Consider the following 72,089-nt stretch of genomic DNA (forward strand, 5'->3'; position numbering starts at 1 on the left):
GAGGAACTCTGATTCTAGGAGGGGCTTGTTTTACTCGTAATGGCTTCATTGCAGCTCAGCTACTGATCCTTCAAAATGGATGCCTGTGTGGAGGGGAGGGAAGGCAAGTGCTTGCTAGCTAGGCCCAAACCTGGGAAAAGGCTTACCTGGGCTTGGTGAATTCTGGTCTGAATGGCTTGGGAAGGCCCCTTGGGAAGTGTGGATTCCCATGACCTCTTCCAAGAACAGGAGCGTTTTGATCATCTCTGCCATCTCTTCTCTTGCAGACGTCAGGGACCTTGGACCCGTTCTTGGAGAAGAGAATTGAGGAACTTCCTCAAGTCCACGTTGGCACTCCGTATGTTTCTGCCAGTATCAGCGAGGTTCAATATGTCTCATGAATGTCTTTTGAGCCTGGTATCCTCTACAGCTGTCTCCACGCCAGTATTCTCCATTGTAGCAGAACATCTCTCATCCATGTGTTCGCATCTCTCCTCAATCCGTTCAGCCAGCTTTTCGGCCAGCTTCTCTTCGTGTCTCCCCTAAAGTTGACTTCACCAGGACTGGGCAAGTCTGAAAGTACCTCGGAGCCTCACCAGTAAGCTGATGACAGGCAGATCTTCCACTGTCTGCCCTTTCAGGTTCTGGAAACTGACCTGTGACCTCAGGTCTTTGGGCAGCAGCAGTATCTCGAACTTACACAGCTTCCCGGACCAAACACCTAAGCCAAGCTCCACAGAGGGCGGCAGCCCCTCCATCACACTGATCCACCCACAGAACTCTGCCCGGTTACCTAGGATCCAACAGCCACAACAAGCCTCGCGGTACACACCAACATTCCACCTGGAATCCAACCGCTAACTGCCATCCCCAATGGCTGCTGCATCTTGTCAGTGTTGGGGGAGGGGCTGCATCCGACGAGAAGTTCCTAAGGTAAATGTGATTCTACCCACTAGCGTCCCATGGGCCTTTCTTCTTCCCTCTTTCCTTTTGTTCAGATCTCTATGCACAGTACCAATGGAGGGAAGTGTGTCCCTTTTCAGTTGATGGTTTCACACGTCTTTAAACTTTCTAACAGTTCACAGTACACAGAGACCCACTAAAGGAGACTTATGTTCCTCTAATATCCGTACACCCGGAATACATATGCGTCGCCTGATTTCTGCTGCACTCCCAGGACATGGATCCATTGGTTTCATGGGGGCTGAAATTCCAAGAAATGAAACCAACCCCAATGTGCACTTTGCTGTCAGTCTCTTTTGCTCTTAGTACACTTTGGCAGAGCTACTTGCCTTTGTTATAGGCTTCTTACAATTCTTCTCTACGTAGCCTAGAATATGGCATTCCTTCATCCTGTTGGAAGACATACAAGTCTACATCACGGACTAGGAATCCATTTGATTCCAAATCGGCATTAGGGTTAGGTCACGATATGTTCTTATGAATCAAAATTTACGAATATGAATGCACGCCTCCGAATACAAGTGTGCTGAGTACATGCAAGCCGCGATAATGGGTCGATGCATGCTGAATGATCCTTGACATCACCTTAAGTATTTTCTTTTGAATAATCATGGTTCCCTTGGTAAATATCAGCCAACCGTACCATTTTGGTGTTTGTTTGTTGGTTTGATTCTTTGTTGGTCTGCTTCTCGCTTGTATTGCAAACACGACAGGCCATGCATCTCTCCTTAAGCTTGAAACAGAGAGTCAAATAAGCTGATTCACTTAAGAGAGTGCTTCCAATCACCTATGATTTCCTGCTTCCCTCTCCCATCTTTAGGGTTTTGATGTCCTCCTTGCCTTCTTCTTGTTTCTTCTTTGCCACTCATGCTCTTCTTGCATTTCCAATAATGGTTTCTTCTTTCCATTTCATCTTGCTGCTTTTCTATTCAGGGTAGATTTCTCAACCATTCTTGTAGGATAAGTTTTGAACTGCTGAATTCTTTTAAGATTTGCCGGTTTGTGGAATTTTCTAGCTCTGCCGTTATTAGGACTGGCGGTCATGTGGCATAGGCTCCCCTAGGTGGCAGCATTTGGCCATTCAGGATATGGTCTGTGTCCTGGCACTCCTCCCTCTCCTGCAATATTGCTGCCGAGATATCAGCTGAATCCCCGCTTGAGGTTCCCTTGTGACTATGTTGTTTCCTCCAGGTGCATTTTAAATCACTGTGATATTCGTGAGCTTTGTTGATTTGAATCATACAGCTGCTGGTAGGTCTATTGGGATTCCACCTCCTTTGGATGCTGTGTAATTCCTGAATTCGCATACATGATTCTTTCTTGGCTTTCAGGAAGTTTCAGTCTGATTTTTCTACAGATAAATTTTCAGACATTTTTTGTTTCCTTATCTCTTGCTTTTCCATCTGGGACCCTTATGAATTCTAGTCTTTCATGCCCTGTCTTAACCCAGGGTTCAACAGCAATGTTTACATTGCTTTGCACTTGCTTTCCTATGTCTGCTTCTGACCGAGGTTTTTCTGATCCCATGTCTTCACAGTCATTCACGCGTCCCTCTGCATTATCTAGTCTGCTTACGACTAAATTTTAGCCCTGATATTATCACATCCATTGAGTTTCCTGATATTTTTTGGCTCGTCTTTAGACTTTCTCTTCCCCTTTTCCGGTATTCTGCCTTATGTGATTCTGAGACACTGTTGTTTTTCAGTGATTTCCTGACCTCCATTTTCAACACATGGTCTGGATAGCGTTTTGCAGTCTAGTTGTTTGAAAGCTTATCTTTTGGGCCTTCAATATCTTTGGAACTGAAAATGGTACTTCCTGTTTCTTTTACTGTACTTCTTCACCTCTACTGCTCAGGTAATATCAGGTATGTAATGTGGACTTCTAGGGCTTTGTTAAGTGAAAATTTTAGACTTTTGGCTCTACGCAATTCCATGGGATTTCTGTGCGGACAATTTCTCCTAGACATTGATGCCATATCGTGTTCCTGTGTGTGTTGTCTGGTATATCTCCAATTGCTGTTGTTGCATTAGTTTTGATGAAAAACCAATACTATTTCGATTTGCATAACTTCATTTTGATAATGCTTATCTCACAATTCTGAAAGTGCGCAGGACACTTCCTCTTGTGGAAATGAAGCTTTTAAAGGTTCTCAGCTCTGCATTCTGCTCTATGTCATTTTGGAGTGTTTCAAAAACAGCAAACTGAGAGTGCGCTTGTGCTTTGTAGTTCCACGGGAATGTCCCAATGAAAGCAGTTCTTCTCAGAGCTTCTCTGTCTACAGAAACACCAGTGGAAGCATATCTATGGATGTCACATATCAGGGCCTGCTGGAATGATCCCGCAGACCTACCTTGGTGTCCTCGGTGCCGTACCGTGCTGGTGCCATCCAAAATGTAGCATCCGCTTTAGGGAGATAATGCTGTAGGTAATGCTTCCTCTTCTAACGCTGTGGACTTGGACCACTCTTCCTTGTCCTCTCATCCTTGTGGCACGGGTGCACGAAGGCAACCACACAGCTGTTGCGCATCCTGTGCCTCAAACCAAACCATAATCCCAGCCCAGGTTATGAATGTAGCAGATCCTAAGGCTTTTCATTCTGATTTCAAAACCAAGGCCCCCTGGATCCCTCAGACCAGATGAACGATATCTCTGATTCAGCCCCACACGTGCTCTATTGGCAAAATGCCCAATTGGTCCCTGGTCCTGCAGATGCACTGGGTGTGGCCATGGGACATATTGGTAATCTCAACCACGTGACCAGTTTTGATGCTTTATCATTGGTACACATTTTGGTTTGCTCTCTTGATTCGACCCACCACATCCCACAATGCACTCCAGATCCCTGAGACTCAGCGTGTGCCATCATTCGTAGCCCTATCCCTCACAGAACGTTGCCTCTGCTACCTCAAATGTGGCAGCTGGGATCTTGGACTCCGAATCAACTGTGGGGATATTTTGCGCTGGTTTCTTTGAGTTCTGTCAGCCAAGCATCTGCTGTGCACTCTTGTAAATCTCAGCACATCACCTTCTATCCCATGTCTCCTGTCCGCTTGAGAGTGTGCGTCCAAGTTAAACAGAGTTTCACCCTTGTTGCTCCATCACCAGGGGTCAGACCCTCACTGGATTCCATTTCCTGCTTTGCCTTCTCCTGCTTCCAGGTGTCCTGAGGCCTCATCCTGTCTTTGGAAGTAACAGACCTCTCTTCGGCAAGTGTCCTGTGCCAAGGGCTGGGTGAGTGGATGTTTCCATTGCTCTGTTCATGGGAGCGAGTGAGTGCAGGTTGCACTTCTTCTCTGCCAACTGGGCATCGATGAATCAACACTATCCAGATACATTTCACAGAAATGTGATATTTGCTTAGCTCTTTGTTTCTATACAGCCGTGGTGGGAGGGATGGTCCGAATACACCTGTTTTGACATTGTGTTGATATCTCATTTGCAGTCTTTAAGAAGTTTAAAAGAATTCATTTACATGTTTTGGGAGTTATACGAAAATGAAGTTATTTTTTGAAACACACTCAATCGACCTAGAAGCCAGACTTGTCAATTTTGGTAACATTTTGTCAGCTCGACGGAAAACCTAGACAGATAGAATGCAAATTGGCAGTCCAAACTGTTAAAGGGTTCATGTCGGCTCTTTACGGTTGAAGCCTCCGAAACCAACAGGAACCATGAAATAACTATTGGAAACTTGAAATAACCCCCAAACTTGGATACACTTGTGCATTGGTGCCCTTTACTCCCAATGACACCTACTGGCCAATATTGGCATTTCAAGGGGTAACATCCCTCTCTAGGAAAATACAAGAGGAAAGAAACCAAATATATACATTTAGGTTTGAATCCAAAAGCACCTAGAGGCATTCTAGCTAGGAGAACCCTGCTGCAATTATGCTAGTCTATGGAGAACCAGGTGTTCTTCTATCAGTGATGAGAACGCTTAATCATCCGATCATGTTGGGTAAAGCCATTTAACGCAACCAAGTCTGCACCCGCATGATATAGTGCCCACGGGGGCTTGACTCAAGTGAAAGACGATCCACATAAGCTGTGTCTTTTATATCATTGGCGACTTTTACAGTACAGTTCTCTTTCTGACTTGTACTATTTACCTATACTGTCTTGAAAAATTGAGGCCTAATACAGATTCAAGTTCAGTCAGATTCCCCTCTCTTACCACACTCCCTTCACCCCAGGGAAGACATAAACACAACATTTGCTGAATCTAGCGGAAGGCCATCGTTTCTAGGTGTGAGCTAAGTATTCAATTCCTATCTATTTCAGCCAAGTTTATTGGACCTTTAAGGAGTTCACTGTTGTTCACAGAGTGTGAAGCTGGAGGAACTCTGATTCTAGGAGGGGCTTGTTTTACTCGTAATGGCTTCATTGCAGCTCAGCTACTGATCCTTCAAAATGGATGCCTGTGTGGAGGGGAGGGAAGGCAAGTGCTTGCTAGCTAGGCCCAAACCTGGGAAAAGGCTTACCTGGGCTTGGTGAATTCTGGTCTGAATGGCTTGGGAAGGCCCCTTGGGAAGTGTGGATTCCCATGACCTCTTCCAAGAACAGGAGCGTTTTGATCATCTCTGCCATCTCTTCTCTTGCAGACGTCAGGGACCTTGGACCCGTTCTTGGAGAAGAGAATTGAGGAACTTCCTCAAGTCCACGTTGGCACTCCGTATGTTTCTGCCAGTATCAGCGAGGTTCAATATGTCTCATGAATGTCTTTTGAGCCTGGTATCCTCTACAGCTGTCTCCACGCCAGTATTCTCCATTGTAGCAGAACATCTCTCATCCATGTGTTCGCATCTCTCCTCAATCCGTTCAGCCAGCTTTTCGGCCAGCTTCTCTTCGTGTCTCCCCTAAAGTTGACTTCACCAGGACTGGGCAAGTCTGAAAGTACCTCGGAGCCTCACCAGTAAGCTGATGACAGGCAGATCTTCCACTGTCTGCCCTTTCAGGTTCTGGAAACTGACCTGTGACCTCAGGTCTTTGGGCAGCAGCAGTATCTCGAACTTACACAGCTTCCCGGACCAAACACCTAAGCCAAGCTCCACAGAGGGCGGCAGCCCCTCCATCACACTGATCCACCCACAGAACTCTGCCCGGTTACCTAGGATCCAACAGCCACAACAAGCCTCGCGGTACACACCAACATTCCACCTGGAATCCAACCGCTAACTGCCATCCCCAATGGCTGCTGCATCTTGTCAGTGTTGGGGGAGGGGCTGCATCCGACGAGAAGTTCCTAAGGTAAATGTGATTCTACCCACTAGCGTCCCATGGGCCTTTCTTCTTCCCTCTTTCCTTTTGTTCAGATCTCTATGCACAGTACCAATGGAGGGAAGTGTGTCCCTTTTCAGTTGATGGTTTCACACGTCTTTAAACTTTCTAACAGTTCACAGTACACAGAGACCCACTAAAGGAGACTTATGTTCCTCTAATATCCGTACACCCGGAATACATATGCGTCGCCTGATTTCTGCTGAAACACCCGCACTCTCAGGACATGGATCCATTGGTTTCATGGGGGCTGAAATTCCAAGAAATGAAACCAACCCCAATGTGCACTTTGCTGTCAGTCTCTTTTGCTCTTAGTACACTTTGGCAGAGCTACTTGCCTTTGTTATAGGCTTCTTACAATTCTTCTCTACGTAGCCTAGAATATGGCATTCCTTCATCCTGTTGGAAGACATACAAGTCTACATCACGGACTAGGAATCCATTTGATTCCAAATCGGCATTAGGGTTAGGTCACGATATGTTCTTATGAATCAAAATTTACGAATATGAATGCACGCCTCCGAATACAAGTGTGCTGAGTACATGCAAGCCGCGATAATGGGTCGATGCATGCTGAATGATCCTTGACATCACCTTAAGTATTTTCTTTTGAATAATCATGGTTCCCTTGGTAAATATCAGCCAACCGTACCATTTTGGTGTTTGTTTGTTGGTTTGATTCTTTGTTGGTCTGCTTCTCGCTTGTATTGCAAACACGACAGGCCATGCATCTCTCCTTAAGCTTGAAACAGAGAGTCAAATAAGCTGATTCACTTAAGAGAGTGCTTCCAATCACCTATGATTTCCTGCTTCCCTCTCCCATCTTTAGGGTTTTGATGTCCTCCTTGCCTTCTTCTTGTTTCTTCTTTGCCACTCATGCTCTTCTTGCATTTCCAATAATGGTTTCTTCTTTCCATTTCATCTTGCTGCTTTTCTATTCAGGGTAGATTTCTCAACCATTCTTGTAGGATAAGTTTTGAACTGCTGAATTCTTTTAAGATTTGCCGGTTTGTGGAATTTTCTAGCTCTGCCGTTATTAGGACTGGCGGTCATGTGGCATAGGCTCCCCTAGGTGGCAGCATTTGGCCATTCAGGATATGGTCTGTGTCCTGGCACTCCTCCCTCTCCTGCAATATTGCTGCCGAGATATCAGCTGAATCCCCGCTTGAGGTTCCCTTGTGACTATGTTGTTTCCTCCAGGTGCATTTTAAATCACTGTGATATTCGTGAGCTTTGTTGATTTGAATCATACAGCTGCTGGTAGGTCTATTGGGATTCCACCTCCTTTGGATGCTGTGTAATTCCTGAATTCGCATACATGATTCTTTCTTGGCTTTCAGGAAGTTTCAGTCTGATTTTTCTACAGATAAATTTTCAGACATTTTTTGTTTCCTTATCTCTTGCTTTTCCATCTGGGACCCTTATGAATTCTAGTCTTTCATGCCCTGTCTTAACCCAGGGTTCAACAGCAATGTTTACATTGCTTTGCACTTGCTTTCCTATGTCTGCTTCTGACCGAGGTTTTTCTGATCCCATGTCTTCACAGTCATTCACGCGTCCCTCTGCATTATCTAGTCTGCTTACGACTAAATTTTAGCCCTGATATTATCACATCCATTGAGTTTCCTGATATTTTTTGGCTCGTCTTTAGACTTTCTCTTCCCCTTTTCCGGTATTCTGCCTTATGTGATTCTGAGACACTGTTGTTTTTCAGTGATTTCCTGACCTCCATTTTCAACACATGGTCTGGATAGCGTTTTGCAGTCTAGTTGTTTGAAAGCTTATCTTTTGGGCCTTCAATATCTTTGGGACTGAAAATGGTACTTCCTGTTTCTTTTACTGTACTTCTTCACCTCTACTGCTCAGGTAATATCAGGTATGTAATGTGGACTTCTAGGGCTTTGTTAAGTGAAAATTTTAGACTTTTGGCTCTACGCAATTCCATGGGATTTCTGTGCGGACAATTTCTCCTAGACATTGATGCCATATCGTGTTCCTGTGTGTGTTGTCTGGTATATCTCCAATTGCTGTTGTTGCATTAGTTTTGATGAAAAACCAATACTATTTCGATTTGCATAACTTCATTTTGATAATGCTTATCTCACAGTTCTGAAAGTGCGCAGGACACTTCCTCTTGTGGAAATGAAGCTTTTAAAGGTTCTCAGCTCTGCATTCTGCTCTATGTCATTTTGGAGTGTTTCCAAAACAGCAAACTGAGAGTGCGCTTGTGCTTTGTAGTTCCACGGGAATGTCCCAATGAAAGCAGTTCTTCTCAGAGCTTCTCTGTCTACAGAAACACCAGTGGAAGCATATCTATGGATGTCACATATCAGGGCCTGCTGGAATGATCCCGCAGACCTACCTTGGTGTCCTCGGTGCCGTACCGTGCTGGTGCCATCCAAAATGTAGCATCCGCTTTAGGGAGATAATGCTGTAGGTAATGCTTCCTCTTCTAACGCTGTGGACTTGGACCACTCTTCCTTGTCCTCTCATCCTTGTGGCACGGGTGCACGAAGGCAACCACACAGCTGTTGCGCATCCTGTGCCTCAAACCAAACCATAATCCCAGCCCAGGTTATGAATGTAGCAGATCCTAAGGCTTTTCATTCTGATTTCAAAACCAAGGCCCCCTGGATCCCTCAGACCAGATGAACGATATCTCTGATTCAGCCCCACACGTGCTCTATTGGCAAAATGCCCAATTGGTCCCTGGTCCTGCAGATGCACTGGGTGTGGCCATGGGACATATTGGTAATCTCAACCACGTGACCAGTTTTGATGCTTTATCATTGGTACACATTTTGGTTTGCTCTCTTGATTCGACCCACCACATCCCACAATGCACTCCAGATCCCTGAGACTCAGCGTGTGCCATCATTCGTAGCCCTATCCCTCACAGAACGTTGCCTCTGCTACCTCAAATGTGGCAGCTGGGATCTTGGACTCCGAATCAACTGTGGGGATATTTTGCGCTGGTTTCTTTGAGTTCTGTCAGCCAAGCATCTGCTGTGCACTCTTGTAAATCTCAGCACATCACCTTCTATCCCATGTCTCCTGTCCGCTTGAGAGTGTGCGTCCAAGTTAAACAGAGTTTCACCCTTGTTGCTCCATCACCAGGGGTCAGACCCTCACTGGATTCCATTTCCTGCTTTGCCTTCTCCTGCTTCCAGGTGTCCTGAGGCCTCATCCTGTCTTTGGAAGTAACAGACCTCTCTTCGGCAAGTGTCCTGTGCCAAGGGCTGGGTGAGTGGATGTTTCCATTGCTCTGTTCATGGGAGCGAGTGAGTGCAGGTTGCACTTCTTCTCTGCCAACTGGGCATCGATGAATCAACACTATCCAGATACATTTCACAGAAATGTGATATTTGCTTAGCTCTTTGTTTCTATACAGCCGTGGTGGGAGGGATGGTCCGAATACACCTGTTTTGACATTGTGTTGATATCTCATTTGCAGTCTTTAAGAAGTTTAAAAGAATTCATTTACATGTTTTGGGAGTTATACGAAAATGAAGTTATTTTTTGAAACACACTCAATCGACCTAGAAGCCAGACTTGTCAATTTTGGTAACATTTTGTCAGCTCGACGGAAAACCTAGACAGATAGAATGCAAATTGGCAGTCCAAACTGTTAAAGGGTTCATGTCGGCTCTTTACGGTTGAAGCCTCCGAAACCAACAGGAACCATGAAATAACTATTGGAAACTTGAAATAACCCCCAAACTTGGATACACTTGTGCATTGGTGCCCTTTACTCCCAATGACACCTACTGGCCAATATTGGCATTTCAAGGGGTAACATCCCTCTCTAGGAAAATACAAGAGGAAAGAAACCAAATATATACATTTAGGTTTGAATCCAAAAGCACCTAGAGGCATTCTAGCTAGGAGAACCCTGCTGCAATTATGCTAGTCTATGGAGAACCAGGTGTTCTTCTATCAGTGATGAGAACGCTTAATCATCCGATCATGTTGGGTAAAGCCATTTAACGCAACCAAGTCTGCACCCGCATGATATAGTGCCCACGGGGGCTTGACTCAAGTGAAAGACGATCCACATAAGCTGTGTCTTTTATATCATTGGCGACTTTTACAGTACAGTTCTCTTTCTGACTTGTACTATTTACCTATACTGTCTTGAAAAATTGAGGCCTAATACAGATTCAAGTTCAGTCAGATTCCCCTCTCTTACCACACTCCCTTCACCCCAGGGAAGACATAAACACAACATTTGCTGAATCTAGCGGAAGGCCATCGTTTCTAGGTGTGAGCTAAGTATTCAATTCCTATCTATTTCAGCCAAGTTTATTGGACCTTTAAGGAGTTCACTGTTTTTCACAGAGTGTGAAGCTGGAGGAACTCTGATTCTAGGAGGGGCTTGTTTTACTCGTAATGGCTTCATTGCAGCTCAGCTACTGATCCTTCAAAATGGATGCCTGTGTGGAGGGGAGGGAAGGCAAGTGCTTGCTAGCTAGGCCCAAACCTGGGAAAAGGCTTACCTGGGCTTGGTGAATTCTGGTCTGAATGGCTTGGGAAGGCCCCTTGGGAAGTGTGGATTCCCATGACCTCTTCCAGGAACAGGAGCGTTTTGATCATCTCTGCCATCTCTTCTCTTGCAGACGTCAGGGACCTTGGACCCGTTCTTGGAGAAGAGAATTGAGGAACTTCCTCAAGTCCACGTTGGCACTCCGTATGTTTCTGCCAGTATCAGCGAGGTTCAATATGTCTCATGAATGTCTTTTGAGCCTGGTATCCTCTACAGCTGTCTCCACGCCAGTATTCTCCATTGTAGCAGAACATCTCTCATCCATGTGTTCGCATCTCTCCTCAATCCGTTCAGCCAGCTTTTCGGCCAGCTTCTCTTCGTGTCTCCCCTAAAGTTGACTTCACCAGGACTGGGCAAGTCTGAAAGTACCTCGGAGCCTCACCAGTAAGCTGATGACAGGCAGATCTTCCACTGTCTGCCCTTTCAGGTTCTGGAAACTGACCTGTGACCTCAGGTCTTTGGGCAGCAGCAGTATCTCGAACTTACACAGCTTCCCGGACCAAACACCTAAGCCAAGCTCCACAGAGGGCGGCAGCCCCTCCATCACACTGATCCACCCACAGAACTCTGCCTGGTTACCTAGGATCCAACAGCCACAACAAGCCTCGCGGTACACACCAACATTCCACCTGGAATCCAACCGCTAACTGCCATCCCCAATGGCTGCTGCATCTTGTCAGTGTTGGGGGAGGGGCTGCATCCGACGAGAAGTTCCTAAGGTAAATGTGATTCTACCCACTAGCGTCCCATGGGCCTTTCTTCTTCCCTCTTTCCTTTTGTTCAGATCTCTATGCACAGTACCAATGGAGGGAAGTGTGTCCCTTTTCAGTTGATGGTTTCACACGTCTTTAAACTTTCTAACAGTTCACAGTACACAGAGACCCACTAAAGGAGACTTATGTTCCTCTAATATCCGTACACCCGGAATACATATGCGTCGCCTGATTTCTGCTGAAACACCCGCACTCTCAGGACATGGATCCATTGGTTTCATGGGGGCTGAAATTCCAAGAAATGAAACCAACCCCAATGTGCACTTTGCTGTCAGTCTCTTTTGCTCTTAGTACACTTTGGCAGAGCTACTTGCCTTTGTTATAGGCTTCTTACAATTCTTCTCTACGTAGCCTAGAATATGGCATTCCTTCATCCTGTTGGAAGACATACAAGTCTACATCACGGACTAGGAATCCATTTGATTCCAAATCGGCATTAGGGTTAGGTCACGATATGTTCTTATGAATCAAAATTTACGAATATGAATGCACGCCTCCGAATACAAGTGTGCTGAGTACATGCAAGCCGCGATAATGGGTCGATGCATGCTGAATGATCCTTGACATCACCTTAAGTATTTTCTTTTGAATAATCATGGTTCCCTTGGTAAATATCAGCCAACCGTACCATTTTGGTGTTTGTTTGTTGGTTTGATTCTTTGTTGGTCTGCTTCTCGCTTGTATTGCAAACACGACAGGCCATGCATCTCTCCTTAAGCTTGAAACAGAGAGTCAAATAAGCTGATTCACTTAAGAGAGTGCTTCCAATCACCTATGATTTCCTGCTTCCCTCTCCCATCTTTAGGGTTTTGATGTCCTCCTTGCCTTCTTCTTGTTTCTTCTTTGCCACTCATGCTCTTCTTGCATTTCCAATAATGGTTTCTTCTTTCCATTTCATCTTGCTGCTTTTCTATTCAGGGTAGATTTCTCAACCATTCTTGTAGGATAAGTTTTGAACTGCTGAATTCTTTTAAGATTTGCCGGTTTGTGGAATTTTCTAGCTCTGCCGTTATTAGGACTGGCGGTCATGTGGCATAGGCTCCCCTAGGTGGCAGCATTTGGCCATTCAGGATATGGTCTGTGTCCTGGCACTCCTCCCTCTCCTGCAATATTGCTGCCGAGATGTCAGCTGAATCCCCTCTTGAGGTTCCCTTGTGACTATGTTGTTTCCTCCAGGTGCATTTTAAATCACTGTGATATTCGTGAGCTTTGTTGATTTGAATCATACAGCTGCTGGTAGGTCTATTGGGATTCCACCTCCTTTGGATGCTGTGTAATTCCTGAATTCGCATACATGATTCTTTCTTGGCTTTCAGGAAGTTTCAGTCTGATTTTTCTACAGATAAATTTTCAGACATTTTTTGTTTCCTTATCTCTTGCTTTTCCATCTGGGACCCTTATGAATTCTAGTCTTTCATGCCCTGTCTTAACCCAGGGTTCAACAGCAATGTTTACATTGCTTTGCACTTGCTTTCCTATGTCTGCTTCTGACCGAGGTTTTTCTGATCCCATGTCTTCACAGTCATTCACGCGTCCCTCTGCATTATCTAGTCTGCTTACGACTAAATTTTAGCCCTGATATTATCACATCCATTGAGTTTCCTGATATTTTTTGGCTCGTCTTTAGACTTTCTCTTCCCCTTTTCCGGTATTCTGCCTTATGTGATTCTGAGACACTGTTGTTTTTCAGTGATTTCCTGACCTCCATTTTCAACACATGGTCTGGATAGCGTTTTGCAGTCTAGTTGTTTGAAAGCTTATCTTTTGGGCCTTCAATATCTTTGGGACTGAAAATGGTACTTCCTGTTTCTTTTACTGTACTTCTTCACCTCTACTGCTCAGGTAATATCAGGTATGTAATGTGGACTTCTAGGGCTTTGTTAAGTGAAAATTTTAGACTTTTGGCTCTACGCAATTCCATGGGATTTCTGTGCGGACAATTTCTCCTAGACATTGATGCCATATCGTGTTCCTGTGTGTGTTGTCTGGTATATCTCCAATTGCTGTTGTTGCATTAGTTTTGATGAAAAACCAATACTATTTCGATTTGCATAACTTCATTTTGATAATGCTTATCTCACAGTTCTGAAAGTGCGCAGGACACTTCCTCTTGTGGAAATGAAGCTTTTAAAGGTTCTCAGCTCTGCATTCTGCTCTATGTCATTTTGGAGTGTTTCCAAAACAGCAAACTGAGAGTGCGCTTGTGCTTTGTAGTTCCACGGGAATGTCCCAATGAAAGCAGTTCTTCTCAGAGCTTCTCTGTCTACAGAAACACCAGTGGAAGCATATCTATGGATGTCACATATCAGGGCCTGCTGGAATGATCCCGCAGACCTACCTTGGTGTCCTCGGTGCCGTACCGTGCTGGTGCCATCCAAAATGTAGCATCCGCTTTAGGGAGATAATGCTGTAGGTAATGCTTCCTCTTCTAACGCTGTGGACTTGGACCACTCTTCCTTGTCCTCTCATCCTTGTGGCACGGGTGCACGAAGGCAACCACACAGCTGTTGCGCATCCTGTGCCTCAAACCAAACCATAATCCCAGCCCAGGTTATGAATGTAGCAGATCCTAAGGCTTTTCATTCTGATTTCAAAACCAAGGCCCCCTGGATCCCTCAGACCAGATGAACGATATCTCTGATTCAGCCCCACACGTGCTCTATTGGCAAAATGCCCAATTGGTCCCTGGTCCTGCAGATGCACTGGGTGTGGCCATGGGACATATTGGTAATCTCAACCACGTGACCAGTTTTGATGCTTTATCATTGGTACACATTTTGGTTTGCTCTCTTGATTCGACCCACCACATCCCACAATGCACTCCAGATCCCTGAGACTCAGCGTGTGCCATCATTCGTAGCCCTATCCCTCACAGAACGTTGCCTCTGCTACCTCAAATGTGGCAGCTGGGATCTTGGACTCCGAATCAACTGTGGGGATATTTTGCGCTGGTTTCTTTGAGTTCTGTCAGCCAAGCATCTGCTGTGCACTCTTGTAAATCTCAGCACATCACCTTCTATCCCATGTCTCCTGTCCGCTTGAGAGTGTGCGTCCAAGTTAAACAGAGTTTCACCCTTGTTGCTCCATCACCAGGGGTCAGACCCTCACTGGATTCCATTTCCTGCTTTGCCTTCTCCTGCTTCCAGGTGTCCTGAGGCCTCATCCTGTCTTTGGAAGTAACAGACCTCTCTTCGGCAAGTGTCCTGTGCCAAGGGCTGGGTGAGTGGATGTTTCCATTGCTCTGTTCATGGGAGCGAGTGAGTGCAGGTTGCACTTCTTCTCTGCCAACTGGGCATCGATGAATCAACACTATCCAGATACATTTCACAGAAATGTGATATTTGCTTAGCTCTTTGTTTCTATACAGCCGTGGTGGGAGGGATGGTCCGAATACACCTGTTTTGACATTGTGTTGATATCTCATTTGCAGTCTTTAAGAAGTTTAAAAGAATTCATTTACATGTTTTGGGAGTTATACGAAAATGAAGTTATTTTTTGAAACACACTCAATCGACCTAGAAGCCAGACTTGTCAATTTTGGTAACATTTTGTCAGCTCGACGGAAAACCTAGACAGATAGAATGCAAATTGGCAGTCCAAACTGTTAAAGGGTTCATGTCGGCTCTTTACGGTTGAAGCCTCCGAAACCAACAGGAACCATGAAATAACTATTGGAAACTTGAAATAACCCCCAAACTTGGATACACTTGTGCATTGGTGCCCTTTACTCCCAATGACACCTACTGGCCAATATTGGCATTTCAAGGGGTAACATCCCTCTCTAGGAAAATACAAGAGGAAAGAAACCAAATATATACATTTAGGTTTGAATCCAAAAGCACCTAGAGGCATTCTAGCTAGGAGAACCCTGCTGCAATTATGCTAGTCTATGGAGAACCAGGTGTTCTTCTATCAGTGATGAGAACGCTTAATCATCCGATCATGTTGGGTAAAGCCATTTAACGCAACCAAGTCTGCACCCGCATGATATAGTGCCCACGGGGGCTTGACTCAAGTGAAAGACGATCCACATAAGCTGTGTCTTTTATATCATTGGCGACTTTTACAGTACAGTTCTCTTTCTGACTTGTACTATTTACCTATACTGTCTTGAAAAATTGAGGCCTAATACAGATTCAAGTTCAGTCAGATTCCCCTCTCTTACCACACTCCCTTCACCCCAGGGAAGACATAAACACAACATTTGCTGAATCTAGTGGAAGGCCATCGTTTCTAGGTGTGAGCTAAGTATTCAATTCCTATCTATTTCAGCCAAGTTTATTGGACCTTTAAGGAGTTCACTGTTGTTCACAGAGTGTGAAGCTGGAGGAACTCTGATTCTAGGAGGGGCTTGTTTTACTCGTAATGGCTTCATTGCAGCTCAGCTACTGATCCTTCAAAATGGATGCCTGTGTGGAGGGGAGGGAAGGCAAGTGCTTGCTAGCTAGGCCCAAACCTGGGAAAAGGCTTACCTGGGCTTGGTGAATTCTGGTCTGAATGGCTTGGGAAGGCCCCTTGGGAAGTGTGGATTCCCATGACCTCTTCCAAGAACAGGAGCGTTTTGATCATCTCTGCCATCTCTTCTCTTGCAGACGTCAGGGACCTCGGACCCGTTCTTGGAGAAGAGAATTGAGGAACTTCCTCAAGTCCACGTTGGCACTCCGTATGTTTCTGCCAGTATCAGCGAGGTTCAATATGTCTCATGAATGTCTTTTGAGCCTGGTATCCTCTACAGCTGTCTCCACGCCAGTATTCTCCATTGTAGCAGAACATCTCTCATCCATGTGTTCGCATCTCTCCTCAATCCGTTCAGCCAGCTTTTCGGCCAGCTTCTCTTCGTGTCTCCCCTAAAGTTGACTTCACCAGGACTGGGCAAGTCTGAAAGTACCTCGGAGCCTCACCAGTAAGCTGATGACAGGCAGATCTTCCACTGTCTGCCCTTTCAGGTTCTGGAAACTGACCTGTGACCTCAGGTCTTTGGGCAGCAGCAGTATCTCGAACTTACACAGCTTCCCGGACCAAACACCTAAGCCAAGCTCCACAGAGGGCGGCAGCCCCTCCATCACACTGATCCACCCACAGAACTCTGCCCGGTTACCTAGGATCCAACAGCCACAACAAGCCTCGCGGTACACACCAACATTCCACCTGGAATCCAACCGCTAACTGCCATCCCCAATGGCTGCTGCATCTTGTCAGTGTTGGGGGAGGGGCTGCATCCGACGAGAAGTTCCTAAGGTAAATGTGATTCTACCCACTAGCGTCCCATGGGCCTTTCTTCTTCCCTCTTTCCTTTTGTTCAGATCTCTATGCACAGTACCAATGGAGGGAAGTGTGTCCCTTTTCAGTTGATGGTTTCACACGTCTTTAAACTTTCTAACAGTTCACAGTACACAGAGACCCACTAAAGGAGACTTATGTTCCTCTAATATCCGTACACCCGGAATACATATGCGTCGCCTGATTTCTGCTGAAACACCCGCACTCTCAGGACATGGATCCATTGGTTTCATGGGGGCTGAAATTCCAAGAAATGAAACCAACCCCAATGTGCACTTTGCTGTCAGTCTCTTTTGCTCTTAGTACACTTTGGCAGAGCTACTTGCCTTTGTTATAGGCTTCTTACAATTCTTCTCTACGTAGCCTAGAATATGGCATTCCTTCATCCTGTTGGAAGACATACAAGTCTACATCACGGACTAGGAATCCATTTGATTCCAAATCGGCATTAGGGTTAGGTCACGATATGTTCTTATGAATCAAAATTTACGAATATGAATGCACGCCTCCGAATACAAGTGTGCTGAGTACATGCAAGCCGCGATAATGGGTCGATGCATGCTGAATGATCCTTGACATCACCTTAAGTATTTTCTTTTGAATAATCATGGTTCCCTTGGTAAATATCAGCCAACCGTACCATTTTGGTGTTTGTTTGTTGGTTTGATTCTTTGTTGGTCTGCTTCTCGCTTGTATTGCAAACACGACAGGCCATGCATCTCTCCTTAAGCTTGAAACAGAGAGTCAAATAAGCTGATTCACTTAAGAGAGTGCTTCCAATCACCTATGATTTCCTGCTTCCCTCTCCCATCTTTAGGGTTTTGATGTCCTCCTTGCCTTCTTCTTGTTTCTTCTTTGCCACTCATGCTCTTCTTGCATTTCCAATAATGGTTTCTTCTTTCCATTTCATCTTGCTGCTTTTCTATTCAGGGTAGATTTCTCAACCATTCTTGTAGGATAAGTTTTGAACTGCTGAATTCTTTTAAGATTTGCCGGTTTGTGGAATTTTCTAGCTCTGCCGTTATTAGGACTGGCGGTCATGTGGCATAGGCTCCCCTAGGTGGCAGCATTTGGCCATTCAGGATATGGTCTGTGTCCTGGCACTCCTCCCTCTCCTGCAATATTGCTGCCGAGATGTCAGCTGAATCCCCGCTTGAGGTTCCCTTGTGACTATGTTGTTTCCTCCAGGTGCATTTTAAATCACTGTGATATTCGTGAGCTTTGTTGATTTGAATCATACAGCTGCTGGTAGGTCTATTGGGATTCCACCTCCTTTGGATGCTGTGTAATTCCTGAATTCGCATACATGATTCTTTCTTGGCTTTCAGGAAGTTTCAGTCTGATTTTTCTACAGATAAATTTTCAGACATTTTTTGTTTCCTTATCTCTTGCTTTTCCATCTGGGACCCTTATGAATTCTAGTCTTTCATGCCCTGTCTTAACCCAGGGTTCAACAGCAATGTTTACATTGCTTTGCACTTGCTTTCCTATGTCTGCTTCTGACCGAGGTTTTTCTGATCCCATGTCTTCACAGTCATTCACGCGTCCCTCTGCATTATCTAGTCTGCTTACGACTAAATTTTAGCCCTGATATTATCACATCCATTGAGTTTCCTGATATTTTTTGGCTCGTCTTTAGACTTTCTCTTCCCCTTTTCCGGTATTCTGCCTTATGTGATTCTGAGACACTGTTGTTTTTCAGTGATTTCCTGACCTCCATTTTCAACACATGGTCTGGATAGCGTTTTGCAGTCTAGTTGTTTGAAAGCTTATCTTTTGGGCCTTCAATATCTTTGGAACTGAAAATGGTACTTCCTGTTTCTTTTACTGTACTTCTTCACCTCTACTGCTCAGGTAATATCAGGTATGTAATGTGGACTTCTAGGGCTTTGTTAAGTGAAAATTTTAGACTTTTGGCTCTACGCAATTCCATGGGATTTCTGTGCGGACAATTTCTCCTAGACATTGATGCCATATCGTGTTCCTGTGTGTGTTGTCTGGTATATCTCCAATTGCTGTTGTTGCATTAGTTTTGATGAAAAACCAATACTATTTCGATTTGCATAACTTCATTTTGATAATGCTTATCTCACAGTTCTGAAAGTGCGCAGGACACTTCCTCTTGTGGAAATGAAGCTTTTAAAGGTTCTCAGCTCTGCATTCTGCTCTATGTCATTTTGGAGTGTTTCCAAAACAGCAAACTGAGAGTGCGCTTGTGCTTTGTAGTTCCACGGGAATGTCCCAATGAAAGCAGTTCTTCTCAGAGCTTCTCTGTCTACAGAAACACCAGTGGAAGCATATCTATGGATGTCACATATCAGGGCCTGCTGGAATGATCCCGCAGACCTACCTTGGTGTCCTCGGTGCCGTACCGTGCTGGTGCCATCCAAAATGTAGCATCCGCTTTAGGGAGATAATGCTGTAGGTAATGCTTCCTCTTCTAACGCTGTGGACTTGGACCACTCTTCCTTGTCCTCTCATCCTTGTGGCACGGGTGCACGAAGGCAACCACACAGCTGTTGCGCATCCTGTGCCTCAAACCAAACCATAATCCCAGCCCAGGTTATGAATGTAGCAGATCCTAAGTCTTTTCATTCTGATTTGAAAACCAAGGCCCCCTGGATCCCTCAGACCAGATGAACGATATCTCTGATTCAGCCCCACACGTGCTCTATTGGCAAAATGCCCAATTGGTCCCTGGTCCTGCAGATGCACTGGGTGTGGCCATGGGACATATTGGTAATCTCAACCACGTGACCAGTTTTGATGCTTTATCATTGGTACACATTTTGGTTTGCTCTCTTGATTCGACCCACCACATCCCACAATGCACTCCAGATCCCTGAGACTCAGCGTGTGCCATCATTCGTAGCCCTATCCCTCACAGAACGTTGCCTCTGCTACCTCAAATGTGGCAGCTGGGATCTTGGACTCCGAATCAACTGTGGGGATATTTTGCGCTGGTTTCTTTGAGTTCTGTCAGCCAAGCATCTGCTGTGCACTCTTGTAAATCTCAGCACATCACCTTCTATCCCATGTCTCCTGTCCGCTTGAGAGTGTGCGTCCAAGTTAAACAGAGTTTCACCCTTGTTGCTCCATCACCAGGGGTCAGACCCTCACTGGATTCCATTTCCTGCTTTGCCTTCTCCTGCTTCCAGGTGTCCTGAGGCCTCATCCTGTCTTTGGAAGTAACAGACCTCTCTTCGGCAAGTGTCCTGTGCCAAGGGCTGGGTGAGTGGATGTTTCCATTGCTCTGTTCATGGGAGCGAGTGAGTGCAGGTTGCACTTCTTCTCTGCCAACTGGGCATCGATGAATCAACACTATCCAGATACATTTCACAGAAATGTGATATTTGCTTAGCTCTTTGTTTCTATACAGCCGTGGTGGGAGGGATGGTCCGAATACACCTGTTTTGACATTGTGTTGATATCTCATTTGCAGTCTTTAAGAAGTTTAAAAGAATTCATTTACATGTTTTGGGAGTTATACGAAAATGAAGTTATTTTTTGAAACACACTCAATCGACCTAGAAGCCAGACTTGTCAATTTTGGTAACATTTTGTCAGCTCAACGGAAAACCTAGACAGATAGAATGCAAATTGGCAGTCCAAACTGTTAAAGGGTTCATGTCGGCTCTTTACGGTTGAAGCCTCCGAAACCAACAGGAACCATGAAATAACTATTGGAAACTTGAAATAACCCCCAAACTTGGATACACTTGTGCATTGGTGCCCTTTACTCCCAATGACACCTACTGGCCAATATTGGCATTTCAAGGGGTAACATCCCTCTCTAGGAAAATACAAGAGGAAAGAAACCAAATATATACATTTAGGTTTGAATCCAAAAGCACCTAGAGGCATTCTAGCTAGGAGAACCCTGCTGCAATTATGCTAGTCTATGGAGAACCAGGTGTTCTTCTATCAGTGATGAGAACGCTTAATCATCCGATCATGTTGGGTAAAGCCATTTAACGCAACCAAGTCTGCACCCGCATGATATAGTGCCCACGGGGGCTTGACTCAAGTGAAAGACGATCCACATAAGCTGTGTCTTTTATATCATTGGCGACTTTTACAGTACAGTTCTCTTTCTGACTTGTACTATTTACCTATACTGTCTTGAAAAATTGAGGCCTAATACAGATTCAAGTTCAGTCAGATTCCCCTCTCTTACCACACTCCCTTCACCCCAGGGAAGACATAAACACAACATTTGCTGAATCTAGCGGAAGGCCATCGTTTCTAGGTGTGAGCTAAGTATTCAATTCCTATCTATTTCAGCCAAGTTTATTGGACCTTTAAGGAGTTCACTGTTGTTCACAGAGTGTGAAGCTGGAGGAACTCTGATTCTAGGAGGGGCTTGTTTTACTCGTAATGGCTTCATTGCAGCTCAGCTACTGATCCTTCAAAATGGATGCCTGTGTGGAGGGGAGGGAAGGCAAGTGCTTGCTAGCTAGGCCCAAACCTGGGAAAAGGCTTACCTGGGCTTGGTGAATTCTGGTCTGAATGGCTTGGGAAGGCCCCTTGGGAAGTGTGGATTCCCATGACCTCTTCCAAGAACAGGAGCGTTTTGATCATCTCTGCCATCTCTTCTCTTGCAGACGTCAGGGACCTTGGACCCGTTCTTGGAGAAGAGAATTGAGGAACTTCCTCAAGTCCACGTTGGCACTCCGTATGTTTCTGCCAGTATCAGCGAGGTTCAATATGTCTCATGAATGTCTTTTGAGCCTGGTATCCTCTACAGCTGTCTCCACGCCAGTATTCTCCATTGTAGCAGAACATCTCTCATCCATGTGTTCGCATCTCTCCTCAATCCGTTCAGCCAGCTTTTCGGCCAGCTTCTCTTCGTGTCTCCCCTAAAGTTGACTTCACCAGGACTGGGCAAGTCTGAAAGTACCTCGGAGCCTCACCAGTAAGCTGATGACAGGCAGATCTTCCACTGTCTGCCCTTTCAGGTTCTGGAAACTGACCTGTGACCTCAGGTCTTTGGGCAGCAGCAGTATCTCGAACTTACACAGCTTCCCGGACCAAACACCTAAGCCAAGCTCCACAGAGGGCGGCAGCCCCTCCATCACACTGATCCACCCACAGAACTCTGCCCGGTTACCTAGGATCCAACAGCCACAACAAGCCTCGCGGTACACACCAACATTCCACCTGGAATCCAACCGCTAACTGCCATCCCCAATGGCTGCTGCATCTTGTCAGTGTTGGGGGAGGGGCTGCATCCGACGAGAAGTTCCTAAGGTAAATGTGATTCTACCCACTAGCGTCCCATGGGCCTTTCTTCTTCCCTCTTTCCTTTTGTTCAGATCTCTATGCACAGTACCAATGGAGGGAAGTGTGTCCCTTTTCAGTTGATGGTTTCACACGTCTTTAAACTTTCTAACAGTTCACAGTACACAGAGACCCACTAAAGGAGACTTATGTTCCTCTAATATCCGTACACCCGGAATACATATGCGTCGCCTGATTTCTGCTGAAACACCCGCACTCTCAGGACATGGATCCATTGGTTTCATGGGGGCTGAAATTCCAAGAAATGAAACCAACCCCAATGTGCACTTTGCTGTCAGTCTCTTTTGCTCTTAGTACACTTTGGCAGAGCTACTTGCCTTTGTTATAGGCTTCTTACAATTCTTCTCTACGTAGCCTAGAATATGGCATTCCTTCATCCTGTTGGAAGACATACAAGTCTACATCACGGACTAGGAATCCATTTGATTCCAAATCGGCATTAGGGTTAGGTCACGATATGTTCTTATGAAACAAAATTTACGAATATGAATGCACGCCTCCGAATACAAGTGTGCTGAGTACATGCAAGCCGCGATAATGGGTCGATGCATGCTGAATGATCCTTGACATCACCTTAAGTATTTTCTTTTGAATAATCATGGTTCCCTTGGTAAATATCAGCCAACCGTACCATTTTGGTGTTTGTTTGTTGGTTTGATTCTTTGTTGGTCTGCTTCTCGCTTGTATTGCAAACACGACAGGCCATGCATCTCTCCTTAAGCTTGAAACAGAGAGTCAAATAAGCTGATTCACTTAAGAGACTGCTTCCAATCACCTATGATTTCCTGCTTCCCTCTCCCATCTTTAGGGTTTTGATGTCCTCCTTGCCTTCTTCTTGTTTCTTCTTTGCCACTCATGCTCTTCTTGCATTTCCAATAATGGTTTCTTCTTTCCATTTCATCTTGCTGCTTTTCTATTCAGGGTAGATTTCTCAACCATTCTTGTAGGATAAGTTTTGAACTGCTGAATTCTTTTAAGATTTGCCGGTTTGTGGAATTTTCTAGCTCTGCCGTTATTAGGACTGGCGGTCATGTGGCATAGGCTCCCCTAGGTGGCAGCATTTGGCCATTCAGGATATGGTCTGTGTCCTGGCACTCCTCCCTCTCCTGCAATATTGCTGCCGAGATGTCAGCTGAATCCCCGCTTGAGGTTCCCTTGTGACTATGTTGTTTCCTCCAGGTGCATTTTAAATCACTGTGATATTCGTGAGCTTTGTTGATTTGAATCATACAGCTGCTGGTAGGTCTATTGGGATTCCACCTCCTTTGGATGCTGTGTAATTCCTGAATTCGCATACATGATTCTTTCTTGGCTTTCAGGAAGTTTCAGTCTGATTTTTCTACAGATAAATTTTCAGACATTTTTTGTTTCCTTATCTCTTGCTTTTCCATCTGGGACCCTTATGAATTCTAGTCTTTCATGCCCTGTCTTAACCCAGGGTTCAACAGCAATGTTTACATTGCTTTGCACTTGCTTTCCTATGTCTGCTTCTGACCGAGGTTTTTCTGATCCCATGTCTTCACAGTCATTCACGCGTCCCTCTGCATTATCTAGTCTGCTTACGACTAAATTTTAGCCCTGATATTATCACATCCATTGAGTTTCCTGATATTTTTTGGCTCGTCTTTAGACTTTCTCTTCCCCTTTTCCGGTATTCTGCCTTATGTGATTCTGAGACACTGTTGTTTTTCAGTGATTTCCTGACCTCCATTTTCAACACATGGTCTGGATAGCGTTTTGCAGTCTAGTTGTTTGAAAGCTTATCTTTTGGGCCTTCAATATCTTTGGAACTGAAAATGGTACTTCCTGTTTCTTTTACTGTACTTCTTCACCTCTACTGCTCAGGTAATATCAGGTATGTAATGTGGACTTCTAGGGCTTTGTTAAGTGAAAATTTTAGACTTTTGGCTCTACGCAATTCCATGGGATTTCTGTGCGGACAATTTCTCCTAGACATTGATGCCATATCGTGTTCCTGTGTGTGTTGTCTGGTATATCTCCAATTGCTGTTGTTGCATTAGTTTTGATGAAAAACCAATACTATTTCGATTTGCATAACTTCATTTTGATAATGCTTATCTCACAATTCTGAAAGTGCGCAGGACACTTCCTCTTGTGGAAATGAAGCTTCTAAAGGTTCTCAGCTCTGCATTCTGCTCTATGTCATTTTGGAGTGTTTCCAAAACAGCAAACTGAGAGTGCGCTTGTGCTTTGTAGTTCCACGGGAATGTCCCAATGAAAGCAGTTCTTCTCAGAGCTTCTCTGTCTACAGAAACACCAGTGGAAGCATATCTATGGATGTCACATATCAGGGCCTGCTGGAATGATCCCGCAGACCTACCTTGGTGTCCTCGGTGCCGTACCGTGCTGGTGCCATCCAAAATGTAGCATCCGCTTTAGGGAGATAATGCTGTAGGTAATGCTTCCTCTTCTAACGCTGTGGACTTGGACCACTCTTCCTTGTCCTCTCATCCTTGTGGCACGGGTGCACGAAGGCAACCACACAGCTGTTGCGCATCCTGTGCCTCAAACCAAACCATAATCCCAGCCCAGGTTATGAATGTAGCAGATCCTAAGGCTTTTCATTCTGATTTCAAAACCAAGGCCCCCTGGATCCCTCAGACCAGATGAACGATATCTCTGATTCAGCCCCACACGTGCTCTATTGGCAAAATGCCCAATTGGTCCCTGGTCCTGCAGATGCACTGGGTGTGGCCATGGGACATATTGGTAATCTCAACCACGTGACCAGTTTTGATGCTTTATCATTGGTACACATTTTGGTTTGCTCTCTTGATTCGACCCACCACATCCCACAATGCACTCCAGATCCCTGAGACTCAGCGTGTGCCATCATTCGTAGCCCTATCCCTCACAGAACGTTGCCTCTGCTACCTCAAATGTGGCAGCTGGGATCTTGGACTCCGAATCAACTGTGGGGATATTTTGCGCTGGTTTCTTTGAGTTCTGTCAGCCAAGCATCTGCTGTGCACTCTTGTAAATCTCAGCACATCACCTTCTATCCCATGTCTCCTGTCCGCTTGAGAGTGTGCGTCCAAGTTAAACAGAGTTTCACCCTTGTTGCTCCATCACCAGGGGTCAGACCCTCACTGGATTCCATTTCCTGCTTTGCCTTCTCCTGCTTCCAGGTGTCCTGAGGCCTCATCCTGTCTTTGGAAGTAACAGACCTCTCTTCGGCAAGTGTCCTGTGCCAAGGGCTGGGTGAGTGGATGTTTCCATTGCTCTGTTCATGGGAGCGAGTGAGTGCAGGTTGCACTTCTTCTCTGCCAACTGGGCATCGATGAATCAACACTATCCAGATACATTTCACAGAAATGTGATATTTGCTTAGCTCTTTGTTTCTATACAGCCGTGGTGGGAGGGATGGTCCGAATACACCTGTTTTGACATTGTGTTGATATCTCATTTGCAGTCTTTAAGAAGTTTAAAAGAATTCATTTACATGTTTTGGGAGTTATACGAAAATGAAGTTATTTTTTGAAACACACTCAATCGACCTAGAAGCCAGACTTGTCAATTTTGGTAACATTTTGTCAGCTCAACGGAAAACCTAGACAGATAGAATGCAAATTGGCAGTCCAAACTGTTAAAGGGTTCATGTCGGCTCTTTACGGTTGAAGCCTCCGAAACCAACAGGAACCATGAAATAACTATTGGAAACTTGAAATAACCCCCAAACTTGGATACACTTGTGCATTGGTGCCCTTTACTCCCAATGACACCTACTGGCCAATATTGGCATTTCAAGGGGTAACATCCCTCTCTAGGAAAATACAAGAGGAAAGAAACCAAATATATACATTTAGGTTTGAATCCAAAAGCACCTAGAGGCATTCTAGCTAGGAGAACCCTGCTGCAATTATGCTAGTCTATGGAGAACCAGGTGTTCTTCTATCAGTGATGAGAACGCTTAATCATCCGATCATGTTGGGTAAAGCCATTTAACGCAACCAAGTCTGCACCCGCATGATATAGTGCCCACGGGGGCTTGACTCAAGTGAAAGACGATCCACATAAGCTGTGTCTTTTATTTCATTGGCGACTTTTACAGTACAGTTCTCTTTCTGACTTGTACTATTTACCTATACTGTCTTGAAAAATTGAGGCCTAATACAGATTCAAGTTCAGTCAGATTCCCCTCTCTTACCACACTCCCTTCACCCCAGGGAAGACATAAACACAACATTTGCTGAATCTAGCGGAAGGCCATCGTTTCTAGGTGTGAGCTAAGTATTCAATTCCTATCTATTTCAGCCAAGTTTATTGGACCTTTAAGGAGTTCACTGTTGTTCACAGAGTGTGAAGCTGGAGGAACTCTGATTCTAGGAGGGGCTTGTTTTACTCGTAATGGCTTCATTGCAGCTCAGCTACTGATCCTTCAAAATGGATGCCTGTGTGGAGGGGAGGGAAGGCAAGTGCTTGCTAGCTAGGCCCAAACCTGGGAAAAGGCTTACCTGGGCTTGGTGAATTCTGGTCTGAATGGCTTGGGAAGGCCCCTTGGGAAGTGTGGATTCCCATGACCTCTTCCAAGAACAGGAGCGTTTTGATCATCTCTGCCATCTCTTCTCTTGCAGACGTCAGGGACCTTGGACCCGTTCTTGGAGAAGAGAATTGAGGAACTTCCTCAAGTCCACGTTGGCACTCCGTATGTTTCTGCCAGTATCAGCGAGGTTCAATATGTCTCATGAATGTCTTTTGAGCCTGGTATCCTCTACAGCTGTCTCCACGCCAGTATTCTCCATTGTAGCAGAACATCTCTCATCCATGTGTTCGCATCTCTCCTCAATCCGTTCAGCCAGCTTTTCGGCCAGCTTCTCTTCGTGTCTCCCCTAAAGTTGACTTCACCAGGACTGGGCAAGTCTGAAAGTACCTCGGAGCCTCACCAGTAAGCTGATGACAGGCAGATCTTCCACTGTCTGCCCTTTCAGGTTCTGGAAACTGACCTGTGACCTCAGGTCTTTGGGCAGCAGCAGTATCTCGAACTTACACAGCTTCCCGGACCAAACACCTAAGCCAAGCTCCACAGAGGGCGGCAGCCCCTCCATCACACTGATCCACCCACAGAACTCTGCCCGGTTACCTAGGATCCAACAGCCACAACAAGCCTCGCGGTACACACCAACATTCCACCTGGAATCCAACCGCTAACTGCCATCCCCAATGGCTGCTGCATCTTGTCAGTGTTGGGGGAGGGGCTGCATCCGACGAGAAGTTCCTAAGGTAAATGTGATTCTACCCACTAGCGTCCCATGGGCCTTTCTTCTTCCCTCTTTCCTTTTGTTCAGATCTCTATGCACAGTACCAATGGAGGGAAGTGTGTCCCTTTTCAGTTGATGGTTTCACACGTCTTTAAACTTTCTAACAGTTCACAGTACACAGAGACCCACTAAAGGAGACTTATGTTCCTCTAATATCCGTACACCCGGAATACATATGCGTCGCCTGATTTCTGCTGAAACACCCGCACTCTCAGGACATGGATCCATTGGTTTCATGGGGGCTGAAATTCCAAGAAATGAAACCAACCCCAATGTGCACTTTGCTGTCAGTCTCTTTTGCTCTTAGTACACTTTGGCAGAGCTACTTGCCTTTGTTATAGGCTTCTTACAATTCTTCTCTACGTAGCCTAGAATATGGCATTCCTTCATCCTGTTGGAAGACATACAAGTCTACATCACGGACTAGGAATCCATTTGATTCCAAATCGGCATTAGGGTTAGGTCACGATATGTTCTTATGAATCAAAATTTACGAATATGAATGCACGCCTCCGAATACAAGTGTGCTGAGTACATGCAAGCCGCGATAATGGGTCGATGCATGCTGAATGATCCTTGACATCACCTTAAGTATTTTCTTTTGAATAATCATGGTTCCCTTGGTAAATATCAGCCAACCGTACCATTTTGGTGTTTGTTTGTTGGTTTGATTCTTTGTTGGTCTGCTTCTCGCTTGTATTGCAAACACGACAGGCCATGCATCTCTCCTTAAGCTTGAAACAGAGAGTCAAATAAGCTGATTCACTTAAGAGAGTGCTTCCAATCACCTATGATTTCCTGCTTCCCTCTCCCATCTTTAGGGTTTTGATGTCCTCCTTGCCTTCTTCTTGTTTCTTCTTTGCCACTCATGCTCTTCTTGCATTTCCAATAATGGTTTCTTCTTTCCATTTCATCTTGCTGCTTTTCTATTCAGGGTAGATTTCTCAACCATTCTTGTAGGATAAGTTTTGTACTGCTGAATTCTTTTAAGATTTGCCGGTTTGTGGAATTTTCTAGCTCTGCCGTTATTAGGACTGGCGGTCATGTGGCATAGGCTCCCCTAGGTGGCAGCATTTGGCCATTCAGGATATGGTCTGTGTCCTGGCACTCCTCCCTCTCCTGCAATATTGCTGCCGAGATATCAGCTGAATCCCCGCTTGAGGTTCCCTTGTGACTATGTTGTTTCCTCCAGGTGCATTTTAAATCACTGTGATATTCGTGAGCTTTGTTGATTTGAATCATACAGCTGCTGGTAGGTCTATTGGGATTCCACCTCCTTTGGATGCTGTGTAATTCCTGAATTCGCATACATGATTCTTTCTTGGCTTTCAGGAAGTTTCAGTCTGATTTTTCTACAGATAAATTTTCAGACATTTTTTGTTTCCTTATCTCTTGCTTTTCCATCTGGGACCCTTATGAATTCTAGTCTTTCATGCCCTGTCTTAATCCAGGGTTCAACAGCAATGTTTACATTGCTTTGCACTTGCTTTCCTATGTCTGCTTCTGACCGAGGTTTTTCTGATCCCATGTCTTCACACTCATTCCCGCGTCCCTCTGCATTATCTAGTCTGCTTACGACTAAATTTTAGCCCTGATATTATCACATCCATTGAGTTTCCTGATATTTTTTGGCTCGTCTTTAGACTTTCTCTTCCCCTTTTCCGGTATTCTGCCTTATGTGATTCTGAGACACTGTTGTTTTTCAGTGATTTCCTGACCTCCATTTTCAACACATGGTCTGGATAGCATTTTGCAGTCTAGTTGTTTGAAAGCTTATCTTTTGGGCCTTCAATATCTTTGGAACTGAAAATGGTACTTCCTGTTTCTTTTACTGTACTTCTTCACCTCTACTGCTCAGGTAATATCAGGTATGTAATGTGGACTTCTAGGGCTTTGTTAAGTGAAAATTTTAGACTTTTGGCTCTACGCAATTCCATGGGATTTCTGTGCGGACAATTTCTCCTAGACATTGATGCCATATCGTGTTCCTGTGTGTGTTGTCTGGTATATCTCCAATTGCTGTTGTTGCATTAGTTTTGATGAAAAACCAATACTATTTCGATTTGCATAACTTCATTTTGATAATGCTTATCTCACAATTCTGAAAGTGCGCAGGACACTTCCTCTTGTGGAAATGAAGCTTTTAAAGGTTCTCAGCTCTGCATTCTGCTCTATGTCATTTTGGAGTGTTTCAAAAACAGCAAACTGAGAGTGCGCTTGTGCTTTGTAGTTCCACGGGAATGTCCCAATGAAAGCAGTTCTTCTCAGAGCTTCTCTGTCTACAGAAACACCAGTGGAAGCATATCTATGGATGTCACATATCAGGGCCTGCTGGAATGATCCCGCAGACCTACCTTGGTGTCCTCGGTGCCGTACCGTGCTGGTGCCATCCAAAATGTAGCATCCGCTTTAGGGAGATAATGCTGTAGGTAATGCTTCCTCTTCTAACGCTGTGGACTTGGACCACTCTTCCTTGTCCTCTCATCCTTGTGGCACGGGTGCACGAAGGCAACCACACAGCTGTTGCGCATCCTGTGCCTCAAACCAAACCATAATCCCAGCCCAGGTTATGAATGTAGCAGATCCTAAGGCTTTTCATTCTGATTTCAAAACCAAGGCCCCCTGGATCCCTCAGACCAGATGAACGATATCTCTGATTCAGCCCCACACGTGCTCTATTGGCAAAATGCCCAATTGGTCCCTGGTCCTGCAGATGCACTGGGTGTGGCCATGGGACATATTGGTAATCTCAACCACGTGACCAGTTTTGATGCTTTATCATTGGTACACATTTTGGTTTGCTCTCTTGATTCGACCCACCACATCCCACAATGCACTCCAGATCCCTGAGACTCAGCGTGTGCCATCATTCGTAGCCCTATCCCTCACAGAACGTTGCCTCTGCTACCTCAAATGTGGCAGCTGGGATCTTGGACTCCGAATCAACTGTGGGGATATTTTGCGCTGGTTTCTTTGAGTTCTGTCAGCCAAGCATCTGCTGTGCACTCTTGTAAATCTCAGCACATCACCTTCTATCCCATGTCTCCTGTCCGCTTGAGAGTGTGCGTCCAAGTTAAACAGAGTTTCACCCTTGTTGCTCCATCACCAGGGGTCAGACCCTCACTGGATTCCATTTCCTGCTTTGCCTTCTCCTGCTTCCAGGTGTCCTGAGGCCTCATCCTGTCTTTGGAAGTAACAGACCTCTCTTCGGCAAGTGTCCTGTGCCAAGGGCTGGGTGAGTGGATGTTTCCATTGCTCTGTTCATGGGAGCGAGTGAGTGCAGGTTGCACTTCTTCTCTGCCAACTGGGCATCGATGAATCAACACTATCCAGATACATTTCACAGAAATGTGATATTTGCTTAGCTCTTTGTTTCTATACAGCCGTGGTGGGAGGGATGGTCCGAATACACCTGTTTTGACATTGTGTTGATATCTCATTTGCAGTCTTTAAGAAGTTTAAAAGAATTCATTTACATGTTTTGGGAGTTATACGAAAATGAAGTTATTTTTTGAAACACACTCAATCGACCTAGAAGCCAGACTTGTCAATTTTGGTAACATTTTGTCAGCTCGACGGAAAACCTAGACAGATAGAATGCAAATTGGCAGTCCAAACTGTTAAAGGGTTCATGTCGGCTCTTTACGGTTGAAGCCTCCGAAACCAACAGGAACCATGAAATAACTATTGGAAACTTGAAATAACCCCCAAACTTGGATACACTTGTGCATTGGTGCCCTTTACTCCCAATGACACCTACTGGCCAATATTGGCATTTCAAGGGGTAACATCCCTCTCTAGGAAAATACAAGAGGAAAGAAACCAAATATATACATTTAGGTTTGAATCCAAAAGCACCTAGAGGCATTCTAGCTAGGAGAACCCTGCTGCAATTATGCTAGTCTATGGAGAACCAGGTGTTCTTCTATCAGTGATGAGAACGCTTAATCATCCGATCATGTTGGGTAAAGCCATTTAACGCAACCAAGTCTGCACCCGCATGATATAGTGCCCACGGGGGCTTGACTCAAGTGAAAGACGATCCACATAAGCTGTGTCTTTTATATCATTGGCGACTTTTACAGTACAGTTCTCTTTCTGACTTGTACTATTTACCTATACTGTCTTGAAAAATTGAGGCCTAATACAGATTCAAGTTCAGTCAGATTCCCCTCTCTTACCACACTCCCTTCACCCCAGGGAAGGCATAAACACAACATTTGCTGAATCTAGCGGAAGGCCATCGTTTCTAGGTGTGAGCTAAGTATTCAATTCCTATCTATTTCAGCCAAGTTTATTGGACCTTTAAGGAGTTCACTGTTGTTCACAGAGTGTGAAGCTGGAGGAACTCTGATTCTAGGAGGGGCTTGTTTTACTCGTAATGGCTTCATTGCAGCTCAGCTACTGATCCTTCAAAATGGATGCCTGTGTGGAGGGGAGGGAAGGCAAGTGCTTGCTAGCTAGGCCCAAACCTGGGAAAAGGCTTACCTGGGCTTGGTGAATTCTGGTCTGAATGGCTTGGGAAGGCCCCTTGGGAAGTGTGGATTCCCATGACCTCTTCCAAGAACAGGAGCGTTTTGATCATCTCTGCCATCTCTTCTCTTGCAGACGTCAGGGACCTCGGACCCGTTCTTGGAGAAGAGAATTGAGGAACTTCCTCAAGTCCACGTTGGCACTCCGTATGTTTCTGCCAGTATCAGCGAGGTTCAATATGTCTCATGAATGTCTTTTGAGCCTGGTATCCTCTACAGCTGTCTCCACGCCAGTATTCTCCATTGTAGCAGAACATCTCTCATCCATGTGTTCGCATCTCTCCTCAATCCGTTCAGCCAGCTTTTCGGCCAGCTTCTCTTCGTGTCTCCCCTAAAGTTGACTTCACCAGGACTGGGCAAGTCTGAAAGTACCTCGGAGCCTCACCAGTAAGCTGATGACAGGCAGATCTTCCACTGTCTGCCCTTTCAGGTTCTGGAAACTGACCTGTGACCTCAGGTCTTTGGGCAGCAGCAGTATCTCGAACTTACACAGCTTCCCGGACCAAACACCTAAGCCAAGCTCCACAGAGGGCGGCAGCCCCTCCATCACACTGATCCACCCACAGAACTCTGCCCGGTTACCTAGGATCCAACAGCCACAACAAGCCTCGCGGTACACACCAACATTCCACCTGGAATCCAACCGCTAACTGCCATCCCCAATGGCTGCTGCATCTTGTCAGTGTTGGGGGAGGGGCTGCATCCGACGAGAAGTTCCTAAGGTAAATGTGATTCTACCCACTAGCGTCCCATGGGCCTTTCTTCTTCCCTCTTTCCTTTTGTTCAGATCTCTATGCACAGTACCAATGGAGGGAAGTGTGTCCCTTTTCAGTTGATGGTTTCACACGTCTTTAAACTTTCTAACAGTTCACAGTACACAGAGACCCACTAAAGGAGACTTATGTTCCTCTAATATCCGTACACCCGGAATACATATGCGTCGCCTGATTTCTGCTGAAACACCCGCACTCTCAGGACATGGATCCATTGGTTTCATGGGGGCTGAAATTCCAAGAAATGAAACCAACCCCAATGTGCACTTTGCTGTCAGTCTCTTTTGCTCTTAGTACACTTTGGCAGAGCTACTTGCCTTTGTTATAGGCTTCTTACAATTCTTCTCTACGTAGCCTAGAATATGGCATTCCTTCATCCTGTTGGAAGACATACAAGTCTACATCACGGACTAGGAATCCATTTGATTCCAAATCGGCATTAGGGTTAGGTCACGATATGTTCTTATGAATCAAAATTTACGAATATGAATGCACGCCTCCGAATACAAGTGTGCTGAGTACATGCAAGCCGCGATAATGGGTCGATGCATGCTGAATGATCCTTGACATCACCTTAAGTATTTTCTTTTGAATAATCATGGTTCCCTTGGTAAATATCAGCCAACCGTACCATTTTGGTGTTTGTTTGTTGGTTTGATTCTTTGTTGGTCTGCTTCTCGCTTGTATTGCAAACACGACAGGCCATGCATCTCTCCTTAAGCTTGAAACAGAGAGTCAAATAAGCTGATTCACTTAAGAGAGTGCTTCCAATCACCTATGATTTCCTGCTTCCCTCTCCCATCTTTAGGGTTTTGATGTCCTCCTTGCCTTCTTCTTGTTTCTTCTTTGCCACTCATGCTCTTCTTGCATTTCCAATAATGGTTTCTTCTTTCCATTTCATCTTGCTGCTTTTCTATTCAGGGTAGATTTCTCAACCATTCTTGTAGGATAAGTTTTGAACTGCTGAATTCTTTTAAGATTTGCCGGTTTGTGGAATTTTCTAGCTCTGCCGTTATTAGGACTGGCGGTCATGTGGCATAGGCTCCCCTAGGTGGCAGCATTTGGCCATTCAGGATATGGTCTGTGTCCTGGCACTCCTCCCTCTCCTGCAATATTGCTGCCGAGATGTCAGCTGAATCCCCGCTTGAGGTTCCCTTGTGACTATGTTGTTTCCTCCAGGTGCATTTTAAATCACTGTGATATTCGTGAGCTTTGTTGATTTGAATCATACAGCTGCTGGTAGGTCTATTGGGATTCCACCTCCTTTGGATGCTGTGTAATTCCTGAATTCGCATACATGATTCTTTCTTGGCTTTCAGGAAGTTTCAGTCTGATTTTTCTACAGATAAATTTTCAGACATTTTTTGTTTCCTTATCTCTTGCTTTTCCATCTGGGACCCTTATGAATTCTAGTCTTTCATGCCCTGTCTTAACCCAGGGTTCAACAGCAATGTTTACATTGCTTTGCACTTGCTTTCCTATGTCTGCTTCTGACCGAGGTTTTTCTGATCCCATGTCTTCACAGTCATTCACGCGTCCCTCTGCATTATCTAGTCTGCTTACGACTAAATTTTAGCCCTGATATTATCACATCCATTGAGTTTCCTGATATTTTTTGGCTCGTCTTTAGACTTTCTCTTCCCCTTTTCCGGTATTCTGCCTTATGTGATTCTGAGACACTGTTGTTTTTCAGTGATTTCCTGACCTCCATTTTCAACACATGGTCTGGATAGCGTTTTGCAGTCTAGTTGTTTGAAAGCTTATCTTTTGGGCCTTCAATATCTTTGGAACTGAAAATGGTACTTCCTGTTTCTTTTACTGTACTTCTTCACCTCTACTGCTCAGGTAATATCAGGTATGTAATGTGGACTTCTAGGGCTTTGTTAAGTGAAAATTTTAGACTTTTGGCTCTACGCAATTCCATGGGATTTCTGTGCGGACAATTTCTCCTAGACATTGATGCCATATCGTGTTCCTGTGTGTGTTGTCTGGTATATCTCCAATTGCTGTTGTTGCATTAGTTTTGATGAAAAACCAATACTATTTCGATTTGCATAACTTCATTTTGATAATGCTTATCTCACAGTTCTGAAAGTGCGCAGGACACTTCCTCTTGTGGAAATGAAGCTTTTAAAGGTTCTCAGCTCTGCATTCTGCTCTATGTCATTTTGGAGTGTTTCCAAAACAGCAAACTGAGAGTGCGCTTGTGCTTTGTAGTTCCACGGGAATGTCCCAATGAAAGCAGTTCTTCTCAGAGCTTCTCTGTCTACAGAAACACCAGTGGAAGCATATCTATGGATGTCACATATCAGGGCCTGCTGGAATGATCCCGCAGACCTACCTTGGTGTCCTCGGTGCCGTACCGTGCTGGTGCCATCCAAAATGTAGCATCCGCTTTAGGGAGATAATGCTGTAGGTAATGCTTCCTCTTCTAACGCTGTGGACTTGGACCACTCTTCCTTGTCCTCTCATCCTTGTGGCACGGGTGCACGAAGGCAACCACACAGCTGTTGCGCATCCTGTGCCTCAAACCAAACCATAATCCCAGCCCAGGTTATGAATGTAGCAGATCCTAAGGCTTTTCATTCTGATTTCAAAACCAAGGCCCCCTGGATCCCTCAGACCAGATGAACGATATCTCTGATTCAGCCCCACACGTGCTCTATTGGCAAAATGCCCAATTGGTCCCTGGTCCTGCAGATGCACTGGGTGTGGCCATGGGACATATTGGTAATCTCAACCACGTGACCAGTTTTGATGCTTTATCATTGGTACACATTTTGGTTTGCTCTCTTGATTCGACCCACCACATCCCACAATGCACTCCAGATCCCTGAGACTCAGCGTGTGCCATCATTCGTAGCCCTATCCCTCACAGAACGTTGCCTCTGCTACCTCAAATGTGGCAGCTGGGATCTTGGACTCCGAATCAACTGTGGGGATATTTTGCGCTGGTTTCTTTGAGTTCTGTCAGCCAAGCATCTGCTGTGCACTCTTGTAAATCTCAGCACATCACCTTCTATCCCATGTCTCCTGTCCGCTTGAGAGTGTGCGTCCAAGTTAAACAGAGTTTCACCCTTGTTGCTCCATCACCAGGGGTCAGACCCTCACTGGATTCCATTTCCTGCTTTGCCTTCTCCTGCTTCCAGGTGTCCTGAGGCCTCATCCTGTCTTTGGAAGTAACAGACCTCTCTTCGGCAAGTGTCCTGTGCCAAGGGCTGGGTGAGTGGATGTTTCCATTGCTCTGTTCATGGGAGCGAGTGAGTGCAGGTTGCACTTCTTCTCTGCCAACTGGGCATCGATGAATCAACACTATCCAGATACATTTCACAGAAATGTGATATTTGCTTAGCTCTTTGTTTCTATACAGCCGTGGTGGGAGGGATGGTCCGAATACACCTGTTTTGACATTGTGTTGATATCTCATTTGCAGTCTTTAAGAAGTTTAAAAGAATTCATTTACATGTTTTGGGAGTTATACGAAAATGAAGTTATTTTTTGAAACACACTCAATCGACCTAGAAGCCAGACTTGTCAATTTTGGTAACATTTTGTCAGCTCGACGGAAAACCTAGACAGATAGAATGCAAATTGGCAGTCCAAACTGTTAAAGGGTTCATGTCGGCTCTTTACGGTTGAAGCCTCCGAAACCAACAGGAACCATGAAATAACTATTGGAAACTTGAAATAACCCCCAAACTTGGATACACTTGTGCATTGGTGCCCTTTACTCCCAATGACACCTACTGGCCAATATTGGCATTTCAAGGGGTAACATCCCTCTCTAGGAAAATACAAGAGGAAAGAAACCAAATATATACATTTAGGTTTGAATCCAAAAGCACCTAGAGGCATTCTAGCTAGGAGAACCCTGCTGCAATTATGCTAGTCTATGGAGAACCAGGTGTTCTTCTATCAGTGATGAGAACGCTTAATCATCCGATCATGTTGGGTAAAGCCATTTAACGCAACCAAGTCTGCACCCGCATGATATAGTGCCCACGGGGGCTTGACTCAAGTGAAAGACGATCCACATAAGCTGTGTCTTTTATATCATTGGCGACTTTTACAGTACAGTTCTCTTTCTGACTTGTACTATTTACCTATACTGTCTTGAAAAATTGAGGCCTAATACAGATTCAAGTTCAGTCAGATTCCCCTCTCTTACCACACTCCCTTCACCCCAGGGAAGGCATAAACACAACATTTGCTGAATCTAGCGGAAGGCCATCGTTTCTAGGTGTGAGCTAAGTATTCAATTCCTATCTATTTCAGCCAAGTTTATTGGACCTTTAAGGAGTTCACTGTTGTTCACAGAGTGTGAAGCTGGAGGAACTCTGATTCTAGGAGGGGCTTGTTTTACTCGTAATGGCTTCATTGCAGCTCAGCTACTGATCCTTCAAAATGGATGCCTGTGTGGAGGGGAGGGAAGGCAAGTGCTTGCTAGCTAGGCCCAAACCTGGGAAAAGGCTTACCTGGGCTTGGTGAATTCTGGTCTGAATGGCTTGGGAAGGCCCCTTGGGAAGTGTGGATTCCCATGACCTCTTCCAAGAACAGGAGCGTTTTGATCATCTCTGCCATCTCTTCTCTTGCAGACGTCAGGGACCTCGGACCCGTTCTTGGAGAAGAGAATTGAGGAACTTCCTCAAGTCCACGTTGGCACTCCGTATGTTTCTGCCAGTATCAGCGAGGTTCAATATGTCTCATGAATGTCTTTTGAGCCTGGTATCCTCTACAGCTGTCTCCACGCCAGTATTCTCCATTGTAGCAGAACATCTCTCATCCATGTGTTCGCATCTCTCCTCAATCCGTTCAGCCAGCTTTTCGGCCAGCTTCTCTTCGTGTCTCCCCTAAAGTTGACTTCACCAGGACTGGGCAAGTCTGAAAGTACCTCGGAGCCTCACCAGTAAGCTGATGACAGGCAGATCTTCCACTGTCTGCCCTTTCAGGTTCTGGAAACTGACCTGTGACCTCAGGTCTTTGGGCAGCAGCAGTATCTCGAACTTACACAGCTTCCCGGACCAAACACCTAAGCCAAGCTCCACAGAGGGCGGCAGCCCCTCCATCACACTGATCCACCCACAGAACTCTGCCCGGTTACCTAGGATCCAACAGCCACAACAAGCCTCGCGGTACACACCAACATTCCACCTGGAATCCAACCGCTAACTGCCATCCCCAATGGCTGCTGCATCTTGTCAGTGTTGGGGGAGGGGCTGCATCCGACGAGAAGTTCCTAAGGTAAATGTGATTCTACCCACTAGCGTCCCATGGGCCTTTCTTCTTCCCTCTTTCCTTTTGTTCAGATCTCTATGCACAGTACCAATGGAGGGAAGTGTGTCCCTTTTCAGTTGATGGTTTCACACGTCTTTAAACTTTCTAACAGTTCACAGTACACAGAGACCCACTAAAGGAGACTTATGTTCCTCTAATATCCGTACACCCGGAATACATATGCATCGCCTGATTTCTGCTGAAACACCCGCACTCTCAGGACATGGATCCATTGGTTTCATGGGGGCTGAAATTCCAAGAAATGAAACCAACCCCAATGTGCACTTTGCTGTCAGTCTCTTTTGCTCTTAGTACACTTTGGCAGAGCTACTTGCCTTTGTTATAGGCTTCTTACAATTCTTCTCTACGTAGCCTAGAATATGGCATTCCTTCATCCTGTTGGAAGACATACAAGTCTACATCACGGACTAGGAATCCATTTGATTCCAAATCGGCATTAGGGTTAGGTCACGATATGTTCTTATGAATCAAAATTTACGAATATGAATGCACGCCTCCGAATACAAGTGTGCTGAGTACATGCAAGCCGCGATAATGGGTCGATGCATGCTGAATGATCCTTGACATCACCTTAAGTATTTTCTTTTGAATAATCATGGTTCCCTTGGTAAATATCAGCCAACCGTACCATTTTGGTGTTTGTTTGTTGGTTTGATTCTTTGTTGGTCTGCTTCTCGCTTGTATTGCAAACACGACAGGCCATGCATCTCTCCTTAAGCTTGAAACAGAGAGTCAAATAAGCTGATTCACTTAAGAGAGTGCTTCCAATCACCTATGATTTCCTGCTTCCCTCTCCCATCTTTAGGGTTTTGATGTCCTCCTTGCCTTCTTCTTGTTTCTTCTTTGCCACTCATGCTCTTCTTGCATTTCCAATAATGGTTTCTTCTTTCCATTTCATCTTGCTGCTTTTCTATTCAGGGTAGATTTCTCAACCATTCTTGTAGGATAAGTTTTGAACTGCTGAATTCTTTTAAGATTTGCCGGTTTGTGGAATTTTCTAGCTCTGCCGTTATTAGGACTGGCGGTCATGTGGCATAGGCTCCCCTAGGTGGCAGCATTTGGCCATTCAGGATATGGTCTGTGTCCTGGCACTCCTCCCTCTCCTGCAATATTGCTGCCGAGATGTCAGCTGAATCCCCGCTTGAGGTTCCCTTGTGACTATGTTGTTTCCTCCAGGTGCATTTTAAATCACTGTGATATTCGTGAGCTTTGTTGATTTGAATCATACAGCTGCTGGTAGGTCTATTGGGATTCCACCTCCTTTGGATGCTGTGTAATTCCTGAATTCGCATACATGATTCTTTCTTGGCTTTCAGGAAGTTTCAGTCTGATTTTTCTACAGATAAATTTTCAGACATTTTTTGTTTCCTTATCTCTTGCTTTTCCATCTGGGACCCTTATGAATTCTAGTCTTTCATGCCCTGTCTTAACCCAGGGTTCAACAGCAATGTTTACATTGCTTTGCACTTGCTTTCCTATGTCTGCTTCTGACCGAGGTTTTTCTGATCCCATGTCTTCACAGTCATTCACGCGTCCCTCTGCATTATCTAGTCTGCTTACGACTAAATTTTAGCCCTGATATTATCACATCCATTGAGTTTCCTGATATTTTTTGGCTCGTCTTTAGACTTTCTCTTCCCCTTTTCCGGTATTCTGCCTTATGTGATTCTGAGACACTGTTGTTTTTCAGTGATTTCCTGACCTCCATTTTCAACACATGGTCTGGATAGCGTTTTGCAGTCTAGTTGTTTGAAAGCTTATCTTTTGGGCCTTCAATATCTTTGGAACTGAAAATGGTACTTCCTGTTTCTTTTACTGTACTTCTTCACCTCTACTGCTCAGGTAATATCAGGTATGTAATGTGGACTTCTAGGGCTTTGTTAAGTGAAAATTTTAGACTTTTGGCTCTACGCAATTCCATGGGATTTCTGTGCGGACAATTTCTCCTAGACATTGATGCCATATCGTGTTCCTGTGTGTGTTGTCTGGTATATCTCCAATTGCTGTTGTTGCATTAGTTTTGATGAAAAACCAATACTATTTCGATTTGCATAACTTCATTTTGATAATGCTTATCTCACAGTTCTGAAAGTGCGCAGGACACTTCCTCTTGTGGAAATGAAGCTTTTAAAGGTTCTCAGCTCTGCATTCTGCTCTATGTCATTTTGGAGTGTTTCCAAAACAGCAAACTGAGAGTGCGCTTGTGCTTTGTAGTTCCACGGGAATGTCCCAATGAAAGCAGTTCTTCTCAGAGCTTCTCTGTCTACAGAAACACCAGTGGAAGCATATCTATGGATGTCACATATCAGGGCCTGCTGGAATGATCCCGCAGACCTACCTTGGTGTCCTCGGTGCCGTACCGTGCTGGTGCCATCCAAAATGTAGCATCCGCTTTAGGGAGATAATGCTGTAGGTAATGCTTCCTCTTCTAACGCTGTGGACTTGGACCACTCTTCCTTGTCCTCTCATCCTTGTGGCACGGGTGCACGAAGGCAACCACACAGCTGTTGCGCATCCTGTGCCTCAAACCAAACCATAATCCCAGCCCAGGTTATGAATGTAGCAGATCCTAAGGCTTTTCATTCTGATTTCAAAACCAAGGCCCCCTGGATCCCTCAGACCAGATGAACGATATCTCTGATTCAGCCCCACACGTGCTCTATTGGCAAAATGCCCAATTGGTCCCTGGTCCTGCAGATGCACTGGGTGTGGCCATGGGACATATTGGTAATCTCAACCACGTGACCAGTTTTGATGCTTTATCATTGGTACACATTTTGGTTTGCTCTCTTGATTCGACCCACCACATCCCACAATGCACTCCAGATCCCTGAGACTCAGCGTGTGCCATCATTCGTAGCCCTATCCCTCACAGAACGTTGCCTCTGCTACCTCAAATGTGGCAGCTGGGATCTTGGACTCCGAATCAACTGTGGGGATATTTTGCGCTGGTTTCTTTGAGTTCTGTCAGCCAAGCATCTGCTGTGCACTCTTGTAAATCTCAGCACATCACCTTCTATCCCATGTCTCCTGTCCGCTTGAGAGTGTGCGTCCAAGTTAAACAGAGTTTCACCCTTGTTGCTCCATCACCAGGGGTCAGACCCTCACTGGATTCCATTTCCTGCTTTGCCTTCTCCTGCTTCCAGGTGTCCTGAGGCCTCATCCTGTCTTTGGAAGTAACAGACCTCTCTTCGGCAAGTGTCCTGTGCCAAGGGCTGGGTGAGTGGATGTTTCCATTGCTCTGTTCATGGGAGCGAGTGAGTGCAGGTTGCACTTCTTCTCTGCCAACTGGGCATCGATGAATCAACACTATCCAGATACATTTCACAGAAATGTGATATTTGCTTAGCTCTTTGTTTCTATACAGCCGTGGTGGGAGGGATGGTCCGAATACACCTGTTTTGACATTGTGTTGATATCTCATTTGCAGTCTTTAAGAAGTTTAAAAGAATTCATTTACATGTTTTGGGAGTTATACGAAAATGAAGTTATTTTTTGAAACACACTCAATCGACCTAGAAGCCAGACTTGTCAATTTTGGTAACATTTTGTCAGCTCAACGGAAAACCTAGACAGATAGAATGCAAATTGGCAGTCCAAACTGTTAAAGGGTTCATGTCGGCTCTTTACGGTTGAAGCCTCCGAAACCAACAGGAACCATGAAATAACTATTGGAAACTTGAAATAACCCCCAAACTTGGATACACTTGTGCATTGGTGCCCTTTACTCCCAATGACACCTACTGGCCAATATTGGCATTTCAAGGGGTAACATCCCTCTCTAGGAAAATACAAGAGGAAAGAAACCAAATATATACATTTAGGTTTGAATCCAAAAGCACCTAGAGGCATTCTAGCTAGGAGAACCCTGCTGCAATTATGCTAGTCTATGGAGAACCAGGTGTTCTTCTATCAGTGATGAGAACGCTTAATCATCCGATCATGTTGGGTAAAGCCATTTAACGCAACCAAGTCTGCACCCGCATGATATAGTGCCCACGGGGGCTTGACTCAAGTGAAAGACGATCCACATAAGCTGTGTCTTTTATATCATTGGCGACTTTTACAGTACAGTTCTCTTTCTGACTTGTACTATTTACCTATACTGTCTTGAAAAATTGAGGCCTAATACAGATTCAAGTTCAGTCAGATTCCCCTCTCTTACCACACTCCCTTCACCCCAGGGAAGGCATAAACACAACATTTGCTGAATCTAGCGGAAGGCCATCGTTTCTAGGTGTGAGCTAAGTATTCAATTCCTATCTATTTCAGCCAAGTTTATTGGACCTTTAAGGAGTTCACTGTTGTTCACAGAGTGTGAAGCTGGAGGAACTCTGATTCTAGGAGGGGCTTGTTTTACTCGTAATGGCTTCATTGCAGCTCAGCTACTGATCCTTCAAAATGGATGCCTGTGTGGAGGGGAGGGAAGGCAAGTGCTTGCTAGCTAGGCCCAAACCTGGGAAAAGGCTTACCTGGGCTTGGTGAATTCTGGTCTGAATGGCTTGGGAAGGCCCCTTGGGAAGTGTGGATTCCCATGACCTCTTCCAAGAACAGGAGCGTTTTGATCATCTCTGCCATCTCTTCTCTTGCAGACGTCAGGGACCTCGGACCCGTTCTTGGAGAAGAGAATTGAGGAACTTCCTCAAGTCCACGTTGGCACTCCGTATGTTTCTGCCAGTATCAGCGAGGTTCAATATGTCTCATGAATGTCTTTTGAGCCTGGTATCCTCTACAGCTGTCTCCACGCCAGTATTCTCCATTGTAGCAGAACATCTCTCATCCATGTGTTCGCATCTCTCCTCAATCCGTTCAGCCAGCTTTTCGGCCAGCTTCTCTTCGTGTCTCCCCTAAAGTTGACTTCACCAGGACTGGGCAAGTCTGAAAGTACCTCGGAGCCTCACCAGTAAGCTGATGACAGGCAGATCTTCCACTGTCTGCCCTTTCAGGTTCTGGAAACTGACCTGTGACCTCAGGTCTTTGGGCAGCAGCAGTATCTCGAACTTACACAGCTTCCCGGACCAAACACCTAAGCCAAGCTCCACAGAGGGCGGCAGCCCCTCCATCACACTGATCCACCCACAGAACTCTGCCCGGTTACCTAGGATCCAACAGCCACAACAAGCCTCGCGGTACACACCAACATTCCACCTGGAATCCAACCGCTAACTGCCATCCCCAATGGCTGCTGCATCTTGTCAGTGTTGGGGGAGGGGCTGCATCCGACGAGAAGTTCCTAAGGTAAATGTGATTCTACCCACTAGCGTCCCATGGGCCTTTCTTCTTCCCTCTTTCCTTTTGTTCAGATCTCTATGCACAGTACCAATGGAGGGAAGTGTGTCCCTTTTCAGTTGATGGTTTCACACGTCTTTAAACTTTCTAACAGTTCACAGTACACAGAGACCCACTAAAGGAGACTTATGTTCCTCTAATATCCGTACACCCGGAATACATATGCATCGCCTGATTTCTGCTGAAACACCCGCACTCTCAGGACATGGATCCATTGGTTTCATGGGGGCTGAAATTCCAAGAAATGAAACCAACCCCAATGTGCACTTTGCTGTCAGTCTCTTTTGCTCTTAGTACACTTTGGCAGAGCTACTTGCCTTTGTTATAGGCTTCTTACAATTCTTCTCTACGTAGCCTAGAATATGGCATTCCTTCATCCTGTTGGAAGACATACAAGTCTACATCACGGACTAGGAATCCATTTGATTCCAAATCGGCATTAGGGTTAGGTCACGATATGTTCTTATGAATCAAAATTTACGAATATGAATGCACGCCTCCGAATACAAGTGTGCTGAGTACATGCAAGCCGCGATAATGGGTCGATGCATGCTGAATGATCCTTGACATCACCTTAAGTATTTTCTTTTGAATAATCATGGTTCCCTTGGTAAATATCAGCCAACCGTACCATTTTGGTGTTTGTTTGTTGGTTTGATTCTTTGTTGGTCTGCTTCTCGCTTGTATTGCAAACACGACAGGCCATGCATCTCTCCTTAAGCTTGAAACAGAGAGTCAAATAAGCTGATTCACTTAAGAGAGTGCTTCCAATCACCTATGATTTCCTGCTTCCCTCTCCCATCTTTAGGGTTTTGATGTCCTCCTTGCCTTCTTCTTGTTTCTTCTTTGCCACTCATGCTCTTCTTGCATTTCCAATAATGGTTTCTTCTTTCCATTTCATCTTGCTGCTTTTCTATTCAGGGTAGATTTCTCAACCATTCTTGTAGGATAAGTTTTGAACTGCTGAATTCTTTTAAGATTTGCCGGTTTGTGGAATTTTCTAGCTCTGCCGTTATTAGGACTGGCGGTCATGTGGCATAGGCTCCCCTAGGTGGCAGCATTTGGCCATTCAGGATATGGTCTGTGTCCTGGCACTCCTCCCTCTCCTGCAATATTGCTGCCGAGATGTCAGCTGAATCCCCGCTTGAGGTTCCCTTGTGACTATGTTGTTTCCTCCAGGTGCATTTTAAATCACTGTGATATTCGTGAGCTTTGTTGATTTGAATCATACAGCTGCTGGTAGGTCTATTGGGATTCCACCTCCTTTGGATGCTGTGTAATTCCTGAATTCGCATACATGATTCTTTCTTGGCTTTCAGGAAGTTTCAGTCTGATTTTTCTACAGATAAATTTTCAGACATTTTTTGTTTCCTTATCTCTTGCTTTTCCATCTGGGACCCTTATGAATTCTAGTCTTTCATGCCCTGTCTTAACCCAGGGTTCAACAGCAATGTTTACATTGCTTTGCACTTGCTTTCCTATGTCTGCTTCTGACCGAGGTTTTTCTGATCCCATGTCTTCACAGTCATTCACGCGTCCCTCTGCATTATCTAGTCTGCTTACGACTAAATTTTAGCCCTGATATTATCACATCCATTGAGTTTCCTGATATTTTTTGGCTCGTCTTTAGACTTTCTCTTCCCCTTTTCCGGTATTCTGCCTTATGTGATTCTGAGACACTGTTGTTTTTCAGTGATTTCCTGACCTCCATTTTCAACACATGGTCTGGATAGCGTTTTGCAGTCTAGTTGTTTGAAAGCTTATCTTTTGGGCCTTCAATATCTTTGGAACTGAAAATGGTACTTCCTGTTTCTTTTACTGTACTTCTTCACCTCTACTGCTCAGGTAATATCAGGTATGTAATGTGGACTTCTAGGGCTTTGTTAAGTGAAAATTTTAGACTTTTGGCTCTACGCAATTCCATGGGATTTCTGTGCGGACAATTTCTCCTAGACATTGATGCCATATCGTGTTCCTGTGTGTGTTGTCTGGTATATCTCCAATTGCTGTTGTTGCATTAGTTTTGATGAAAAACCAATACTATTTCGATTTGCATAACTTCATTTTGATAATGCTTATCTCACAATTCTGAAAGTGCGCAGGACACTTCCTCTTGTGGAAATGAAGCTTTTAAAGGTTCTCAGCTCTGCATTCTGCTCTATGTCATTTTGGAGTGTTTCCAAAACAGCAAACTGAGAGTGCGCTTGTGCTTTGTAGTTCCACGGGAATGTCCCAATGAAAGCAGTTCTTCTCAGAGCTTCTCTGTCTACAGAAACACCAGTGGAAGCATATCTATGGATGTCACATATCAGGGCCTGCTGGAATGATCCCGCAGACCTACCTTGGTGTCCTCGGTGCCGTACCGTGCTGGTGCCATCCAAAATGTAGCATCCGCTTTAGGGAGATAATGCTGTAGGTAATGCTTCCTCTTCTAACGCTGTGGACTTGGACCACTCTTCCTTGTCCTCTCATCCTTGTGGCACGGGTGCACGAAGGCAACCACACAGCTGTTGCGCATCCTGTGCCTCAAACCAAACCATAATCCCAGCCCAGGTTATGAATGTAGCAGATCCTAAGGCTTTTCATTCTGATTTCAAAACCAAGGCCCCCTGGATCCCTCAGACCAGATGAACGATATCTCTGATTCAGCCCCACACGTGCTCTATTGGCAAAATGCCCAATTGGTCCCTGGTCCTGCAGATGCACTGGGTGTGGCCATGGGACATATTGGTAATCTCAACCACGTGACCAGTTTTGATGCTTTATCATTGGTACACATTTTGGTTTGCTCTCTTGATTCGACCCACCACATCCCACAATGCACTCCAGATCCCTGAGACTCAGCGTGTGCCATCATTCGTAGCCCTATCCCTCACAGAACGTTGCCTCTGCTACCTCAAATGTGGCAGCTGGGATCTTGGACTCCGAATCAACTGTGGGGATATTTTGCGCTGGTTTCTTTGAGTTCTGTCAGCCAAGCATCTGCTGTGCACTCTTGTAAATCTCAGCACATCACCTTCTATCCCATGTCTCCTGTCCGCTTGAGAGTGTGCGTCCAAGTTAAACAGAGTTTCACCCTTGTTGCTCCATCACCAGGGGTCAGACCCTCACTGGATTCCATTTCCTGCTTTGCCTTCTCCTGCTTCCAGGTGTCCTGAGGCCTCATCCTGTCTTTGGAAGTAACAGACCTCTCTTCGGCAAGTGTCCTGTGCCAAGGGCTGGGTGAGTGGATGTTTCCATTGCTCTGTTCATGGGAGCGAGTGAGTGCAGGTTGCACTTCTTCTCTGCCAACTGGGCATCGATGAATCAACACTATCCAGATACATTTCACAGAAATGTGATATTTGCTTAGCTCTTTGTTTCTATACAGCCGTGGTGGGAGGGATGGTCCGAATACACCTGTTTTGACATTGTGTTGATATCTCATTTGCAGTCTTTAAGAAGTTTAAAAGAATTCATTTACATGTTTTGGGAGTTATACGAAAATGAAGTTATTTTTTGAAACACACTCAATCGACCTAGAAGCCAGACTTGTCAATTTTGGTAACATTTTGTCAGCTCGACGGAAAACCTAGACAGATAGAATGCAAATTGGCAGTCCAAACTGTTAAAGGGTTCATGTCGGCTCTTTACGGTTGAAGCCTCCGAAACCAACAGGAACCATGAAATAACTATTGGAAACTTGAAATAACCCCCAAACTTGGATACACTTGTGCATTGGTGCCCTTTACTCCCAATGACACCTACTGGCCAATATTGGCATTTCAAGGGGTAACATCCCTCTCTAGGAAAATACAAGAGGAAAGAAACCAAATATATACATTTAGGTTTGAATCCAAAAGCACCTAGAGGCATTCTAGCTAGGAGAACCCTGCTGCAATTATGCTAGTCTATGGAGAACCAGGTGTTCTTCTATCAGTGATGAGAACGCTTAATCATCCGATCATGTTGGGTAAAGCCATTTAACGCAACCAAGTCTGCACCCGCATGATATAGTGCCCACGGGGGCTTGACTCAAGTGAAAGACGATCCACATAAGCTGTGTCTTTTATATCATTGGCGACTTTTACAGTACAGTTCTCTTTCTGACTTGTACTATTTACCTATACTGTCTTGAAAAATTGAGGCCTAATACAGATTCAAGTTCAGTCAGATTCCCCTCTCTTACCACACTCCCTTCACCCCAGGGAAGGCATAAACACAACATTTGCTGAATCTAGCGGAAGGCCATCGTTTCTAGGTGTGAGCTAAGTATTCAATTCCTATCTATTTCAGCCAAGTTTATTGGACCTTTAAGGAGTTCACTGTTGTTCACAGAGTGTGAAGCTGGAGGAACTCTGATTCTAGGAGGGGCTTGTTTTACTCGTAATGGCTTCATTGCAGCTCAGCTACTGATCCTTCAAAATGGATGCCTGTGTGGAGGGGAGGGAAGGCAAGTGCTTGCTAGCTAGGCCCAAACCTGGGAAAAGGCTTACCTGGGCTTGGTGAATTCTGGTCTGAATGGCTTGGGAAGGCCCCTTGGGAAGTGTGGATTCCCATGACCTCTTCCAAGAACAGGAGCGTTTTGATCATCTCTGCCATCTCTTCTCTTGCAGACGTCAGGGACCTTGGACCCGTTCTTGGAGAAGAGAATTGAGGAACTTCCTCAAGTCCACGTTGGCACTCCGTATGTTTCTGCCAGTATCAGCGAGGTTCAATATGTCTCATGAATGTCTTTTGAGCCTGGTATCCTCTACAGCTGTCTCCACGCCAGTATTCTCCATTGTAGCAGAACATCTCTCATCCATGTGTTCGCATCTCTCCTCAATCCGTTCAGCCAGCTTTTCGGCCAGCTTCTCTTCGTGTCTCCCCTAAAGTTGACTTCACCAGGACTGGGCAAGTCTGAAAGTACCTCGGAGCCTCACCAGTAAGCTGATGACAGGCAGATCTTCCACTGTCTGCCCTTTCAGGTTCTGGAAACTGACCTGTGACCTCAGGTCTTTGGGCAGCAGCAGTATCTCGAACTTACACAGCTTCCCGGACCAAACACCTAAGCCAAGCTCCACAGAGGGCGGCAGCCCCTCCATCACACTGATCCACCCACAGAACTCTGCCCGGTTACCTAGGATCCAACAGCCACAACAAGCCTCGCGGTACACACCAACATTCCACCTGGAATCCAACCGCTAACTGCCATCCCCAATGGCTGCTGCATCTTGTCAGTGTTGGGGGAGGGGCTGCATCCGACGAGAAGTTCCTAAGGTAAATGTGATTCTACCCACTAGCGTCCCATGGGCCTTTCTTCTTCCCTCTTTCCTTTTGTTCCGATCTCTATGCACAGTACCAATGGAGGGAAGTGTGTCCCTTTTCAGTTGATGGTTTCACACGTCTTTAAACTTTCTAACAGTTCACAGTACACAGAGACCCACTAAAGGAGACTTATGTTCCTCTAATATCCGTACACCCGGAATACATATGCGTCGCCTGATTTCTGCTGAAACACCCGCACTCTCAGGACATGGATCCATTGGTTTCATGGGGGCTGAAATTCCAAGAAATGAAACCAACCCCAATGTGCACTTTGCTGTCAGTCTCTTTTGCTCTTAGTACACTTTGGCAGAGCTACTTGCCTTTGTTATAGGCTTCTTACAATTCTTCTCTACGTAGCCTAGAATATGGCATTCCTTCATCCTGTTGGAAGACATACAAGTCTACATCACGGACTAGGAATCCATTTGATTCCAAATCGGCATTAGGGTTAGGTCACGATATGTTCTTATGAATCAAAATTTACGAATATGAATGCACGCCTCCGAATACAAGTGTGCTGAGTACATGCAAGCCGCGATAATGGGTCGATGCATGCTGAATGATCCTTGACATCACCTTAAGTATTTTCTTTTGAATAATCATGGTTCCCTTGGTAAATATCAGCCAACCGTACCATTTTGGTGTTTGTTTGTTGGTTTGATTCTTTGTTGGTCTGCTTCTCGCTTGTATTGCAAACACGACAGGCCATGCATCTCTCCTTAAGCTTGAAACAGAGAGTCAAATAAGCTGATTCACTTAAGAGAGTGCTTCCAATCACCTATGATTTCCTGCTTCCCTCTCCCATCTTTAGGGTTTTGATGTCCTCCTTGCCTTCTTCTTGTTTCTTCTTTGCCACTCCTGCTCTTCTTGCATTTCCAATAATGGTTTCTTCTTTCCATTTCATCTTGCTGCTTTTCTATTCAGGGTAGATTTCTCAACCATTCTTGTAGGATAAGTTTTGAACTGCTGAATTCTTTTAAGATTTGCCGGTTTGTGGAATTTTCTAGCTCTGCCGTTATTAGGACTGGCGGTCATGTGGCATAGGCTCCCCTAGGTGGCAGCATTTGGCCATTCAGGATATGGTCTGTGTCCTGGCACTCCTCCCTCTCCTGCAATATTGCTGCCGAGATATCAGCTGAATCCCCTCTTGAGGTTCCCTTGTGACTATGTTGTTTCCTCCAGGTGCATTTTAAATCACTGTGATATTCGTGAGCTTTGTTGATTTGAATCATACAGCTGCTGGTAGGTCTATTGGGATTCCACCTCCTTTGGATGCTGTGTAATTCCTGAATTCGCATACATGATTCTTTCTTGGCTTTCAGGAAGTTTCAGTCTGATTTTTCTACAGATAAATTTTCAGACATTTTTTGTTTCCTTATCTCTTGCTTTTCCATCTGGGACCCTTATGAATTCTAGTCTTTCATGCCCTGTCTTAACCCAGGGTTCAACAGCAATGTTTACATTGCTTTGCACTTGCTTTCCTATGTCTGCTTCTGACCGAGGTTTTTCTGATCCCATGTCTTCACAGTCATTCACGCGTCCCTCTGCATTATCTAGTCTGCTTACGACTAAATTTTAGCCCTGATATTATCACATCCATTGAGTTTCCTGATATTTTTTGGCTCGTCTTTAGACTTTCTCTTCCCCTTTTCCGGTATTCTGCCTTATGTGATTCTGAGACACTGTTGTTTTTCAGTGATTTCCTGACCTCCATTTTCAACACATGGTCTGGATAGCGTTTTGCAGTCTAGTTGTTTGAAAGCTTATCTTTTGGGCCTTCAATATCTTTGGAACTGAAAATGGTACTTCCTGTTTCTTTTACTGTACTTCTTCACCTCTACTGCTCAGGTAATATCAGGTATGTAATGTGGACTTCTAGGGCTTTGTTAAGTGAAAATTTTAGACTTTTGGCTCTACGCAATTCCATGGGATTTCTGTGCGGACAATTTCTCCTAGACATTGATGCCATATCGTGTTCCTGTGTGTGTTGTCTGGTATATCTCCAATTGCTGTTGTTGCATTAGTTTTGATGAAAAACCAATACTATTTCGATTTGCATAACTTCATTTTGATAATGCTTATCTCACAATTCTGAAAGTGCGCAGGACACTTCCTCTTGTGGAAATGAAGCTTTTAAAGGTTCTCAGCTCTGCATTCTGCTCTATGTCATTTTGGAGTGTTTCCAAAACAGCAAACTGAGAGTGCGCTTGTGCTTTGTAGTTCCACGGGAATGTCCCAATGAAAGCAGTTCTTCTCAGAGCTTCTCTGTCTACAGAAACACCAGTGGAAGCATATCTATGGATGTCACATATCAGGGCCTGCTGGAATGATCCCGCAGACCTACCTTGGTGTCCTCGGTGCCGTACCGTGCTGGTGCCATCCAAAATGTAGCATCCGCTTTAGGGAGATAATGCTGTAGGTAATGCTTCCTCTTCTAACGCTGTGGACTTGGACCACTCTTCCTTGTCCTCTCATCCTTGTGGCACGGGTGCACGAAGGCAACCACACAGCTGTTGCGCATCCTGTGCCTCAAACCAAACCATAATCCCAGCCCAGGTTATGAATGTAGCAGATCCTAAGTCTTTTCATTCTGATTTCAAAACCAAGGCCCCCTGGATCCCTCAGACCAGATGAACGATATCTCTGATTCAGCCCCACACGTGCTCTATTGGCAAAATGCCCAATTGGTCCCTGGTCCTGCAGATGCACTGGGTGTGGCCATGGGACATATTGGTAATCTCAACCACGTGACCAGTTTTGATGCTTTATCATTGGTACACATTTTGGTTTGCTCTCTTGATTCGACCCACCACATCCCACAATGCACTCCAGATCCCTGAGACTCAGCGTGTGCCATCATTCGTAGCCCTATCCCTCACAGAACGTTGCCTCTGCTACCTCAAATGTGGCAGCTGGGATCTTGGACTCCGAATCAACTGTGGGGATATTTTGCGCTGGTTTCTTTGAGTTCTGTCAGCCAAGCATCTGCTGTGCACTCTTGTAAATCTCAGCACATCACCTTCTATCCCATGTCTCCTGTCCGCTTGAGAGTGTGCGTCCAAGTTAAACAGAGTTTCACCCTTGTTGCTCCATCACCAGGGGTCAGACCCTCACTGGATTCCATTTCCTGCTTTGCCTTCTCCTGCTTCCAGGTGTCCTGAGGCCTCATCCTGTCTTTGGAAGTAACAGACCTCTCTTCGGCAAGTGTCCTGTGCCAAGGGCTGGGTGAGTGGATGTTTCCATTGCTCTGTTCATGGGAGCGAGTGAGTGCAGGTTGCACTTCTTCTCTGCCAACTGGGCATCGATGAATCAACACTATCCAGATACATTTCACAGAAATGTGATATTTGCTTAGCTCTTTGTTTCTATACAGCCGTGGTGGGAGGGATGGTCCGAATACACCTGTTTTGACATTGTGTTGATATCTCATTTGCAGTCTTTAAGAAGTTTAAAAGAATTCATTTACATGTTTTGGGAGTTATACGAAAATGAAGTTATTTTTTGAAACACACTCAATCGACCTAGAAGCCAGACTTGTCAATTTTGGTAACATTTTGTCAGCTCGACGGAAAACCTAGACAGATAGAATGCAAATTGGCAGTCCAAACTGTTAAAGGGTTCATGTCGGCTCTTTACGGTTGAAGCCTCCGAAACCAACAGGAACCATGAAATAACTATTGGAAACTTGAAATAACCCCCAAACTTGGATACACTTGTGCATTGGTGCCCTTTACTCCCAATGACACCTACTGGCCAATATTGGCATTTCAAGGGGTAACATCCCTCTCTAGGAAAATACAAGAGGAAAGAAACCAAATATATACATTTAGGTTTGAATCCAAAAGCACCTAGAGGCATTCTAGCTAGGAGAACCCTGCTGCAATTATGCTAGTCTATGGAGAACCAGGTGTTCTTCTATCAGTGATGAGAACGCTTAATCATCCGATCATGTTGGGTAAAGCCATTTAACGCAACCAAGTCTGCACCCGCATGATATAGTGCCCACGGGGGCTTGACTCAAGTGAAAGACGATCCACATAAGCTGTGTCTTTTATATCATTGGCGACTTTTACAGTACAGTTCTCTTTCTGACTTGTACTATTTACCTATACTGTCTTGAAAAATTGAGGCCTAATACAGATTCAAGTTCAGTCAGATTCCCCTCTCTTACCACACTCCCTTCACCCCAGGGAAGGCATAAACACAACATTTGCTGAATCTAGCGGAAGGCCATCGTTTCTAGGTGTGAGCTAAGTATTCAATTCCTATCTATTTCAGCCAAGTTTATTGGACCTTTAAGGAGTTCACTGTTGTTCACAGAGTGTGAAGCTGGAGGAACTCTGATTCTAGGAGGGGCTTGTTTTACTCGTAATGGCTTCATTGCAGCTCAGCTACTGATCCTTCAAAATGGATGCCTGTGTGGAGGGGAGGGAAGGCAAGTGCTTGCTAGCTAGGCCCAAACCTGGGAAAAGGCTTACCTGGGCTTGGTGAATTCTGGTCTGAATGGCTTGGGAAGGCCCCTTGGGAAGTGTGGATTCCCATGACCTCTTCCAAGAACAGGAGCGTTTTGATCATCTCTGCCATCTCTTCTCTTGCAGACGTCAGGGACCTTGGACCCGTTCTTGGAGAAGAGAATTGAGGAACTTCCTCAAGTCCACGTTGGCACTCCGTATGTTTCTGCCAGTATCAGCGAGGTTCAATATGTCTCATGAATGTCTTTTGAGCCTGGTATCCTCTACAGCTGTCTCCACGCCAGTATTCTCCATTGTAGCAGAACATCTCTCATCCATGTGTTCGCATCTCTCCTCAATCCGTTCAGCCAGCTTTTCGGCCAGCTTCTCTTCGTGTCTCCCCTAAAGTTGACTTCACCAGGACTGGGCAAGTCTGAAAGTACCTCGGAGCCTCACCAGTAAGCTGATGACAGGCAGATCTTCCACTGTCTGCCCTTTCAGGTTCTGGAAACTGACCTGTGACCTCAGGTCTTTGGGCAGCAGCAGTATCTCGAACTTACACAGCTTCCCGGACCAAACACCTAAGCCAAGCTCCACAGAGGGCGGCAGCCCCTCCATCACACTGATCCACCCACAGAACTCTGCCCGGTTACCTAGGATCCAACAGCCACAACAAGCCTCGCGGTACACACCAACATTCCACCTGGAATCCAACCGCTAACTGCCATCCCCAATGGCTGCTGCATCTTGTCAGTGTTGGGGGAGGGGCTGCATCCGACGAGAAGTTCCTAAGGTAAATGTGATTCTACCCACTAGCGTCCCATGGGCCTTTCTTCTTCCCTCTTTCCTTTTGTTCCGATCTCTATGCACAGTACCAATGGAGGGAAGTGTGTCCCTTTTCAGTTGATGGTTTCACACGTCTTTAAACTTTCTAACAGTTCACAGTACACAGAGACCCACTAAAGGAGACTTATGTTCCTCTAATATCCGTACACCCGGAATACATATGCGTCGCCTGATTTCTGCTGAAACACCCGCACTCTCAGGACATGGATCCATTGGTTTCATGGGGGCTGAAATTCCAAGAAATGAAACCAACCCCAATGTGCACTTTGCTGTCAGTCTCTTTTGCTCTTAGTACACTTTGGCAGAGCTACTTGCCTTTGTTATAGGCTTCTTACAATTCTTCTCTACGTAGCCTAGAATATGGCATTCCTTCATCCTGTTGGAAGACATACAAGTCTACATCACGGACTAGGAATCCATTTGATTCCAAATCGGCATTAGGGTTAGGTCACGATATGTTCTTATGAATCAAAATTTACGAATATGAATGCACGCCTCCGAATACAAGTGTGCTGAGTACATGCAAGCCGCGATAATGGGTCGATGCATGCTGAATGATCCTTGACATCACCTTAAGTATTTTCTTTTGAATAATCATGGTTCCCTTGGTAAATATCAGCCAACCGTACCATTTTGGTGTTTGTTTGTTGGTTTGATTCTTTGTTGGTCTGCTTCTCGCTTGTATTGCAAACACGACAGGCCATGCATCTCTCCTTAAGCTTGAAACAGAGAGTCAAATAAGCTGATTCACTTAAGAGAGTGCTTCCAATCACCTATGATTTCCTGCTTCCCTCTCCCATCTTTAGGGTTTTGATGTCCTCCTTGCCTTCTTCTTGTTTCTTCTTTGCCACTCATGCTCTTCTTGCATTTCCAATAATGGTTTCTTCTTTCCATTTCATCTTGCTGCTTTTCTATTCAGGGTAGATTTCTCAACCATTCTTGTAGGATAAGTTTTGAACTGCTGAATTCTTTTAAGATTTGTCGGTTTGTGGAATTTTCTAGCTCTGCCGTTATTAGGACTGGCGGTCATGTGGCATAGGCTCCCCTAGGTGGCAGCATTTGGCCATTCAGGATATGGTCTGTGTCCTGGCACTCCTCCCTCTCCTGCAATATTGCTGCCGAGATATCAGCTGAATCCCCTCTTGAGGTTCCCTTGTGACTATGTTGTTTCCTCCAGGTGCATTTTAAATCACTGTGATATTCGTGAGCTTTGTTGATTTGAATCATACAGCTGCTGGTAGGTCTATTGGGATTCCACCTCCTTTGGATGCTGTGTAATTCCTGAATTCGCATACATGATTCTTTCTTGGCTTTCAGGAAGTTTCAGTCTGATTTTTCTACAGATAAATTTTCAGACATTTTTTGTTTCCTTATCTCTTGCTTTTCCATCTGGGACCCTTATGAATTCTAGTCTTTCATGCCCTGTCTTAACCCAGGGTTCAACAGCAATGTTTACATTGCTTTGCACTTGCTTTCCTATGTCTGCTTCTGACCGAGGTTTTTCTGATCCCATGTCTTCACAGTCATTCACGCGTCCCTCTGCATTATCTAGTCTGCTTACGACTAAATTTTAGCCCTGATATTATCACATCCATTGAGTTTCCTGATATTTTTTGGCTCGTCTTTAGACTTTCTCTTCCCCTTTTCCGGTATTCTGCCTTATGTGATTCTGAGACACTGTTGTTTTTCAGTGATTTCCTGACCTCCATTTTCAACACATGGTCTGGATAGCGTTTTGCAGTCTAGTTGTTTGAAAGCTTATCTTTTGGGCCTTCAATATCTTTGGAACTGAAAATGGTACTTCCTGTTTCTTTTACTGTACTTCTTCACCTCTACTGCTCAGGTAATATCAGGTATGTAATGTGGACTTCTAGGGCTTTGTTAAGTGAAAATTTTAGACTTTTGGCTCTACGCAATTCCATGGGATTTCTGTGCGGACAATTTCTCCTAGACATTGATGCCATATCGTGTTCCTGTGTGTGTTGTCTGGTATATCTCCAATTGCTGTTGTTGCATTAGTTTTGATGAAAAACCAATACTATTTCGATTTGCATAACTTCATTTTGATAATGCTTATCTCACAATTCTGAAAGTGCGCAGGACACTTCCTCTTGTGGAAATGAAGCTTTTAAAGGTTCTCAGCTCTGCATTCTGCTCTATGTCATTTTGGAGTGTTTCCAAAACAGCAAACTGAGAGTGCGCTTGTGCTTTGTAGTTCCACGGGAATGTCCCAATGAAAGCAGTTCTTCTCAGAGCTTCTCTGTCTACAGAAACACCAGTGGAAGCATATCTATGGATGTCACATATCAGGGCCTGCTGGAATGATCCCGCAGACCTACCTTGGTGTCCTCGGTGCCGTACCGTGCTGGTGCCATCCAAAATGTAGCATCCGCTTTAGGGAGATAATGCTGTAGGTAATGCTTCCTCTTCTAACGCTGTGGACTTGGACCACTCTTCCTTGTCCTCTCATCCTTGTGGCACGGGTGCACGAAGGCAACCACACAGCTGTTGCGCATCCTGTGCCTCAAACCAAACCATAATCCCAGCCCAGGTTATGAATGTAGCAGATCCTAAGGCTTTTCATTCTGATTTCAAAACCAAGGCCCCCTGGATCCCTCAGACCAGATGAACGATATCTCTGATTCAGCCCCACACGTGCTCTATTGGCAAAATGCCCAATTGGTCCCTGGTCCTGCAGATGCACTGGGTGTGGCCATGGGACATATTGGTAATCTCAACCACGTGACCAGTTTTGATGCTTTATCATTGGTACACATTTTGGTTTGCTCTCTTGATTCGACCCACCACATCCCACAATGCACTCCAGATCCCTGAGACTCAGCGTGTGCCATCATTCGTAGCCCTATCCCTCACAGAACGTTGCCTCTGCTACCTCAAATGTGGCAGCTGGGATCTTGGACTCCGAATCAACTGTGGGGATATTTTGCGCTGGTTTCTTTGAGTTCTGTCAGCCAAGCATCTGCTGTGCACTCTTGTAAATCTCAGCACATCACCTTCTATCCCATGTCTCCTGTCCGCTTGAGAGTGTGCGTCCAAGTTAAACAGAGTTTCACCCTTGTTGCTCCATCACCAGGGGTCAGACCCTCACTGGATTCCATTTCCTGCTTTGCCTTCTCCTGCTTCCAGGTGTCCTGAGGCCTCATCCTGTCTTTGGAAGTAACAGACCTCTCTTCGGCAAGTGTCCTGTGCCAAGGGCTGGGTGAGTGGATGTTTCCATTGCTCTGTTCATGGGAGCGAGTGAGTGCAGGTTGCACTTCTTCTCTGCCAACTGGGCATCGATGAATCAACACTATCCAGATACATTTCACAGAAATGTGATATTTGCTTAGCTCTTTGTTTCTATACAGCCGTGGTGGGAGGGATGGTCCGAATACACCTGTTTTGACATTGTGTTGATATCTCATTTGCAGTCTTTAAGAAGTTTAAAAGAATTCATTTACATGTTTTGGGAGTTATACGAAAATGAAGTTATTTTTTGAAACACACTCAATCGACCTAGAAGCCAGACTTGTCAATTTTGGTAACATTTTGTCAGCTCGACGGAAAACCTAGACAGATAGAATGCAAATTGGCAGTCCAAACTGTTAAAGGGTTCATGTCGGCTCTTTACGGTTGAAGCCTCCGAAACCAACAGGAACCATGAAATAACTATTGGAAACTTGAAATAACCCCCAAACTTGGATACACTTGTGCATTGGTGCCCTTTACTCCCAATGACACCTACTGGCCAATATTGGCATTTCAAGGGGTAACATCCCTCTCTAGGAAAATACAAGAGGAAAGAAACCAAATATATACATTTAGGTTTGAATCCAAAAGCACCTAGAGGCATTCTAGCTAGGAGAACCCTGCTGCAATTATGCTAGTCTATGGAGAACCAGGTGTTCTTCTATCAGTGATGAGAACGCTTAATCATCCGATCATGTTGGGTAAAGCCATTTAACGCAACCAAGTCTGCACCCGCATGATATAGTGCCCACGGGGGCTTGACTCAAGTGAAAGACGATCCACATAAGCTGTGTCTTTTATATCATTGGCGACTTTTACAGTACAGTTCTCTTTCTGACTTGTACTATTTACCTATACTGTCTTGAAAAATTGAGGCCTAATACAGATACAAGTTCAGTCAGATTCCCCTCTCTTACCACACTCCCTTCACCCCAGGGAAGACATAAACACAACATTTGCTGAATCTAGCGGAAGGCCATCGTTTCTAGGTGTGAGCTAAGTATTCAATTCCTATCTATTTCAGCCAAGTTTATTGGACCTTTAAGGAGTTCACTGTTGTTCACAGAGTGTGAAGCTGGAGGAACTCTGATTCTAGGAGGGGCTTGTTTTACTCGTAATGGCTTCATTGCAGCTCAGCTACTGATCCTTCAAAATGGATGCCTGTGTGGAGGGGAGGGAAGGCAAGTGCTTGCTAGCTAGGCCCAAACCTGGGAAAAGGCTTACCTGGGCTTGGTGAATTCTGGTCTGAATGGCTTGGGAAGGCCCCGTGGGAAGTGTGGATTCCCATGACCTCTTCCAAGAACAGGAGCGTTTTGATCATCTCTGCCATCTCTTCTCTTGCAGACGTCAGGGACCTTGGACCCGTTCTTGGAGAAGAGAATTGAGGAACTTCCTCAAGTCCACGTTGGCACTCCGTATGTTTCTGCCAGTATCAGCGAGGTTCAATATGTCTCATGAATGTCTTTTGAGCCTGGTATCCTCTACAGCTGTCTCCACGCCAGTATTCTCCATTGTAGCAGAACATCTCTCATCCATGTGTTCGCATCTCTCCTCAATCCGTTCAGCCAGCTTTTCGGCCAGCTTCTCTTCGTGTCTCCCCTAAAGTTGACTTCACCAGGACTGGGCAAGTCTGAAAGTACCTCGGAGCCTCACCAGTAAGCTGATGACAGGCAGATCTTCCACTGTCTGCCCTTTCAGGTTCTGGAAACTGACCTGTGACCTCAGGTCTTTGGGCAGCAGCAGTATCTCGAACTTACACAGCTTCCCGGACCAAACACCTAAGCCAAGCTCCACAGAGGGCGGCAGCCCCTCCATCACACTGATCCACCCACAGAACTCTGCCCGGTTACCTAGGATCCAACAGCCACAACAAGCCTCGCGGTACACACCAACATTCCACCTGGAATCCAACCGCTAACTGCCATCCCCAATGGCTGCTGCATCTTGTCAGTGTTGGGGGAGGGGCTGCATCCGACGAGAAGTTCCTAAGGTAAATGTGATTCTACCCACTAGCGTCCCATGGGCCTTTCTTCTTCCCTCTTTCCTTTTGTTCAGATCTCTATGCACAGTACCAATGGAGGGAAGTGTGTCCCTTTTCAGTTGATGGTTTCACACGTCTTTAAACTTTCTAACAGTTCACAGTACACAGAGACCCACTAAAGGAGACTTATGTTCCTCTAATATCCGTACACCCGGAATACATATGCGTCGCCTGATTTCTGCTGAAACACCCGCACTCTCAGGACATGGATCCATTGGTTTCATGGGGGCTGAAATTCCAAGAAATGAAACCAACCCCAATGTGCACTTTGCTGTCAGTCTCTTTTGCTCTTAGTACACTTTGGCAGAGCTACTTGCCTTTGTTATAGGCTTCTTACAATTCTTCTCTACGTAGCCTAGAATATGGCATTCCTTCATCCTGTTGGAAGACATACAAGTCTACATCACGGACTAGGAATCCATTTGATTCCAAATCGGCATTAGGGTTAGGTCACGATATGTTCTTATGAATCAAAATTTACGAATATGAATGCACGCCTCCGAATACAAGTGTGCTGAGTACATGCAAGCCGCGATAATGGGTCGATGCATGCTGAATGATCCTTGACATCACCTTAAGTATTTTCTTTTGAATAATCATGGTTCCCTTGGTAAATATCAGCCAACCGTACCATTTTGGTGTTTGTTTGTTGGTTTGATTCTTTGTTGGTCTGCTTCTCGCTTGTATTGCAAACACGACAGGCCATGCATCTCTCCTTAAGCTTGAAACAGAGAGTCAAATAAGCTGATTCACTTAAGAGAGTGCTTCCAATCACCTATGATTTCCTGCTTCCCTCTCCCATCTTTAGGGTTTTGATGTCCTCCTTGCCTTCTTCTTGTTTCTTCTTTGCCACTCATGCTCTTCTTGCATTTCCAATAATGGTTTCTTCTTTCCATTTCATCTTGCTGCTTTTCTATTCAGGGTAGATTTCTCAACCATTCTTGTAGGATAAGTTTTGAACTGCTGAATTCTTTTAAGATTTGCCGGTTTGTGGAATTTTCTAGCTCTGCCGTTATTAGGACTGGCGGTCATGTGGCATAGGCTCCCCTAGGTGGCAGCATTTGGCCATTCAGGATATGGTCTGTGTCCTGGCACTCCTCCCTCTCCTGCAATATTGCTGCCGAGATATCAGCTGAATCCCCTCTTGAGGTTCCCTTGTGACTATGTTGTTTCCTCCAGGTGCATTTTAAATCACTGTGATATTCGTGAGCTTTGTTGATTTGAATCATACAGCTGCTGGTAGGTCTATTGGGATTCCACCTCCTTTGGATGCTGTGTAATTCCTGAATTCGCATACATGATTCTTTCTTGGCTTTCAGGAAGTTTCAGTCTGATTTTTCTACAGATAAATTTTCAGACATTTTTTGTTTCCTTATCTCTTGCTTTTCCATCTGGGACCCTTATGAATTCTAGTCTTTCATGCCCTGTCTTAACCCAGGGTTCAACAGCAATGTTTACATTGCTTTGCACTTGCTTTCCTATGTCTGCTTCTGACCGAGGTTTTTCTGATCCCATGTCTTCACAGTCATTCACGCGTCCCTCTGCATTATCTAGTCTGCTTACGACTAAATTTTAGCCCTGATATTATCACATCCATTGAGTTTCCTGATATTTTTTGGCTCGTCTTTAGACTTTCTCTTCCCCTTTTCCGGTATTCTGCCTTATGTGATTCTGAGACACTGTTGTTTTTCAGTGATTTCCTGACCTCCATTTTCAACACATGGTCTGGATAGCGTTTTGCAGTCTAGTTGTTTGAAAGCTTATCTTTTGGGCCTTCAATATCTTTGGAACTGAAAATGGTACTTCCTGTTTCTTTTACTGTACTTCTTCACCTCTACTGCTCAGGTAATATCAGGTATGTAATGTGGACTTCTAGGGCTTTGTTAAGTGAAAATTTTAGACTTTTGGCTCTACGCAATTCCATGGGATTTCTGTGCGGACAATTTCTCCTAGACATTGATGCCATATCGTGTTCCTGTGTGTGTTGTCTGGTATATCTCCAATTGCTGTTGTTGCATTAGTTTTGATGAAAAACCAATACTATTTCGATTTGCATAACTTCATTTTGATAATGCTTATCTCACAATTCTGAAAGTGCGCAGGACACTTCCTCTTGTGGAAATGAAGCTTTTAAAGGTTCTCAGCTCTGCATTCTGCTCTATGTCATTTTGGAGTGTTTCCAAAACAGCAAACTGAGAGTGCGCTTGTGCTTTGTAGTTCCACGGGAATGTCCCAATGAAAGCAGTTCTTCTCAGAGCTTCTCTGTCTACAGAAACACCAGTGGAAGCATATCTATGGATGTCACATATCAGGGCCTGCTGGAATGATCCCGCAGACCTACCTTGGTGTCCTCGGTGCCGTACCGTGCTGGTGCCATCCAAAATGTAGCATCCGCTTTAGGGAGATAATGCTGTAGGTAATGCTTCCTCTTCTAACGCTGTGGACTTGGACCACTCTTCCTTGTCCTCTCATCCTTGTGGCACGGGTGCACGAAGGCAACCACACAGCTGTTGCGCATCCTGTGCCTCAAACCAAACCATAATCCCAGCCCAGTTTATGAATGTAGCAGATCCTAAGGCTTTTCATTCTGATTTCAAAACCAAGGCCCCCTGGATCCCTCAGACCAGATGAATGATATCTCTGATTCAGCCCCACACGTGCTCTATTGGCAAAATGCCCAATTGGTCCCTGGTCCTGCAGATGCACTGGGTGTGGCCATGGGACATATTGGTAATCTCAACCACGTGACCAGTTTTGATGCTTTATCATTGGTACACATTTTGGTTTGCTCTCTTGATTCGACCCACCACATCCCACATTGCACTCCAGATCCCTGAGACTCAGCGTGTGCCATCATTCGTAGCCCTATCCCTCACAGAACGTTGCCTCTGCTACCTCAAATGTGGCAGCTGGGATCTTGGACTCCGAATCAACTGTGGGGATATTTTGCGCTGGTTTCTTTGAGTTCTGTCAGCCAAGCATCTGCTGTGCACTCTTGTAAATCTCAGCACATCACCTTCTATCCCATGTCTCCTGTCCGCTTGAGAGTGTGCGTCCAAGTTAAACAGAGTTTCACCCTTGTTGCTCCATCACCAGGGGTCAGACCCTCACTGGATTCCATTTCCTGCTTTGCCTTCTCCTGCTTCCAGGTGTCCTGAGGCCTCATCCTGTCTTTGGAAGTAACAGACCTCTCTTCGGCAAGTGTCCTGTGCCAAGGGCTGGGTGAGTGGATGTTTCCATTGCTCTGTTCATGGGAGCGAGTGAGTGCAGGTTGCACTTCTTCTCTGCCAACTGGGCATCGATGAATCAACACTATCCAGATACATTTCACAGAAATGTGATATTTGCTTAGCTCTTTGTTTCTATACAGCCGTGGTGGGAGGGATGGTCCGAATACACCTGTTTTGACATTGTGTTGATATCTCATTTGCAGTCTTTAAGAAGTTTAAAAGAATTCATTTACATGTTTTGGGAGTTATACGAAAATGAAGTTATTTTTTGAAACACACTCAATCGACCTAGAAGCCAGACTTGTCAATTTTGGTAACATTTTGTCAGCTCGACGGAAAACCTAGACAGATAGAATGCAAATTGGCAGTCCAAACTGTTAAAGGGTTCATGTCGGCTCTTTACGGTTGAAGCCTCCGAAACCAACAGGAACCATGAAATAACTATTGGAAACTTGAAATAACCCCCAAACTTGGATACACTTGTGCATTGGTGCCCTTTACTCCCAATGACACCTACTGGCCAATATTGGCATTTCAAGGGGTAACATCCCTCTCTAGGAAAATACAAGAGGAAAGAAACCAAATATATACATTTAGGTTTGAATCCAAAAGCACCTAGAGGCATTCTAGCTAGGAGAACCCTGCTGCAATTATGCTAGTCTATGGAGAACCAGGTGTTCTTCTATCAGTGATGAGAACGCTTAATCATCCGATCATGTTGGGTAAAGCCATTTAACGCAACCAAGTCTGCACCCGCATGATATAGTGCCCACGGGGGCTTGACTCAAGTGAAAGACGATCCACATAAGCTGTGTCTTTTATATCATTGGCGACTTTTACAGTACAGTTCTCTTTCTGACTTGTACTATTTACCTATACTGTCTTGAAAAATTGAGGCCTAATACAGATTCAAGTTCAGTCAGATTCCCCTCTCTTACCACACTCCCTTCACCCCAGGGAAGACATAAACACAACATTTGCTGAATCTAGCGGAAGGCCATCGTTTCTAGGTGTGAGCTAAGTATTCAATTCCTATCTATTTCAGCCAAGTTTATTGGACCTTTAAGGAGTTCACTGTTGTTCACAGAGTGTGAAGCTGGAGGAACTCTGATTCTAGGAGGGGCTTGTTTTACTCGTAATGGCTTCATTGCAGCTCAGCTACTGATCCTTCAAAATGGATGCCTGTGTGGAGGGGAGGGAAGGCAAGTGCTTGCTAGCTAGGCCCAAACCTGGGAAAAGGCTTACCTGGGCTTGGTGAATTCTGGTCTGAATGGCTTGGGAAGGCCCCTTGGGAAGTGTGGATTCCCATGACCTCTTCCAGGAACAGGAGCGTTTTGATCATCTCTGCCATCTCTTCTCTTGCAGACGTCAGGGACCTTGGACCCGTTCTTGGAGAAGAGAATTGAGGAACTTCCTCAAGTCCACGTTGGCACTCCGTATGTTTCTGCCAGTATCAGCGAGGTTCAATATGTCTCATGAATGTCTTTTGAGCCTGGTATCCTCTACAGCTGTCTCCACGCCAGTATTCTCCATTGTAGCAGAACATCTCTCATCCATGTGTTCGCATCTCTCCTCAATCCGTTCAGCCAGCTTTTCGGCCAGCTTCTCTTCGTGTCTCCCCTAAAGTTGACTTCACCAGGACTGGGCAAGTCTGAAAGTACCTCGGAGCCTCACCAGTAAGCTGATGACAGGCAGATCTTCCACTGTCTGCCCTTTCAGGTTCTGGAAACTGACCTGTGACCTCAGGTCTTTGGGCAGCAGCAGTATCTCGAACTTACACAGCTTCCCGGACCAAACACCTAAGCCAAGCTCCACAGAGGGCGGCAGCCCCTCCATCACACTGATCCACCCACAGAACTCTGCCCGGTTACCTAGGATCCAACAGCCACAACAAGCCTCGCGGTACACACCAACATTCCACCTGGAATCCAACCGCTAACTGCCATCCCCAATGGCTGCTGCATCTTGTCAGTGTTGGGGGAGGGGCTGCATCCGACGAGAAGTTCCTAAGGTAAATGTGATTCTACCCACTAGCGTCCCATGGGCCTTTCTTCTTCCCTCTTTCCTTTTGTTCAGATCTCTATGCACAGTACCAATGGAGGGAAGTGTGTCCCTTTTCAGTTGATGGTTTCACACGTCTTTAAACTTTCTAACAGTTCACAGTACACAGAGACCCACTAAAGGAGACTTATGTTCCTCTAATATCCGTACACCCGGAATACATATGCGTCGCCTGATTTCTGCTGAAACACCCGCACTCTCAGGACATGGATCCATTGGTTTCATGGGGGCTGAAATTCCAAGAAATGAAACCAACCCCAATGTGCACTTTGCTGTCAGTCTCTTTTGCTCTTAGTACACTTTGGCAGAGCTACTTGCCTTTGTTATAGGCTTCTTACAATTCTTCTCTACGTAGCCTAGAATATGGCATTCCTTCATCCTGTTGGAAGACATACAAGTCTACATCACGGACTAGGAATCCATTTGATTCCAAATCGGCATTAGGGTTAGGTCACGATATGTTCTTATGAATCAAAATTTACGAATATGAATGCACGCCTCCGAATACAAGTGTGCTGAGTACATGCAAGCCGCGATAATGGGTCGATGCATGCTGAATGATCCTTGACATCACCTTAAGTATTTTCTTTTGAATAATCATGGTTCCCTTGGTAAATATCAGCCAACCGTACCATTTTGGTGTTTGTTTGTTGGTTTGATTCTTTGTTGGTCTGCTTCTCGCTTGTATTGCAAACACGACAGGCCATGCATCTCTCCTTAAGCTTGAAACAGAGAGTCAAATAAGCTGATTCACTTAAGAGAGTGCTTCCAATCACCTATGATTTCCTGCTTCCCTCTCCCATCTTTAGGGTTTTGATGTCCTCCTTGCCTTCTTCTTGTTTCTTCTTTGCCACTCCTGCTCTTCTTGCATTTCCAATAATGGTTTCTTCTTTCCATTTCATCTTGCTGCTTTTCTATTCAGGGTAGATTTCTCAACCATTCTTGTAGGATAAGTTTTGAACTGCTGAATTCTTTTAAGATTTGCCGGTTTGTGGAATTTTCTAGCTCTGCCGTTATTAGGACTGGCGGTCATGTGGCATAGGCTCCCCTAGGTGGCAGCATTTGGCCATTCAGGATATGGTCTGTGTCCTGGCACTCCTCCCTCTCCTGCAATATTGCTGCCGAGATATCAGCTGAATCCCCTCTTGAGGTTCCCTTGTGACTATGTTGTTTCCTCCAGGTGCATTTTAAATCACTGTGATATTCGTGAGCTTTGTTGATTTGAATCATACAGCTGCTGGTAGGTCTATTGGGATTCCACCTCCTTTGGATGCTGTGTAATTCCTGAATTCGCATACATGATTCTTTCTTGGCTTTCAGGAAGTTTCAGTCTGATTTTTCTACAGATAAATTTTCAGACATTTTTTGTTTCCTTATCTCTTGCTTTTCCATCTGGGACCCTTATGAATTCTAGTCTTTCATGCCCTGTCTTAATCCAGGGTTCAACAGCAATGTTTACATTGCTTTGCACTTGCTTTCCTATGTCTGCTTCTGACCGAGGTTTTTCTGATCCCATGTCTTCACACTCATTCCCGCGTCCCTCTGCATTATCTAGTCTGCTTACGACTAAATTTTAGCCCTGATATTATCACATCCATTGAGTTTCCTGATATTTTTTGGCTCGTCTTTAGACTTTCTCTTCCCCTTTTCCGGTATTCTGCCTTATGTGATTCTGAGACACTGTTGTTTTTCAGTGATTTCCTGACCTCCATTTTCAACACATGGTCTGGATAGCGTTTTGCAGTCTAGTTGTTTGAAAGCTTATCTTTTGGGCCTTCAATATCTTTGGAACTGAAAATGGTACTTCCTGTTTCTTTTACTGTACTTCTTCACCTCTACTGCTCAGGTAATATCAGGTATGTAATGTGGACTTCTAGGGCTTTGTTAAGTGAAAATTTTAGACTTTTGGCTCTACGCAATTCCATGGGATTTCTGTGCGGACAATTTCTCCTAGACATTGATGCCATATCGTGTTCCTGTGTGTGTTGTCTGGTATATCTCCAATTGCTGTTGTTGCATTAGTTTTGATGAAAAACCAATACTATTTCGATTTGCATAACTTCATTTTGATAATGCTTATCTCACAATTCTGAAAGTGCGCAGGACACTTCCTCTTGTGGAAATGAAGCTTTTAAAGGTTCTCAGCTCTGCATTCTGCTCTATGTCATTTTGGAGTGTTTCCAAAACAGCAAACTGAGAGTGCGCTTGTGCTTTGTAGTTCCACGGGAATGTCCCAATGAAAGCAGTTCTTCTCAGAGCTTCTCTGTCTACAGAAACACCAGTGGAAGCATATCTATGGATGTCACATATCAGGGCCTGCTGGAATGATCCCGCAGACCTACCTTGGTGTCCTCGGTGCCGTACCGTGCTGGTGCCATCCAAAATGTAGCATCCGCTTTAGGGAGATAATGCTGTAGGTAATGCTTCCTCTTCTAACGCTGTGGACTTGGACCACTCTTCCTTGTCCTCTCATCCTTGTGGCACGGGTGCACGAAGGCAACCACACAGCTGTTGCGCATCCTGTGCCTCAAACCAAACCATAATCCCAGCCCAGGTTATGAATGTAGCAGATCCTAAGGCTTTTCATTCTGATTTCAAAACCAAGGCCCCCTGGATCCCTCAGACCAGATGAACGATATCTCTGATTCAGCCCCACACGTGCTCTATTGGCAAAATGCCCAATTGGTCCCTGGTCCTGCAGATGCACTGGGTGTGGCCATGGGACATATTGGTAATCTCAACCACGTGACCAGTTTTGATGCTTTATCATTGGTACACATTTTGGTTTGCTCTCTTGATTCGACCCACCACATCCCACAATGCACTCCAGATCCCTGAGACTCAGCGTGTGCCATCATTCGTAGCCCTATCCCTCACAGAACGTTGCCTCTGCTACCTCAAATGTGGCAGCTGGGATCTTGGACTCCGAATCAACTGTGGGGATATTTTGCGCTGGTTTCTTTGAGTTCTGTCAGCCAAGCATCTGCTGTGCACTCTTGTAAATCTCAGCACATCACCTTCTATCCCATGTCTCCTGTCCGCTTGAGAGTGTGCGTCCAAGTTAAACAGAGTTTCACCCTTGTTGCTCCATCACCAGGGGTCAGACCCTCACTGGATTCCATTTCCTGCTTTGCCTTCTCCTGCTTCCAGGTGTCCTGAGGCCTCATCCTGTCTTTGGAAGTAACAGACCTCTCTTCGGCAAGTGTCCTGTGCCAAGGGCTGGGTGAGTGGATGTTTCCATTGCTCTGTTCATGGGAGCGAGTGAGTGCAGGTTGCACTTCTTCTCTGCCAACTGGGCATCGATGAATCAACACTATCCAGATACATTTCACAGAAATGTGATATTTGCTTAGCTCTTTGTTTCTATACAGCCGTGGTGGGAGGGATGGTCCGAATACACCTGTTTTGACATTGTGTTGATATCTCATTTGCAGTCTTTAAGAAGTTTAAAAGAATTCATTTACATGTTTTGGGAGTTATACGAAAATGAAGTTATTTTTTGAAACACACTCAATCGACCTAGAAGCCAGACTTGTCAATTTTGGTAACATTTTGTCAGCTCGACGGAAAACCTAGACAGATAGAATGCAAATTGGCAGTCCAAACTGTTAAAGGGTTCATGTCGGCTCTTTACGGTTGAAGCCTCCGAAACCAACAGGAACCATGAAATAACTATTGGAAACTTGAAATAACCCCCAAACTTGGATACACTTGTGCATTGGTGCCCTTTACTCCCAATGACACCTACTGGCCAATATTGGCATTTCAAGGGGTAACATCCCTCTCTAGGAAAATACAAGAGGAAAGAAACCAAATATATACATTTAGGTTTGAATCCAAAAGCACCTAGAGGCATTCTAGCTAGGAGAACCCTGCTGCAATTATGCTAGTCTATGGAGAACCAGGTGTTCTTCTATCAGTGATGAGAACGCTTAATCATCCGATCATGTTGGGTAAAGCCATTTAACGCAACCAAGTCTGCACCCGCATGATATAGTGCCCACGGGGGCTTGACTCAAGTGAAAGACGATCCACATAAGCTGTGTCTTTTATATCATTGGCGACTTTTACAGTACAGTTCTCTTTCTGACTTGTACTATTTACCTATACTGTCTTGAAAAATTGAGGCCTAATACAGATTCAAGTTCAGTCAGATTCCCCTCTCTTACCACACTCCCTTCACCCCAGGGAAGACATAAACACAACATTTGCTGAATCTAGCGGAAGGCCATCGTTTCTAGGTGTGAGCTAAGTATTCAATTCCTATCTATTTCAGCCAAGTTTATTGGACCTTTAAGGAGTTCACTGTTGTTCACAGAGTGTGAAGCTGGAGGAACTCTGATTCTAGGAGGGGCTTGTTTTACTCGTAATGGCTTCATTGCAGCTCAGCTACTGATCCTTCAAAATGGATGCCTGTGTGGAGGGGAGGGAAGGCAAGTGCTTGCTAGCTAGGCCCAAACCTGGGAAAAGGCTTACCTGGGCTTGGTGAATTCTGGTCTGAATGGCTTGGGAAGGCCCCTTGGGAAGTGTGGATTCCCATGACCTCTTCCAGGAACAGGAGCGTTTTGATCATCTCTGCCATCTCTTCTCTTGCAGACGTCAGGGACCTCGGACCCGTTCTTGGAGAAGAGAATTGAGGAACTTCCTCAAGTCCACGTTGGCACTCCGTATGTTTCTGCCAGTATCAGTGAGGTTCAATAAGTCTCATGAATGTCTTTTGAGCCTGGTATCCTCTACAGCTGTCTCCACGCCAGTATTCTCCATTGTAGCAGAACATCTCTCATCCATGTGTTCGCATCTCTCCTCAATCCGTTCAGCCAGCTTTTCGGCCAGCTTCTCTTCGTGTCTCCCCTAAAGTTGACTTCACCAGGACTGGGCAAGTCTGAAAGTACCTCGGAGCCTCACCAGTAAGCTGATGACAGGCAGATCTTCCACTGTCTGCCCTTTCAGGTTCTGGAAACTGACCTGTGACCTCAGGTCTTTGGGCAGCAGCAGTATCTCGAACTTACACAGCTTCCCGGACCAAACACCTAAGCCAAGCTCCACAGAGGGCGGCAGCCCCTCCATCACACTGATCCACCCACAGAACTCTGCCCGGTTACCTAGGATCCAACAGCCACAACAAGCCTCGCGGTACACACCAACATTCCACCTGGAATCCAACCGCTAACTGCCATCCCCAATGGCTGCTGCATCTTGTCAGTGTTGGGGGAGGGGCTGCATCCGACGAGAAGTTCCTAAGGTAAATGTGATTCTACCCACTAGCGTCCCATGGGCCTTTCTTCTTCCCTCTTTCCTTTTGTTCAGATCTCTATGCACAGTACCAATGGAGGGAAGTGTGTCCCTTTTCAGTTGATGGTTTCACACGTCTTTAAACTTTCTAACAGTTCACAGTACACAGAGACCCACTAAAGGAGACTTATGTTCCTCTAATATCCGTACACCCGGAATACATATGCGTCGCCTGATTTCTGCTGAAACACCCGCACTCTCAGGACATGGATCCATTGGTTTCATGGGGGCTGAAATTCCAAGAAATGAAACCAACCCCAATGTGCACTTTGCTGTCAGTCTCTTTTGCTCTTAGTACACTTTGGCAGAGCTACTTGCCTTTGTTATAGGCTTCTTACAATTCTTCTCTACGTAGCCTAGAATATGGCATTCCTTCATCCTGTTGGAAGACATACAAGTCTACATCACGGACTAGGAATCCATTTGATTCCAAATCGGCATTAGGGTTAGGTCACGATATGTTCTTATGAATCAAAATTTACGAATATGAATGCACGCCTCCGAATACAAGTGTGCTGAGTACATGCAAGCCGCGATAATGGGTCGATGCATGCTGAATGATCCTTGACATCACCTTAAGTATTTTCTTTTGAATAATCATGGTTCCCTTGGTAAATATCAGCCAACCGTACCATTTTGGTGTTTGTTTGTTGGTTTGATTCTTTGTTGGTCTGCTTCTCGCTTGTATTGCAAACACGACAGGCCATGCATCTCTCCTTAAGCTTGAAACAGAGAGTCAAATAAGCTGATTCACTTAAGAGAGTGCTTCCAATCACCTATGATTTCCTGCTTCCCTCTCCCATCTTTAGGGTTTTGATGTCCTCCTTGCCTTCTTCTTGTTTCTTCTTTGCCACTCATGCTCTTCTTGCATTTCCAATAATGGTTTCTTCTTTCCATTTCATCTTGCTGCTTTTCTATTCAGGGTAGATTTCTCAACCATTCTTGTAGGATAAGTTTTGAACTGCTGAATTCTTTTAAGATTTGCCGGTTTGTGGAATTTTCTAGCTCTGCCGTTATTAGGACTGGCGGTCATGTGGCATAGGCTCCCCTAGGTGGCAGCATTTGGCCATTCAGGATATGGTCTGTGTCCTGGCACTCCTCCCTCTCCTGCAATATTGCTGCCGAGATATCAGCTGAATCCCCTCTTGAGGTTCCCTTGTGACTATGTTGTTTCCTCCAGGTGCATTTTAAATCACTGTGATATTCGTGAGCTTTGTTGATTTGAATCATACAGCTGCTGGTAGGTCTATTGGGATTCCACCTCCTTTGGATGCTGTGTAATTCCTGAATTCGCATACATGATTCTTTCTTGGCTTTCAGGAAGTTTCAGTCTGATTTTTCTACAGATAAATTTTCAGACATTTTTTGTTTCCTTATCTCTTGCTTTTCCATCTGGGACCCTTATGAATTCTAGTCTTTCATGCCCTGTCTTAACCCAGGGTTCAACAGCAATGTTTACATTGCTTTGCACTTGCTTTCCTATGTCTGCTTCTGACCGAGGTTTTTCTGATCCCATGTCTTCACAGTCATTCACGCGTCCCTCTGCATTATCTAGTCTGCTTACGACTAAATTTTAGCCCTGATATTATCACATCCATTGAGTTTCCTGATATTTTTTGGCTCGTCTTTAGACTTTCTCTTCCCCTTTTCCGGTATTCTGCCTTATGTGATTCTGAGACACTGTTGTTTTTCAGTGATTTCCTGACCTCCATTTTCAACACATGGTCTGGATAGCGTTTTGCAGTCTAGTTGTTTGAAAGCTTATCTTTTGGGCCTTCAATATCTTTGGAACTGAAAATGGTACTTCCTGTTTCTTTTACTGTACTTCTTCACCTCTACTGCTCAGGTAATATCAGGTATGTAATGTGGACTTCTAGGGCTTTGTTAAGTGAAAATTTTAGACTTTTGGCTCTACGCAATTCCATGGGATTTCTGTGCGGACAATTTCTCCTAGACATTGATGCCATTTCGTGTTCCTGTGTGTGTTGTCTGGTATATCTCCAATTGCTGTTGTTGCATTAGTTTTGATGAAAAACCAATACTATTTCGATTTGCATAACTTCATTTTGATAATGCTTATCTCACAATTCTGAAAGTGCGCAGGACACTTCCTCTTGTGGAAATGAAGCTTTTAAAGGTTCTCAGCTCTGCATTCTGCTCTATGTCATTTTGGAGTGTTTCCAAAACAGCAAACTGAGAGTGCGCTTGTGCTTTGTAGTTCCACGGGAATGTCCCAATGAAAGCAGTTCTTCTCAGAGCTTCTCTGTCTACAGAAACACCAGTGGAAGCATATCTATGGATGTCACATATCAGGGCCTGCTGGAATGATCCCGCAGACCT

At 45.1% G+C, this 72,089-nt stretch overlaps 3 long non-coding RNA genes across 3 annotated transcripts; all 3 read left to right on the top strand.

The window, feature by feature from the left end:
• Positions 1-11,347: 11,347 nt before the first annotated feature.
• On the top strand, positions 11,348-16,297 carry LOC140695223 (uncharacterized). Its single transcript, XR_012070918.1, has 3 exons — positions 11,348-11,487; positions 14,688-14,760; positions 16,134-16,297. It is a non-coding gene; the product is annotated as an uncharacterized lncRNA (long non-coding RNA).
• Positions 16,298-27,223: 10,926 nt separating this feature from the next.
• LOC140695225 (uncharacterized) lies at positions 27,224-32,173 on the top strand. Its single transcript, XR_012070920.1, has 3 exons — positions 27,224-27,363; positions 30,564-30,636; positions 32,010-32,173. It is a non-coding gene; the product is annotated as an uncharacterized lncRNA (long non-coding RNA).
• A 5,516-nt stretch (positions 32,174-37,689) lies between these two features.
• LOC140695224 (uncharacterized) lies at positions 37,690-42,656 on the top strand. The gene is made up of 3 exons (XR_012070919.1): positions 37,690-37,947; positions 41,095-41,220; positions 42,594-42,656. It is a non-coding gene; the product is annotated as an uncharacterized lncRNA (long non-coding RNA).
• The last annotated feature ends 29,433 nt before the right edge of the window (positions 42,657-72,089 follow it).

Source organism: Vicugna pacos, unplaced genomic scaffold (genome assembly GCF_048564905.1).
Source record: "Vicugna pacos unplaced genomic scaffold, VicPac4 scaffold_192, whole genome shotgun sequence".
NCBI lineage: Eukaryota > Metazoa > Chordata > Mammalia > Artiodactyla > Camelidae > Vicugna > Vicugna pacos.